Source organism: Lytechinus variegatus, chromosome 4 (assembly GCF_018143015.1).
Source record: "Lytechinus variegatus isolate NC3 chromosome 4, Lvar_3.0, whole genome shotgun sequence".
NCBI classification, from domain to species: Eukaryota; Metazoa; Echinodermata; class Echinoidea; order Temnopleuroida; family Toxopneustidae; genus Lytechinus; species Lytechinus variegatus.
In genome coordinates this window covers 26,118,460-26,190,548 of record NC_054743.1, presented here as the reverse complement: position 1 = coordinate 26,190,548, position 72,089 = coordinate 26,118,460, and the positions used below count along the sequence as shown (strand labels likewise).

General features: G+C 36.8%; 2 protein-coding genes across 2 annotated transcripts; both read right to left on the bottom strand.

Annotated features, from left to right (window-relative positions):
* Window positions 1-28,268: 28,268 nt before the first annotated feature.
* LOC121413702 lies at window positions 28,269-30,986 on the bottom strand. The gene has a single exon (XM_041606626.1). It carries the CDS (start codon window positions 30,587-30,589, stop codon window positions 28,538-28,540), a length of 2,052 nt encoding a protein of 683 aa, XP_041462560.1. The 5' UTR covers window positions 30,590-30,986; the 3' UTR covers window positions 28,269-28,537.
* An 18,325-nt stretch (window positions 30,987-49,311) lies between these two features.
* Window positions 49,312-65,781, bottom strand: LOC121413700 (4-galactosyl-N-acetylglucosaminide 3-alpha-L-fucosyltransferase 9-like). Its single transcript, XM_041606625.1, has 3 exons — window positions 65,612-65,781; window positions 65,403-65,451; window positions 49,312-51,625 (listed from the first exon to the last, which is right to left on the bottom strand). The coding sequence occupies exon 3, from the start codon at window positions 51,601-51,603 to the stop codon at window positions 50,284-50,286; it is 1,320 nt and encodes a 439-aa protein (XP_041462559.1). The 5' UTR covers window positions 51,604-51,625; window positions 65,403-65,451; window positions 65,612-65,781; the 3' UTR covers window positions 49,312-50,283.
* Window positions 65,782-72,089: the final 6,308 nt, after the last annotated feature.

Sequence of the window (72,089 nt, the reverse complement as noted above, 5' to 3'; positions counted from 1 at the left end):
TGGAAAGGCGTTAATCCACACTTTGCCACTCTCGACCCAGGTGCTAAATGGGTACCCGGTAGGATGCGAAAGATATTGTATGTTTGATTTTGCCAGAGCCATAATGTGGCTGCGATGAATGCAAGGCATGCTCCCCATGGAGCGGAAATTGTGCACTTTTCGTGCTTGATTGAAATGAATCCAATGACCGGGGTAATCATGGTAATCATGGTAATGATATGCTGTAACGCGCTTTGGGCCATTCTGGGAAAAGCGCTTTATAAAAATTGGCTAATATTATTGTAACGTTTGTGTAAGCCATATTATGATCAATGTTTAATGGCTATTGAAAAATCAAAATTTTATGTGAAATATTAAACTTTGAATTATCTCATTCAAAATGTTGAAAAATATGAAATGACTTTGCTTTAAGAAATCATAATGAAATATGATGAAAGAGTTCTAATGTGAAGGTATGGGTGAGTGTGTGGGAATGGCTTAAGGTGTGTGTTCGTGTGTGGGTCCTTGTTTTTCAATGTAACTCTTCAAATACTAATTGTATATTGATATGATTTCTTGATTTGTACAATTATTAAAATCATGATAATGTTGGTTACACGTTTGTAAATTTGAATCATGTAATAATGTAAAAGCTTCCACCATGAATGAAACTTGCTTTTCTCTGTTATATTTTAATGTGACACCATCATGCAACGATGTATATTCGAGAGTGTATAATTAAAGTGCATTTGATATCGGTGTATGATGTGAAGTTAGGATTTTATAATGAACGAGACTTTGATCAAGTTGATTTTACCTTTATTGTGACGTAACTCAGCGTGGATTATCAAATTTGATAATTTTGATTTTAACTTTCTAACTGGGTGAAAACAAAATACGCTGGTTTCATACTATAGTGCGTCCCAAAAAAAAACTATACACTTTTGAAATGGCTGCCAAATAAGAAATGAAGCACTTTTGGGGAAAAGACTTATAGATATGGAAAGCCAATAAAGTCAACTTTCAAATGACACAAAAAAGTTGGGAAATTATTCATGCTTGAGCGAGCACTGCCCACTGAAACAAAGGGTATGCAAATTAGGGTGGGCTGGAATTAGCCTTCCAATTTCTTTTAGATTTTTTGTTTGGTACTTGCAAAGTTGAAGGTTATTTGGTGAATTAAAGATCAGATGTGATCAGTTTGTTCTTTGTGAAAATTTCATACGTTATTAACTTGAAATTTAATGCATGAGTGATCATGAATTGCAATTTTTAGTGCAGCTTTATCATATGGATCATGTGGATCTCAACAATGTGTTCATGAGGGGAGGTAGGTGAAGTAAGTTGATGGGATAAAGGTCAACAGAACATTTGCAACCCCTCCCTCCATCTCTACCCCCTCCCCCACTTCTCTACTCCTGAGAGACTAACCTTGGCTAGCCTGGGCAGGAATTAGCCATACATTTTTTTGAGAGGTTAGTCCTTTGGAACTTACAAAGCTAAGGGTGTTACGCTATTCATGAGTAAGATAAGTTTGATTTTAATAGGCATATTTCATGAATTACTAAATTGAAATGTAATGCATGAGTGAACAGGAATTGTAATTTTAGTGTAGCATATTCATCTTGTGGACATCAGAAGTGTGTTCGTGAGAGTCAGAGTAATGTGATGGTACATGTACCTGTTACAAGCAAGAGGGCGAGATATGCTAAGACTTGGATAAAAGGGCATTCCTCTTCTTTTTGTCCTTTTACAAATTAATAGTCATATGTACCTTCCCCTCTTCACCGCCACATCCAAACCCCCACCCCCTCCCCTCTCTCTCTGTCTCACCTCCTGGATTTTAGCCTTTCAAAACTTAACTGCAAAGTGACCGGTGGCTGATGGTCAGTTTGAATGATTACCAAAAAATTTAATGATTATGATGATTAATGAAATAATGTATTGGAAAAAAATGAATGTTTGTTTGATCACATTGCACATTGAATGAGTTGATTTACTAATAAATTGTTGATTAAATGATTGATAGGAAAAAAGTTGATGCCTAATTCATAATTAATCATTAAACCAACATTCTGCTCTGGACTTTGCGTACATGACAATAGCCATCAGTCTCTCAACCGGAGGGGAGGGCGGGAAAGAAGGAGGGGGCTGAATGTTCTGTTGACCCTTATTTCATCAACCTACTTCTCCCACTTAAGCCCTATCTCACCCCCTATTCTCCCGACTGGCCGACTCCCATGAACACATTGCTGAGATCCCCATGATAAAGTTGAAATGCTGCTCCAAAAGAGATCCAAATGATAAAGTTGAAATGCTGCCCCAAAAGTGTAATTTGTGTTCATTCATGCATTAAAGTTCAATTCGATAACTTATGAAATTTGCTTAAGCATCCAAAACTGGTCACGGTTGATCATTAATTTATCACAACACCCTTAACTTTGCAAGTTCGAAAGGATTTGCCTCTCAACATTGAACAACTGACAAAAATTGAAGGCTAATTCCAGCCCACCCTAATTTTCATACCCTTTGTTTCAGTGGGCAGTGCTCGCTCAAGCATGAATAGTTTTCCAACTTTTTGGTGTCATTTGAAAGTTGACTTCATTGGCTTTCCATATATGTGAGTCTTTTTACCCAAAGTGCTAGATTTGTTATTTGGCGGCCATTTCAAAAGTGTATAGTTTTTTTTGGGACGCGCTGTATAAGAAAAAGGAAGATTGAAATGTTCAATCAACATTTGAAAGGTTGGAGGAGTGACAACGTTTTCCAAATGTTACATCCAACCTTGTATAAAGCTGAATCCAACATTTTAAGTGTTGGGTAGAACCATTTAAAGTGGTAAATGCAACATTTAGAAAATGTTGTCACTCCTCCAACCTTTCAAAGATTTAGTTAACATTTCTTTTTTAGAGTGTACACAATCAGTGTAACTCGAATTTTGTAGACTGATATAAGCTAATTTACATGAAATTGTATGCATCTGTAAATGTGCAGGGCTTTAATTTCTGATATTCATGAACTGTATAAGATGGACAGTAATCATGGTAATATACACGTGGTACATGTACCTGTATAAAATATAAGCCACCGAGGTGACCCAGCAAATTTTATAATCTAACTGGCCCATTTACACTCTGATGTATGTAAATACTGTCTGCATTCGCTCCTAATAGTTCTTATCAATATTGTATAATTCAAGCAATAAAATACCCCCCAAAAGAAAATAAATAAAAATATTTAAAATAGAATAGCTTTTGTATGGTGTCATTGGCTCTGTCGTTTGCACACCACAGTGCTTTGCTTATAACAGTTTTGTGAAAAATAATTTATCACTTTCCTTCCGATTTGAATGCAATTTGTTTGATTTTTCTCTTATTCAAATAATCATCGGTTGGGGTGTACGTCCGTTTCATGAGGCGTAACATATCCATATTCAAACATGTTAATCATGCAAACACTGAACTCCTAATAGTGCAATTCACATTTGTTATACGAGACATATAGGAATCAATACCACTTATTGAATTCATGTAGAAAAAGAGGAGCGTTTCATCAACATCTTCATCCGACAAGTTTGATTTTGATCGGCTGAGAAGCACTGTCACTGTGATAACTGTCGGATAAAACAGGACTTTCATTAAACACTCCCCAGACCTTGCTTGTATAGGCATCATGAACCCAGAGTTTGGAATTAACCCCCTCCGTGCACGACCTCTTTGTACCAGATTCAAGCGCCACCTGAAACTATTTGATTACACGTTCACTCGTTTTGAGCTGCTTAGATCATATTATATTTTACTACTTGCAACCGTCCTTTCTTTTCTGTTCCCCTTCTGCTTTTCTTCCTCTCTGCTCCTTCCATGTTTCTTCTGACGCAGTGGCGTACCTAGGATTTTCCAGAGGGCGGGGGGGGGCAAATTCGTCCGCCAAAAAAACTGACAAGTAAAAAAAAAAGTTTTTTTGGACGTATTATTTGAAAATATTGCATGTATCACTGGCGGATCCAGAGGGGGGGGGGGGGGGGGGCACAGCCGGCCCGTGCCACCCCCCCTTGAGAGGCACAATTAAAATTGGTAATGAAAGAAAGGAAACAGCAAACTTGACCATGAGGTAACTGCGAACTGATATATTCCTTGACCGGATAGTATTTTTGAAGTCCTAATGGGGGAAATATATGGGTTCTAGAAACATTTTTGGGGAAAAGTTTGGAACCGGTGTATTTCACACATTTATTTCAATGCGCTGAAGAGCGGTTCCCAAACTGATTTCTCATGTTTTGACCACCTAATGTGCATAAACAAAATGGCTGCCAAATTGACCATTTACTATCTGATTTCTATACATTCCATTCCATTCCTTGTTTTTATTTGGCAATAAGTCATGATTGACTATTTTTGCCACCCACTGTATGAAAAGATGGGTAATAATTTTATTTATTATTATAACATTCTTTCATAATATTTGTTTTCACAGACATTGATAATATTTTTTGCTTCAATGTGTAAAATTCGGTTATTCCTATTTGTGATTAATTAATTATGCAAATAAATGCATATTTTTTGCAATATTATGATGAATTCAACTCAAAAGATTAACATTTATTGGAACATGTAGCATTCGCGTTGCTATGACTCAGTGATTTCATGGCCATATATATGTAAAGTCACAGTCGATCCTTATGTATTTTCTTTCTTTTTTAAATTTCTTATGTATTTCTTTGTATTTTCTACCATTTTGTATCGTACATGTTTTGTTACGAGATCTGTAAAAATACTGATTATTAAACACGCACACACAATAATTAGCGATTTAGCGTCAATGATTAAATTACTTCAATGATGTTATTTTGCCATAATTTTTAACTCTTAAACATTCAGGAACGCACACATACACACGCACCCTCACCCACACACACACACACACCCACACATCCAGGCACTCACCCACATGCTCGCTTTCCCGTATTGTGAAACCCAATTCGCGACGGAGGATCAATGGATATTTTCTTTCACGCTATTAATCATACCAAGACACTAATGCTGCGAATGATCCCTATATAATTATCTCCACAGCGTAACACGATCTCTTCACTTTTACGAGATAAATCGATCCTTTTGCTAAATTAATCCCTCGTTATATAAATTTCTCTCTGTTATGATAATTAATATTATGATAGGGATCACGAGAACAATGAGAAACCTTTTTACTCCGTGTACCTCACTACCGGAGCATATCCATTACACTATAGCAGAACCCATTTTTGTTGTTGCTGCTACTTTTCTTTTTTTAGAGCGGTCAAATCTGTCTTTCCAAAACTGTCTTAAAATTATTCTAAACACTGCAAAAAATATGCCCATGGAACCAACCGCATACATCCGTAATTGCGAAGGTTCGTTATTCCGAACGTTCGTTATTTCCGAAGGTTCGTTAGTCCGAAAACGAAATGAGGTTCGTAATTCCGAAGGTTCGTTAGTCCGAAAAAGAAGGGGTTAGTCCGAAAAAGAAGTGATTAACGAACCTTATTTCGTTTTCGGACTAACGAACCTTCGGAACAACGAACCTTATTTCGTGTTCGGATTAACGAACCTTTGGAACAACGAACCTTATTTTGTTTTCGGATTAACGAACCTTCGGAACATCGAACCTTCGGAATAACACCACAAATGTTCAGATTAACGAACCCTTTTACGTTTCCGGATTAACGAACACCGAGGTAGAGGCAATGTACGTGTTTCGGAATTACGAACCTTCGGAAGTACGAAGTGTAACCGGAACCAACAACCACAAAATCAGTAATAAGTCGCCCAACATGAATTTTGAGATATTAATTGAATTTGAAAAGGCAAATTCTAATCTTTGAAACGACATATAAGCAGTAAAAATCGACTGTAACCCGATTGAATACTTGATCGAAATCAAATGCAGGAGAAACTCAGCAAAAGCTTCAAGAAATAAGGAGAAACAGCTTTGATGTTCAGACCCACTCAAGCATGAGATGTGCAACATGTGCAATATCATGCAATGAAACTCCACAAAGTTTTTTTTTTCAAAGAAACACTCGTAACTTAAATTGTGATTTTACTTCAAAACCTGAACTTAAGACAGTATGAAGGAGTATAATTTTTCTTTCAGATAAGGTAATTTGCTTATTTTTGCATCTTGAATATACAAAATTAGTATTTTGGCTTTTTACAGAGGCAAATGTTGATGTTGGGGTGGCTAGTCAAATATTGAAATGAATACTTCAAAAGGAAGGACGAATCAAATCCTATTCGGGAAGTTTGAAGCACCCATCGTGCAGCTTTGAAGAGAAAGGGACTTCCCTTTTAGAGATCGATAGCATAATTACACTCATCAGATATGTTCTAATTTTTTATTTAGAGTGAATATATTCTGATATTTAAGTTCGAATACTGCAGATATAGTAAATGTATTATCGTTGGACTCCTTCAAAAATGAATCAAATATTAATTAGAGGTCAAGTCCACCTCAGAAAACTGTTGATTTGAATCAACAGAGAAAAATTAGACAAGCACATTATCAAAATCGGATGTAAAATAAGAAAGTTATGACATTTCAAAGTTTCGCTTATTTTTAACAAAATAGTAATGAACGAGCCAGTTCCATCAAAATGAGAGAGTCGATGATGTCACTCACTCACTATTTCTTCTGTTTTTTATTGTTTGAATTATACAATATTTCAATTTTTACGAATTTGACGAATGGACCTCCTTGCCTGACCCACAAAAGTTTAAAATATTGGAAATCCACATGTTCAGGGAGTAATGAAACTTCATTTCACATGACAATGACGAGAAAATCAAAATATTTCATATAATAAAATACAAAAGAAATAGTGAGTGAGTGATGTCATCAGTTCCCTCATTTGCATACCGACCGGGATGTGCATATACGGTGTAATGAAGCGAAACTTTAAAATGTCATAACTTTCTTATTTTACATCCGATTTTGATGAAATAATTTTCAATGTTATGCTTGTTGAATTTTTCTCTCTTTATTCAAATCAAGTTTTTTTGTTGGGGTGGACTTGTCCTTTAATACTTCGAGCCACTGCACACGTAGCGTGCTCTTTCATTTACCATGTTTACCGTGATGTGTCAATCCTGGTATGTTGCTGACCCAACGATACAGATACAGAACCCGGACCCGGATACAGAAAACGTAGTGAAAAGTTCTTATACGCGGTAGATAACAGACATAATGGAAAGGCTTAATTTCATTTAATTTCATTTCATTTAGTCAAGTGTCAATTTATACATAACATGAATAACGAGTGACTAGAATATCACATCAATGAACGGTTTATGAAGGTACTTATCATGTATTGCACTTATACCTTGAAAGCGTTATCATATATGTTGCTATTACAATATAGGCCTATATTGGCCAACAGTCAAAAATACCAATCGCTAGTGCTTGGGCGCATTTTTTGCTTTCTAGGGATGTAAATAATATACAATCAGAGTTCAAAAGAATATGAACAATGAAGACACCAAAGATGGTGGTAATCTCGATGGAAATTAAACCACCATGCCTTTTGAGCTCAAATAACCTTCTTCCGATCATGCGCAAAATGGAACTACGAACTGGCTTATTCACGGATCCGACAGCGTCTGTTTACCTATTTCTTGGAGTCCCCATATTACCCCAAGGCTGTCACTGAGTTTTCCTCCATTTAGAAACAAGAAAGAAAATCCAAGTTCATGAGAAATCACCCACTTCCTGCATCCACAGCCAGAATCCACCTTCGGAACAAACCAAAGCAACAGCTGTGAAATAGAAAGGAAGTCGTGTATTTTCACGAATAACAGTTAGTATACAACATTATAGGAATGTGGACAAAGAAGGGGGGGGGGGGGCTTTAATTTTAACCTTAAAAATTTCCTTAAATCTTAATATTCATAGGGCATGGCCACTTTGTTACATGACACATTTCTTTAATACATTATAAATGAGGAAAAATAAACGAAATTCCATAAGCAAATGAGATAGACAGTCAAAACCCGTCAACAGAACAGGGTATCCACTGAATTGGTCCTTTTGTAACTTTGGATGATTTGATCATTTATATTATATTCAAAGATAAGTATGATGAAATAATCGCATGTATGTTTACAACTAATCATTGAATATCAACCCGTGTGATTACTGTTTGGCCTTTTGGTTGTTTTTATGTTAGCCCCCCGGGGCCCCGCCAACCCCCCCCCCCCTAAAAAAACACACACGACATCTTAATGATATATTCTCGAATGCACGCAGTCAGAATCTACTCCTCTGTAAGTGCTAGATTAAGAATATAGGCCTACAATGCTGCTATAAAAATCAAAATAAACTAACAAAAGTATTTGATATTTCAATGTCACAAGTTGACAGTGTTGCTATAACACAGGAGAGACTTTATACTAATGGTGTTCTGCCTTTCATACAATCTGTACGGGTTATATTATGTGTGGGTGTGTGTGTAATTGAGTTTTGTCAGACGTGTATCAATCAGATATCAACACCCCGATCTCTTTCTGCAACGGGCCCCATGGGCCCGTTGCAGAAAGAGTTGCAATCAAACGCAACTCTAAAAATCACGCGCAACTTGATTTTCAACCAATCAACTGCGCGCATTTTTGACTTGCGATTGATTTTTTGACTTGCGTTTAAACGCAACTCTTTCTGCAACGGGCCCATGATCATTCATGTCTGGGACCTTCCGAATGCCGTGATCAGGGTTCGAACCTCTGAATCAGTCACTTCCCCCACATACAGGCGTACACACACAACAACGCCACATTTCACTTCAGCCTATGTACAAGGGTTCAATTAAATGACTAATGACCCTGTTAATATTCATCTACGGTTTTTAATAAGTATAGTTTTAAGTATATGGTTTCAATGATATGCTTATAATTATGGTTTTATATTTGCTATCCTGTTAGCATTCACCTCAGATTTTAATTTATGACTAACGGTCTTGTTAATATTCATCTAAAGGCAGTAATGCGAGTTGGTGTGTAGACCATTATACACACGATACTTGTGTGGATAGGACCTGCATGGTATAATCATGTAAATAAAGATAACTGGAAGTATTAAATACCCGCATCATTGAGAACATGCCTATAAACTACCCACATGAAATAGGTCTGCCGTCCTTTAAAACAAATCGAAAGTGAGTGCTCAAAGAGAGGGAAACGAATATTTGCGCAAATTAAATGATTATATTCATTAGAACAATGATTTGGATCTCATCAAGGAAGTGTGAGGTTAACAACCCACTTAGTTGTCTTTCCTGAACTGATCATATATCAAACTAACGACAAGTCATAATAGTGTACACATGAATTATTAAATTGGTCGTAGTATTAATCAAAAACAAAAATCAAGAGTGATACAGAGCGTCGACGTCTCTCTAGACTAGAGCCATTCTGGAAAAAGAGGCCTGTATTAAATTTAAGAAGCATTTTGGGGTAAAAGTTGGAAACCGGACTATTTCACACAATTCAAATATGCTGAATCTGATAGGATCGGTTCCCAAGCTAATTTCTCATGTTTTGACCACCTAATTTGCATAAACAAAATGGCTGCAAAATTGATAATTCAGAATATAATTTTGACAATGTTCTTTACTTATATTCGCTTTCACAGACATGAATACTGCAAAATCCTGCATACATACGTATACCTTTCGGGAAAAATTGTTATTTTTGTTTCCGGCTAATTAATTATGCAGATCTATCCATATTTTGGATCATTATGCTTTAATTTGATAATCTAAGCTCAAATGTTTATATTTTTGGTACAAATAGTATTTGCATCATTATGAATAATTATACGGCCCTTAGAATATAATACCACAGTGAATATTAATGTTTTTAATTGTTTTTGAATTTCTTATGTATTTGTTTGTATTTTGTACCTTTTGTTTCGTGCATGTTTTGACATGGGATATGTCAAAGTATTGATTATCAATGGCAGAAAATAATAAGTTTCAATGATTTTTACATGTTTGTATTCGTATATATCCATGGGCATTAACAAATACACCGACTCCCACACTCACATCTGCATACAAATGTAAATTCCTGCAGGGCATTCATTTTAAAAGCACACTGGTGGTGATCCAACGAATTTCATGAACCTATCTGTATTCAAACGAATGTCACTATTAGTTGCTTAAATTTTTAATATAAAATGTTTTTTGAATTATGATATCAATCAATTCATTCGTATTTACAGTTTTAGATGATGGATTATTAAATTTGAATTATGACAGTACTGTAAACTCCTGATAGTCAATCAGTCGCATTTAATATCCTTTGGAGTAGTTATGTTCCCCGACCAACAGAATCTCATTACACATACATGTATATATATATATATATATATATATATTCAGTGTGCTTTTCTTTAGCAAAATGAAGTGAAAACAGTCTGCTGAAAATGAAATGTCTTGTGTGTTCTCCATTATGCTTGTCAAATTGTTCCAATTTTGAAAAAAAAAATTCTCAGAACTGAACCCACATATTTATAAACTATCTAATGTCTCTTTTTGCCTATCAATTAGACAGTTTTAAATGATTTAAAAGCCAGACTATATGGTGTTCTAAAGTTCCACAACGAATAAGTCACTGCATGTCCTTTTGATAACAAATTTTGATAATTGGACTTCATTAACTGATTACATGTGCATCTCCATATTAAAATCTTTTCCAATGCAGTACTGCACCTGTCCTATCAAGGATTGCCGCTTCATTCAACTTAGAGGCATCCGGTTTCCCCCAGCTTGATACACCTTCGGGGTGTTGAATGATCAATATCAGTTATCATCGAGCTGGTGTTCCATTGGATGGCTTGATTGATAGGGCAGCCTCATATTATAAAATTGTTATAATCAAATCAATTTAGCACAAGTATTCTGCGGAGGCCGTTGGTATCGAAGTCATCGTGTTTGTGTTCTTGAGATATGTCTGATTCTTATGTCACAGATCCATAGAGAAAACCTAAACTTTTGTCTTGAGAGAGAATCTGCTGTCTGACCAGATCTTGTTTCAGGTATTAAAATGCTCGGAGTGCACCTTTCAATACCTCAGTGAATTGTGTTATGTCCCCTTGGCCATTTATCGAACTTCTAATATTCTCACATATTCGAAAGATAGATTATTTCTAATTTATAACGAAGATGTCTTTCAGAGGATGGTTGGTTCCTGACATGTTTGGTGTTCATGTAGGTTATTAATTATTAATCCACTTCTTTTGATCGGTATCGAACCCAACAGCATCCAATAGCTGACCGAGCTCTGATAGGCTGCATGCGAGTGTGAGATATCACCATCAAAGTCTAGGTCAAGAATTTCTTTGTAGAGCCAGGAGATCTCTTTCTATGAAGAAAGCAGTTGCCTAAGTTATGTTTGACTTGTCAACCGGTCTTGGTACCACTGAACATGTCATTCTTCTTGGGAGACTGACAGTCTGTTTTGGAATTGATGATTCTGCACTCCAATGGCTTTCCCTTTACCTTGCGAACAGGAGGACAAGCTGTATTCATCATTGACATGCAGTCTCCTGTTACTATCCTTTGCTATGGAGTTCCTTGGGAGTCTGTCCTTGGTCCCTTGTTCTTCAAACTGTACATCACTCCTCTTGGCTCTATAATGTGGCAACTTGTCCATGGTGTACACTTCTATGCTGTTGACTGCTGTTGTTGGTGCTGCCACTGAAGTAACTTGTTCTGTCATCTCCATATGCGTAATTATTATGACTACAACTCCGGTCTTAATAGGTGAGGAAGTTGTATATCTACAGTATGCAAGGCTAGATATCTTGGCGTTGTCTTTGATATAACTTTGAGCATGAAGAAACTCACATCACATGTCTGCCAATTGCTGAGATCAGACACTGTCTTACATGAGGTGGTGCGGAAAATATCATCCATGACCAGATAACCTCTAGACTGCACTTCTGAAAACTGTCTCCATGCTGGTTTACCTTCATCAGGCATCCCTAGCACCTTTCAACCACAGAACGCAGTGTGAAAATTTGTTCTGCATTGGGCAGTGACTGGGCAGCTGGAAACCTTCTTGTTTTGCCCATGTTTTTACCATGGAGCTAATCTGTGTTTAGCCCCCTATTTTTTATCATTTCCTCTTCTGTATTCAGTATCGTTTGGCAAAGAATCTTCAATGGCAAGGGTTGGATAGAAGCTGTGGTTTTCAGGTATTACTTTGATGGTTGACTCAGAGGAAATAAATATATCGGTAATGATAAAAAAAAAACGAGTAAGTGATCCGGTAATACAGACCCTTTGCCTTTATTACAAATTCTTCTTTTGTTAACTGTAATGATTGCCGTTCTGATGGAGACGAATCAAATATATAATTTTGCTACAAGGATGTTAACAATGTACTGATACTTAAATCTGGTTGATAAACTACACTGAAAAAAATCATTAGAAATCATTGATTATTGGGTCTGTTATCGAATTATAAAGGATATATAAGACATTTTAATATAAATATTTCAAGAAATCTAATTCCAGCATGATTACATGTTTTCTAACTTCTAAACCCTTCTTTTCTGACGGGTTCATTGAATTTGGTAATTGTCATGATTATAGGATCAGCATCAATGTGTTTTATATTGGGCATGTATAATATACCTTGCAAGTATATTACTTTCTATATACAGGTGTGGGTGTGGGAGCATGTGTGTGTATTTGTTCCTGAGTACAATTAACAGTTGTGGCAAAAGAAGTTTATCAAATGATTCAATGATTGAAGCTTGATATTTGTCTGCCATTGATACTAGTTTTTTTTTTCAAGATCTCATATCAAACATATACAAAGAAAATGGCAAAAAATACAAGAACATAAAAAATCAAAGAATAAAAAAATACATATAAAAATTGACTTAAATATTATATTCAGGGGCCAAACAGTTATCACAATGATACAAATTATATTTGTACCCAGAATAATAATTTTTTGAGGTGTAATTATCAAATTATAGCACATTTTTGCAAAATATGCATAGATTTGGATAATTAATTAGCAGCAAACAGAAAATAACGATTTTTTCTGAATGGTACATTGCTATGTATGCAGGATTTTGCAGTATCTATATCGGTGAAAGCAAATATTATAAAAGAATATTGTAGAAATAAGATTATAAATAGTCAATTTGGCAGCCATTTTGTTTATGCAAATTAGGTGGTAAAAACATGAAAATTTGGCTTGGGAACCGGTCTTATCAGATTCAGCACATTCAAATTAGGTGAAATTGAACAGTTCCCAACTTTTACCCCAAAACGCTTCTTGAAGTCAAATTCTCCCCATATTGGTCTTGTCTACTAGACGTATTATCATATAGACCTATTCGTAACCCGTTATTTTTTTTCGAGATGAGGGTTGTTTTGTTTATCGAATATCTTTTTTTTAATTCAAACATTGCATTTCCTCATTGTAGCCATCAATCGTTTAAGAAAAAAATGCATATAATTCTGCCTTCTTACTTTGCTTTCACCATTTCTCCTTTTTCACTTTTATCCAGCTTTTGTTTTCTTTCTTTCCTTCTTGTTTTCTCCTTTTCTACCTTTCTTCTTTCTTTCTTTCTTTCTTTCTTTCCTTCCTTCCTTCCCTTCCTTCCTTCCTTCCTTCCTCCCTCCCTCCCTCCCTTCCTTCATTCATTCTTTCTTTTTTTCCTTCTAAACCTGCATTAGCCAATTATGTCTTTAAATGTCATTTTTATTTGTTATTTGTTGAACTGTATTTTAATGTGAGTGTTATTTTTAGCACCAGCTAATGAGGAGAGTCTTTTAACAGAAACTTGATTTCTTTTGATAATCCCCAGGCATTAGTTGGTGTTCTTTCCTCTTTTTTAGTGTTGTTTTTTTTATTTAATATTGTATAATGGATGTTGTATGATGATTATTTTCAATGTAATGAATTTGACTATGAGTATGTGTACCTGGAAATGAAATAAAATAAAATAAATAAATCTCAACCGCATATGGTTGATTTCCGTGTTTAAGAATAATACACATCATTTCATCCTCGCATTATACAATTATTTATAAAAGATGGGTCTTCGAAATAGTCTAAACACCATCGGCTAGAACGTATGGTGCAATAAATATCTTTATTTTCCCTATACTTGATGCGGGTATATCTTACTTACACCCTCAATGATACTATAATAAAAAACTTGTGCATTTATGTGGAAGAACTTTATCTGAGAATACGACGTTCAGACCCCAGCTGGCTCTTGATACAACCAAAATTAACATTCTTTAAAGGTGCAGCATCAATTTCCATATAGTTTAACATTCCAATATAAATATACACATTGGCATCATGTGTAGTAAAAGGGTTCTTCAAGAACACGATTTGTTTCCCCCAAATGCTAGAGTTCAACTTGGATACTTTTTCAAAATACCATAATCACCGTATTGAAGAGAGGGTTCCATGAAATTTGCTCCGGCCACAATTGCTCCGATGGAAAATCTGCACATTAAGCGAAACATAAAACATAAAATCCGAAACTATATAAACCCTAATCATAATATTTACATCATAACAATAATTAACATATTAGAATATTGCGGTTATAATATAAAAAACACAATACGAGTGTTCTAAGAAAGACCTTTTCTTGATAAATTACATATGTAATTTATGTGATTTTAATATTTTGCATAGAGACCTAAACTTTTTATTTTTATTTTATACAGTTCAGTCATGTGAATCAACATTGGAGTATCACCTGGCATTCCAGTCTTCTGACGTAAAGTGACCAATAAATCTTTCATTTCTTGACTCCTGTGAGAATTTGAATTCTTCATTTGAGGACATTTAGCGTCTACATTCTGCACACCTATCTTACAAAATGCAACGCGTATAACCAAAATCTTTCAGCCCATTTGATCTTGAAAAATATTAAGGAAAATGAAAATCCATATTTTATTGTTCGAAATACAAATCTTTACTAGAAATACTCTAAAAATTCCTTTTGCCCTATTGTTCGTGGGCCTGGTAACCCATGTGCAGCACCAGATTGACGAGGCTCTATCCCTTTATCGTAAACGCCAAACACGGGAGCAGCAATTCCCATCTCTTTACGTTATTTATACGCTTTTTATTGTTTTATACCATGAAGACAAAATTGTCTATTTTTGAAAAATGAATTGGATCCCCACCAAAATAAGCTTTAAATGTAGAATAGTGAATGCTGCCACTAAAACTTTTATTTTACATCATCAATAATTCACACAACAACTGCTTTGCCATGTTTAGGAAAAAATATTCATGTAATGTAGAAATATATGCTAAAACAGTGATAAACAATTTTTAGGGGGTATCGAAATTAAGGAGAGGATTAAGCAAATATTGCATATTTCTGAAATTCGTTTGTGCTTACTGAGGCATGAATGAACATGAACTAAGTGCAAATAAACTTGGATAAATATGACATTTAGCCAAGTATTCATAGATGATATCCTTATCGCACGCATGACCGAAATCTGCGGTTTGATACGGGCAACCATATACGTTATAACCTTTTCTATAGGCCTATTGTTTATTTCTTTTTTTGACATCTGGACGGCTATCACAGTTTTGTGGTCAAGAGAGTTATCAAGGTAACCATATACTGGAAGGGTCTCGAGTGCCAGAAATGTTAAAATGACGAACATCTGCTAAATAGAGATTTGTGGCGTAAACGGGATCGAAAAATGGTTAAGATGAATATCAATTCTATCTCTCTTGTCATTGTGATATCATCACGATCGTTATCATCATCATCATCATCATCATCGTCATCATCATCATTATCACCATCGACGACATCGTTATTATCAACGACATTATCATCATCATCATTACAGTCATCGTAATCATGATTATTATCACCACACCATCATTGTTACGGTTGATTATCATAACTCTCATCATCATCATCATCATCATCATCATAGGATTGATGGTTACACTTCGTAATTCCGAAGGTTCGTAATTCCGAAACACGTAAATTGCTTATACCTCGATGTTCGTTAATCCGAAAACGTAAAAGGGTTCGTTAATCCGAACATTTGTGGCGTTATTCCGAAGGTTCGATAATCCGAAAACGAAATAAGGTTCGATGTTCCGAAGGTTCGTTAATCCGAAAACCAAATAAGGTTCGTTGTTCTGAAGGTTCTTTAATCCGAAAACGAAATAAAGTTCGTTAATCATTTAGTTTTCGGACTAAAGAACCTTCGGAATTACGAACCTTCGGAAATACGAACCTTCTGAATAATGGACTTTCGGAATATCCGAACCTTCGGAATAACTTAGCTTCGGAATTACGAATGTATGCGGGATTGATTACCATCGTCATAATCGTCGTTATTACCATCGACATCATGATATTCAGGTTCCCCGCGCTTAAAACGACGTCTCTTATTCCTTTAATTCAGATGTATTATTGACCGGGGGGGGGGGGAGGGGTGGGGCTTCATGAAAATTGTCAGGACTGACTAAATTGTCATTAATGAAAAGTTTAGTGAAATCCTCCGTTTTCATTGGCTAAGATGCACTGGCCTCTGACTGTTACCATAGTAACTGTCACAAATCGACAACATGTCAGTTGGATGACAAGTTTCATGAAACGGTCCCCCGGTCTTCGGATTTTGTCCGATTCCCGTGCTGATTGTACACATTGTTTCCCATTTCCATTACGAAACATTCTATAAGTGTTTTCAAACTCAACCGATTGACATGTTTTGGAGAGTGCAAACTGCTTTAAGTCACCCTCTGGTTACACAGTGAACCGCTGCCGAACAATTACAAAGAAAAGGAAAAATGTTTAATTAAGAATCAATGTCGTTTTGGTCATGAGGAATTTGACAAGGAAAATAAATGTTTAATTAAAAATGAAGGTTGTTCTGGTCACGAGGACGAGGAAGTTCACATGGAATGAAAAAATGTTTTAATTAAAAATTAAGATCATTTTGGTCATAAAAAAAGAGTGGGTCAAAACAAATGTTCGTCATTCTGGTTACATTTCTGCTATTTGGCACAACTACCGGATTTCCATGCGGTGCTACTTAAGGAGAATAACATATGCAGCACCCCCTTGTTAAGTGTAAGAGCACACCGGTGGTGGCAGACAAATATTAAGCTTCGATGATAACATTATTTGATAATCGTCTTCACCACAACTTTTAATTAGCATTCAAGGAAAATCCACATTAATCCACATAGACACCCACATGCGTTTGCAATGTGACTTCATGTCACAAAGATGTGGCTAACCGAAATTGCAGCTAGACAGTTATGAGACATTCACTCGGTTCAAGAGTAAGCAGAATTAAGAGATAACATTTCACTGAATTCATGTACATTAAAACACAAAACTTGAAGAAGTAGGTTTTGTACCCTTCGTCTTCAAAGGACCATAACTCTGTGACACCCACATGTGTTTACAATGTGACTTCATGTCACAAAGATGTGGCTAACCAAAATTGCAGCTAGACAGTTATGGGACATTCACTCGGTTAAAGAGTAAGCAGAAGAGAACATTTCACTGAAATTTGCAAAGTAAAACTCTGGCTAAACCAAAACCTTACAAACGAAGTGAGTTTCGTTCATGTACATTAAAACACAAAACGTGGAAGAAGTAGGTTTTGTACACTTCGTCTTCAAAGGACCATAACTCTGTGACCAGGGACAATTGTGACGCAAGCAAGGTGTCAAATTAAAGTTGATGAGTTACTCATATATGTAGAGTAGACGTTAAAGTAATACATCATGTATTCTTAATAAAGCCGACCTTTGAACTTCGGTTGCCCTTTTTTAGAAACGGCCTGTGACTCATTGCACAACGAGGAGTACATAATTCTGGCCGTCAAGGGGACCAAAATTCATCAACCTTCTTTGTATTCATACAAAATTAATTAACTTATAACTATAAACCACATCACATACATTGGTGAATACCCAGTGACAATTAACAAACAGTTGATAATATACACTCTAAAAACATTGAGTAAAATTTTACCCAATATTGGTTAGAAAGGGAACCTGCATGTTTGCTGGATTTTCTTTTTTACCCCATATTGAGCTATTTCAACGCAACATTGAGTAAAATTTTACCCAATATTAGGTAGAAAGGGAACCTGCATGTTTGCTGGATTTTTTTTACCCCATATTGAGCTATTTCAACGCAACATTGCGTAAAATTTACACCTGGGGGGTGTTTCACAAAGATTAAGTATGACTTAGAGTCGCACTTAAATGTCTAGTTGCGCGCAGTATAAAAGGCATGACAGCATTGGTCACAACATGCCAAGAGGACGCGCACTACTGCGTATTGATCAATAAGATTGCGCGTTGCATATCATGTACGCGTCGACATTTAAGTGCGACCTAAGTCATACTTAAATCTTTGTGAAACACCCCCTGGTATCTTTTATCCAACCAACATGCATGTTCCCATGTTACCCAATATTGGGTAAACATTTCTTTATAGAGTGTAATCCGATCATGCGTTGGTTAATTGGAAGTGGATTGAATATCAACTTATCCGATTATTGTTTGGTTGTTTTCTGATTTTATCATTTGGGGCCCTTAATTAAATTATGACCACTTTGGGTTTTAGTTTTGATCGATTCGATTTATTAGTATAATAATTAATAAATAAATTAATATGGAAACAGATCGCTAGATGGCAATAGCATACTCAACCAGTTATCCAACCTCTCTCAAAAATAAATGAAGAAAAGGATTGAATAGTAAAAAAAAAGAATCAAATATGAATTTAAAAAAAATGATTGAAACATTTAAGATGCGATGTATATGTTGATTAAAAATATGTTAATAGTGAAGATTTTGATATTAGATAAATAATGTAAACATGAAAAGACGACAGGAGATGAAAATGACTAAGATAAAAAAAAACAACTTGAAATCAGCTATTGGAGATCGCAGATTTTTGACTTATTCCTGGTCCGGCATAAAATTGCGCCTCTCGTGAATAACCTCGAATGCATACGATCACACGATGTCGATTTTGTTCGGAACCGGTGATCCGGAGCCATGTGATGACGCCAGCATTCCGGCTTTCAAAAGACCTTTCCATCACCCATTCAGAAATAACAATGGTGTTTCTGATAAATAGTGTAACTCATATTTTTTTCTTATAAATGGCAAATCATTCCGAGCTCAACTATGTCACTGTTTGTACATTGAGAGCTAGCTTATGAGTTATGTTATTCGTGCGTGCATGTATGCATTTTGTATTTCGTTGTCAGTGACTGTATGTGTAGTCGAATCAGACATTGCCGTCCAGTCAATATGCATTGAGAGCGATAGGAATATAACTTCATACAAGAACCTATCTATATCTTCCTGTCAAGTATGAACGTTAGAAAAGTTAGAAATCGAAGAAAAATTATCAAATAGTAGGTTTCATCTCGATCATTTTAGAAAGGAATTTGGTGTCCACCTCTTCATAATTCGCTTCAAATCTGTAATTTCGGTTCCAGTTCATTATTGTTTTGTTTTCTGATTTTATCGGATTACGCGGTTGGAAAAAATCTGAAATGAAACAAACGCCATCAGCCTTTTATTTATTCTAACGTATTTAGCACATCGGGCTTTATGAATAAAGTTGTTATTCCAGCGTATTATGTAGGGCCATATTCTCAACATTCTCCCTAGGTATGGATTCTCCATAGAATTGGTCAAAAATGAAAATATTTATGTCCCCATGAAAAAGATGAATTATGACCATTTAAAGTAGACATTTCATTTTACATTCTAAATGTCAAAGATCAAAAACCCTCAACGAGAAAATAACATTCAATTCGGATGTTTTCCGATTTATTTGATAATTTGTGAGTTCTCTGTTGGAATCTTTCAAATATATAAATATCACTTTTCTACCCTTTTATCGATTTCTAATTTGAAAATGACATAATAGAATAAAGACATTTGTATAATGAACATGATGTGCATATAACTGTTATGCGAATTTAAGCGAAAGTTAGAGTCATAACTTTCTTACTTTACATCCGACTTTTCTACTTGCATTCAAATAATTCTTTTGCTGGGATGGACTTGGTTTAATGATATTACAAAAAGATCCACACACAGGTTGAAATTGAAAAACAGAACAAACTTACCTTAAACTCTGTTCTATTCTAAATTCTATGGAATTTATGTTTAGTATCTAGTGCCTGTTGGCAAATACGACATGCTAAGAGTTGAATATAAAATGCGACACAATCCTTAATTGAGGGGTGAACAATGATAAAGGTTAAAACAATACTTTCCCCATCCAAACTTGTGTTTCGTACTTCTCTTTTAGAAAATAAAACGTGTTTCGTGTTCTTTTGTTCATTTTGTGGGGTTGTTTTCAGAGAACACATTTGAGCCAGTTTAATATGGAAAAAAGTTATGCATTGAAATTTAGTGTCATGACAAAGGACGTCTTCAAGTAAATGGCTCTAGTCATTTCTTTGCCATTTTAGTTGAGCTCAATGAATGGTCCACTTTGCTGAAGTGTTCCATTTACTTTCATAAAACTGATCATAAAGTTAATGCATGTTTTCGAGTAATTAGAATATGAATTCATTCTGTATAATTCATAAAACAAGAGTTTTATGCAATTTAACAGAACAGGTCTGTTTAAAAAGGGGGAAAAACAGTGTTTTATTTAAGGAAATTTGTAAGGTTGCATACACCAAAAACCGATTCTCTGTAATTTTACATGATATAATGTAAAATTACGCAGTCTGGTATGATTACAGGTGTTCTCGAGACTCTGCTGCAGGACCTTCTTTTATTTTAAGGATAAATTTTCTAACAGTGTATGAGCTGATGAGTTTTCCCAATATGAGCACAGTGTGACACAGTTTAAACATAGTGTGGCAGTGTTAACACATATGTTTAAACTTTGAACATACGTTTAAACTTCGATGACTTTGCATGGATGGGATCATTTTTAATAACCGAGTCACTACTAGGTATGAGATCACACACTGCATGCGGAAGACCGTGTGTGTACACACTGTGTTCTGTACAGCAGGAGTTTTTTCTTAGTTAATCTTTTTGAAAATTATAACGGCATTCCATTTGTTATTATCAAATTGTGGCAAACAGAATATATACTTGAAATGATCGAGAAACTGCAATTTTCATCGAGTTTTTAATGCCACTAGTTAACCCATTCACCTCTGAATTCTGAAATTCTCATAGGCTTTGACCAGGAACCAGGATAGGGAACGGATCAATGGGATTGGATAATATTGAAGAAAACTCCAATATGACATGCCATTATGGTCTAAATATATTTCTTGATGTCTAGTGACTAAAGTCACACGTACCAGGGCTTCATGATATCGCCCCGCGTTTGACAAAGATTATAATTGATTTTTCCTGTCAACTGATTCCTCTTCACGGTAAAATGAATTACGCAGATCGCGCCTTCAGCGAGTTAATAGGGACATCTCGCTACACAACACACGGCAGATTCAAGAACAAAGAACATGTATTGTCGAATTCCCTTCGTGATTTTTAACAACCGAGACGTCTTTGTCGAAAATTTGTGAATCAAAACAGCAGTTTCGTGCTGGGGCCCGTTGCAGAAAGAGTTGCGTTTAAACACAAGTCAAAAAATCAATCGCAAGTCAAAAATGCGCGCTGTTGATTGGTTGAAAATCAAGTTGCGCGTGATTTTTAGAGTTGCGTTGATTTCAACTCTTTCTGCAACGGGCCCCTGGACTCTGCATAAACGACATAATTGCAACTTTTCGTCAGCTCCGAGACTTAGGACGAAACTGCTGTTCCGGTTCACCAATTGTCGACAAAGATCTCCTAGCTGGTCATTGTAATTTTACAGGCATTTTCAATACATTTTCTATGTTCTTGAAAGCGTTCTGTTTCGCGGTGCTGAAATACCCTTATGTCTAACGCATCGGACAGTAGTAAAAATTGCAATCAAGCGTTGAACTGTAACGGCCATTGGTTATGTTGAACGATGATTACCATTTCGAATGATTGAACTCTCAAAAGTACACATCGTTACTCAAACACGATGACAAGTGCTTTTGTTTGTCACATTGCATGAGTGAAATTGCCACCGAAACTCCCAAACCATACAAACCTCAACTTCCCGACTACATGCATAGTTCAGCAAACACAAACAAATCACATACATATATACTATGTATTAAAATTTTTCATTTTATTAATTAGATAGATTAATATATTGTTACCATAACCCCGTCCTCTAATGACTGGGGAAGTACGAGAGAGTTAATTAAATGAAAAAATGTTGATATGAAAATATGAATAACACACATTTGAACATTAACGAAGCGTTCAACTTATGAACACTTAATAAATAACATATATTAACCACAGTGACGAAAACTCATTGTCCAAACCCTGGTATATGAAGCAGCAGGAGGTTATATCATATATATCTCCTCATATCTGTATTATTACACAGCAAAAACTGTGGTGTTAACCGGTGTACATAGAGGACACCAGTTATTTTACACCGGTGTTAAATTGGTGGTGTTAGTTTTACACCTATAGGTGTTATTACAACACCTTTGATTGTTACATTTACACTCTTTGGTATTATGTTCAATCTTTAGGGTGCAATTTTAACACCTCAGGGTGTGGTCCTCTATTAACACCAATTGGTGTCAGTTTTAACACCACAGTTTTTACAGTGTACCTTTAGCTTTACAATATAAATGACGAAATCCCAATCAAATAATTGTCAGAGGTATGGCTACTAAACAGAAAAACCATTTGAAACTACACTCTACATGCACTGCGCAGTCAAAAAAGGGTATGAATTTATTCATTCCATTTCTGATGGTGACATTTTGATCTATGACGTTTTGATCTCTAACGATTTTACCTCTGATATTTTCCGATGGCATTATTTTTACCGCTGAAATTGTTTCTTCTGATTTGCAGCATTTTTTTTTAGTTGGAGCAATTTCATCACCGGCTTCGTTAAGTTCATAAATTATTTATGCCTTTAATAGTTCTCCACTTATATTGTATTCCTCTAACACTTTTCCTGTGATTTTTTTTCATCGAAATTTGTTGTTCCAGACATATTTTTGGTTTTATCTCCGACACTCGTACCTCTATAGCTTCATTTATCTTTTAGGTTTCTACCTCTGATTTTCTATGGCATTTTATTTTCCTTTAAGTCTTCATCTTCTTCTAAACATGCTGGAAGTTGTTTTTTCCTTCCACACTTTTACGTCTGATGCTTTAAGACCTGTCAGTGTCATCAATAGCAAATACCACTGACACCTTTTTTATATAAGACCATTTCACGCCAGATTTCTATTCATTTGACATTTTCACTGACAGTTTTTTGAAACCTGACATCCTTTTCCTCTAAGATATATACTCCAGATATTTTCGAGTGATACGTCTACCAAACAATTTCACCTCTGAATGATGACACCAGGAAATTTTGAAACCATGAATGAAAATAAATCAACTATCATATTGAAACAAAGAGATCCTAAACGAGGGAAATATATTTAATGTCTCTCCATGCGTGCAAGGGTTTCTAGAAAAAAGGGTTTGGTAATTTGCTAAGCTATTGATTAAATACAGTGGAGTACAGATGGGGGCGGCTAGCGCCAAACAAAATCATGACCAAGAAAACAATGAAAAGGGGAAAACAGGAAAAAGAGAAGGCTGAAATTTGATATTATTTTCTAAATGTTAGGTCAAAATCTATCACCAAATTTGATTTTTCAAATAAAAATGTCAAAATTTTGCTTGCTCGCTCACAACTTTTTTTGGTATAACGCTTGCCCGATACGCCATATCTATCGCCTCAAATTGTTTTCTCTCATTATTCCAATAATTAAGTCAAGTATGTAAATGGGCTTAAAATGAATCCATCTTACTCGTACATGGCCATCAAAGAAATCACAGTTATGACGCTTCTGACTCAACACAGGCACGGTTTGATACCAGAAAGGCACTTTAATTTATTCGTATCGTCAATATACTAAACCTGTCACACATACAAGCATTGCCAATTAAGTTAACTGAACACTCTTAAAAAGGACGAATGGCACCCTTTTATCCGGTATCAGGAACCCTCGGGGAAAGGGGTTCCCCAAAAATTCTGTTGGTGCTCAAGCACCTTCAATGGTTTTATGATAACCTAAAAATGGTTCCGAAGTGGTTTTTAAAGATTATTTACACCCTTTTATGATTCTAAATACGATACAAATATATATAGAACCTTTTAAAAGTCTAAGAACCATTTTTGAAGGGTGAACATGTGAAATGTTTATACTGTTGACACATATTGAATATGACAATACATGCACACTTTCCACTGTTTTTCAATTAGTCATACAACTATTCCATTTTACCAAGAAATTAATTAAACAAAATGTTTGGTACAACATTTGTTTTCGAATATAGTGAGAGTTAATAATTATCAACAAATCTCCTCATTGCACATATCGAAATATACATTTTGTGCATTGTCCAGCTAATAGGCTTGTAAATGAATACCAGCAATCCAAGATAAAATCATATCACATAAGAAATATATTTTACATTAAGTTTGCTGGAAAAATGGTTTTGGTCCTGGTTCATAAGGAATTGATAAAGTAAATAAATGCACAATTTTAACAAGTTTACTATCATCAGCCAATCACATCAAATTATTTCAGTAGCTTTTAACTGTTACTGCGAATTTGTTATTATAACGTGTTTTTTGAAACAGGCCCCTGGATTGAATGTGAATATAATAAGAAAACATGCTTCTCTTAACTTGTTTTTTCTTCGTAAGTACGACCCATCAGAGTGATCATGAATAGCTAATGCTTATCGAAACATACAGTATATGAAACATTAGTGTAAGGAAGTGTTAATTCGTTATTTTATTTGACGACCTAACGAGCTATTTCATTTTAATAAGTCGACCGAATATCAAAGCATGCCGACATGATGAATAGCAATATCATCAAGTTAAAATATCATCATTTATCAGTTGACATAATGGAACTATTTGTCTTCCAAAGTTGACATCTCAAATATGTCATGTCGTCGTAGTTATGTCGCCAAACGGTACAATGGTATCTTATCGCTTTATTAAAAAAAAACAGCTAGAAAAGCATCCTGCATGCTTATTAAACATCTAAAAACGTACTCTTTAAAGTGACATCTAAAGACATAATATGTTTGCGGTACCTGATCAGAATACTATTCTCAAAACCAAACCATAGACTAATTCACTGTTCCCGACACCAGCGTATAAAGGGTAACAAAAAAAAAATAGTTGTGGATCGCATTTGTAGTTTTTATATTATAGATATTTTATCATTGTTAATTTGGCGAAAATCTAGTAAAACATTTGTGTAGAATGTCGTCATTAACATGCAATGCGAGGTTTGTTAAGGATCGGATGAAGATATCTCGGCACTGTTTCTTTTGCATTTTTTTTACAAATATGTAGTTAAGTCTATCATTTTTTTTTCCTCTGCGAATAAACAAAAATAGGATTGACTTTTTATTCAGCGTGAAGGTTGATTGATTCCGCACCATCAGGGATAGTAAGGAGTTTTCGCATCGCAGAACGCTCTGTTATATAACATAAAACATGTAGAAAATATATTTCTTTTAGATGCCCTTCATGGCAAAGGGCAACCAAGAAGTTGCTGTCAAAAATTGGCGAATCAAAACAGCAGTTTCGTCCTGGATTCTGGACAAACGATGTAATTATTTGCAATTTTTCGTCAGCTTTGAAACTTAGGATGAAATGCTGCTCGGTTGACTAATTTCGACAAAGACATCCAAGCTGTTCACGATCATTCGGCAGGCATTGTCATTACATGTTCTATGTTCTTGAAAGCCTTCTGCGTGGCGGTGCAAACATCTAGTGATATTATACACACACATGTAGGTAAATTGATTTGTTTGACATCATTTACAATGTCATTCACATAGATTGGTGAAACCGTTCCCTTTTCAGCAGTGGAATGAGATGGGCTAGACAATGGATGAAACAGGAAATAAGGTTTCACGAAATAAAAAGAACTTTGCATCATAAGACCACTGATTGCATGTTCATGACAACATACCAACACCAGTATTGCTTGACTAAACTAATTGAACAAAATCAATAACAATTCTTTTTAAATCCGATTTTGATAGATGTTTTGTTAAAAAAAAGATTCTGCTTATTTATTTTTCTTAACTTATACCAAATTTATCCTATACAGTGCGTATCAAAAAAAAAACGGGACAGTTTTGAATAGTCTATAAAAAATGTGTTTCAAATTATTATATCTATATTTTGTTAATAGACGCTCTAAGATCTTATCTTTGATATCCCATTTAAGAAAATAAATTTTGTTCATGCTTGAGCGAACACGGGACTTTTTCGTCGGGGGTTCAAAAAGAGGCTTGCGCTAGAATGGCAGAAATGAGAAATTTGATGATTAGACTTTTGGCTAATCAGCAGATTTGCTCTAAATCTTTTCATTATCTTTGCCATAATTTTCGAATTATGCTGTCAAATTTCATTTACAAATTTATTTATTTACCTGAATTATATTGTTTTCATTTAAACTTCTTTTACCCTTGAACTTTCCTTCGTAAGTAAGAAAAGAAGAGACTTTGTCAACCCCCCCAAAAAATTTCCATTAATTGGGAAAATTTGTAATTATTCAAATTCTTTTATTATGTGAACCAAAATATATTATGGTACCTTTAATAATTATTTGGTGAAACAAATTATGCTATGGTACCTTAAAAGACATGAATCCTATTTTCAAGGGGTTACGGTATTGAATCCTTCACCAAGTTTAATTATGTACTTGACAGGACAAACAGGAAAAGATTCATGTCTTTAAATGGCAATGGTGCATTGAGTCAATTTTGAAGGAGCAAGATATGGCAGATCGGGTAAAATGTATTAAAAAGTTGCGAAGCGAGCAAGCAAAAATTTCCACTTTTTATTAAAATTACCAATCTTGTGATTTTGACATAATATTCATAAAAAGATATCATACTTCACTTTCTAGGTTTTCTGTTATTTGCCTTTCCCCTTTTTTTCCTTGGTAATATTTTTTTATTTGGGGGAGAGCGCCCCGAGCCCCCACCCTCAGTATGCCACTGTTCAAAGGCACCATAACCTTTGTAGCACATAATGAAAGGATTTGAAAAAAAAAAACACGCTCTCCCATACTTTGTTTTTTTTTTTAAATGTTCTTGCCTAAAGAAGGAATATTCAAAGCTAAACGAGAACAGATTAAAAAGGAACAACAGAACTATTTCAAGCAAATTAGTAGATTTGGAAATGAATTTTGACCGCATAATTCGAAAATAATGGCAGAGATAATGAAAAGGTTAAGAGGAAGTCTGCTGATTAGCAAGAAGTCCGACCACCATATTCATCATTTCATGTCATTTTGGCGCAAGCCTCCTTTTTTACCCCAGACGAAAACATTCCGTGTTCGCTCAAGCATGAACGAAACTAAATTATTTTTATGGCATTTGAAGAATAAGACTCCAGAGCACGTATTGACACCAAAATATAGAGATCATAATATGAAACAAAAATTTTATAGACTTTTCAAATCTGTCCCGTTTTTTTGATACGCACTGTAGTGCTTTCTTTAATCTGGAGAAGTGGACACGGAGGATTGGAGGGGAAGGAGGAAAGGAACGGAGGAATAAAGGCCCAAACATATCTAGACTCGATATATTAGATTTATCTTTCTTATTTACACGTAAAATTCCTCTTTTCAACGAATTACACTAAGAAACACGTCTTTCCACCCTGAAACAAACGCTTGTGGCAAGAGTATTTCAAAATAAATAATGAATAATGACTATACATACATACAGCACGATCTTACAGAAGCGCCAACGAAATTAGTAAAACCACATCATCCACACAACGCAGACAATAATCATATAGAATCACCGTTAATATTGCAGTCATCTCAATTCAAAATTTCGATTACCCCTTCATGCCAATGTGATCGATTATGATCGATATCCTTACCCACATACAACATTCGATACCTATAAAAATATCGTTTGTTTAGAATACAAATACTAAAAGTACTGCTCGATTCAATATCTACCAATGATAATTCAAAATCCGGGCTCTTTTTTTTACCATAACATGGAATTTTGCAAGAGCTATTTCAAATGAGCTTTTTTTAAATTCACATTTCATTCAAACTTATGCAGTGTATCTAAATAAGCAAGAATACACATTTTTGTCCTATTTCCACCCCAATGAACTACATAATGTTGGTTAATAATAATGATAATGATCAGAACAATGATAATAATCATTATTATTATTTAAGATTTATAGTTCCGTCATTTTAATGACTGCAGGATGGTATTCAAGTTCACCTCAATATCTTTCGAGTAGAAAATTATTAGCCTGTTTCCTTAATCGGAAACTCGTATATTCACACATTATAATTAGAAGATGTCCATTGGGGCAATAGGCTTACGCAACTAATTTTAGGTACTTCCGTAGACATTTAGATACCAAAGTCGGTGCAGTTAGCTTCAGCATTATAGGTATTCCAGACATTGTAAAGGTTCTTAGCATCTTTTCCGATACCATGGATGGTCATGGTGTTTTTGTCCCTCAGCGAACACGTGTCCGTCTTTCCTCCCCAGTTCTTAAATCCACTGTTTCCTATGGGGCCATAACCCAGCCTTTTGGTGAGAATTCCCTGGAAGGCATCGTCAACATTGATCAATGATGTCCTCAGTGATTCCTGGTAAAGATCGGGTACTGTTTCAGCTGACAGGACATACCCGCCTCCACTGCAATAGGGAGGATAGAAGTGTCCAAAATACATTTTATCTGGAACATGATATCTCTTGTAGCCTTTATGTTCAGGTATATTGGGAGAAAACCTGATACTACTGTACATGCGGGACCCAACGAAAAACTTTGTCAGAGTTTCACCGCGATTTTGACTTTCTAACCCTTTTATGTAAGAGATGATATTGTTGAAGTTAACAAACATGTCTTCGTCCCCCTTGTAAAAGTATTTTGTGTGTCTGCAGTTTTCCGATATCCACTTTAAACCAAGCACTACTTTTAAGGTGAGGTTCTGAAATGATTCTTGAAAACTAGCCCGAACTAGATCTCCGTACTTGATGTCCTCCTGGCGCAATTGATATCTCATTTCGTCCGTTTCAGAAGACATCTCGCCCAAGATGAAGACACATCGGATTGTCTCTCCCAACACTTCCTGCTGCCCACACCAAGTTTCCCTGATAGCTTTTCTCACTTCGCCGTGATTTGGTGGCGTGCTGATCAACACGATCATAAATATATCCAATGGCTTGCCTTCTCTGTCGTAACACACGTGTGGATTTGTGAACTTGTAGGAGAGGATTCGGTCAAGGTAAGGACGATTGTCTACATTGGCGGGTAATACAAGGTCGAGATCGGGATCCATGCATTCCTTCAGCATTGTCTTGTTTCCAAGTTTCTTCCAGGCTGCAATTAATTCCGTAGGTTCTTTTGGAATATGCATCGTCACTGCGGATTGCGATGCGCATATGTTGTCAATTCGCAGATGATTCCTCGTAAACATATCGTCCTCCACCAAAGTCCAGTTTCTCTCTTTTGAAATAATCGAGATAAAAACATCGGCGATTGGGACAACCGAAGAACGTTTCACCGCGCTCTCCAGGAATTGCTTCGCAACTGTCTTCGTGATGACGTGCCCATTCTCATCTGTGCAGAATGGAGGGAAGAACTCATCGGCAAACTGCTCATGTGAGACATAGAACAACCCATTCTCTAATCTCTGAACCTTGGAGTGTGATACTATCTTGCCCATCCACGTCCGGGAATCCGAGACGCCATGTTTTTCGCAGTAATCAAGGCGTTCGAAAAGTTTCTTTGGCATAACGGCAGTTTGTTCGTTGACCACGACGACATACTGGAAATCTTTGCAATTATCTAAGATCCAGGATAATCCATACATCACTGGTAAGGTCGTCTTAGCTTGAATGTCGTAGGTAAAATCACCCTGCAGCAGATCTCCTTTAGTTCTCATTTCTTCCATTAGCTGTCCATTTCTATGCTCTTCTCCGGCTTTGTAAATGGGGTTTCCGGTGACGAATACAACTTGCATGGCAAAATCTCTGTTCTCATTAACCTTACCCCATGTCTCCCGAATCGCTTGCCGAAGCTCTGTACTATGAGGCAACGTGGACACCAAGGCGATTACCCTTGAGTTCTCCTGGCAATAGATGTCACCAACATAGGTGAGGTTTGCACTGGAAACCACCGGTTTGATCTCTTTTGATTTTCTGACGGTCGGTTTGACCGTTCCCCCTTGTTGCTCTTGGATGCTCTGATACGATCCATTCAAGAGAGCTCGTGCCCCCACCAGATGGTTGATATCACCAGCATGATCATGCAAAATATCACTCGCATCTCCAACGGCTTTGCGCTTTCCATGAGTTTCCCTATCAGAAGTTAACCACTCAGTTATATAGTTACAAAATCCAAGAACGATAAAAAACAAGACGACATACTTGATCTTCTGCCTCCTGGTAAACATCTTGTCTAATCCATGTGAACAGAAACTGTTCAACTTTTACACCGAAATCGTTTGTGGATGGAGTGAGAAAACAAAATAACATCAAACGGTGACAGTATAAAATCACTTGAAGATTTGCCCTACTGCGGAAGATCAGTGGTATGAAGCTAATCCGATGAAGGATATTGCCATAATAAAGACTGAGTTGGGTAGCAGTAGCTAATAATAAAATTGATCATGCAGTATTGTGTGTGACTCGACGGTTGAGGAGGGCATGCTTTAATGACTCAGAGTCTATTGTCGGGTAGTAAGCACCCTGTATAAGTCTCGGTTATAACAGCTAGCAACACGTCTTTCTCTCCCACTCCCACAGTCTCGTTAACTCACAATTATTATCATTTTGCTCATCGAACCATTCGAAATGGATGAGTCCGTTTTTGCTATCGAACTGACCCCGTTTTCCATGGTTCAACCTCCAATAGTTTTCTAACTTATGCGCATGCGTCATGGTAAGAAAATCGCTGAATTACTAGTTTTAGCTTTATGGAAACACTATTTTTTCGAGTTTTGACATATAAATTCAGAAACTAGCGTAGGCCTAATGTGGGAAGGGTGTGGTAACATATTGCTAACTGTTCAATTGTTATAGTACCTTTAAATCCCATTGGAAATAGGCCTACACATGATTTGTGACCCACTTTTGAATAACAGTAACGCAGTCATGGCAGTAGGGAGTCAAAAGGAAATAACGCTTTCATGATTTCAAGCTGAATCCAATATTATATACACAGCATGGCACCCAAACGCTAAACAAAAGTGGAAAATCGGATTTCTGACAACAAAAGAAGCTGTTTTTATTCAACATGAATAGAAATTGGTGAACTGGAAAGTTTTGATTTCCCCCGCCTCCCAGGATGTCTGTCAATTCACAGAATCCTGACAGAGATGGCGCTGTAACCAATATGCACATAATTCATCGTTTGGTGCTAACTCTGAACATGGTCCCATTTCCTGATTACAAAACCTGCTCTGAACGAGATTCGAGCCTGGTTGAGGATGGCGGCATCCCAATGAAAAGGTTTAAGAAATAGGGAAAAATCAAACGATACTAATTCTGAAAGAAGTAAAATAAGAAAGTTATAACATTTGAACTTGCACATTCGAGTCTGTATAAGTATCCACTCCAAAAATAAAGGATTGCGATTGACCGTCTTTAATTTACAAAAAATTCCCAGGCCTATTCTATTACTTATTTTTAACCCCTGACCATGCAATTACTTTCGTTTATTATTATCAGGAAACTGGGCAACTTGCGTTTTGTTTTGAAATCGGATCAAAGAGAGGTCGTAAGTTGGGCTCTAACCTAATAATTTACAAATTTGCCAATTTGCGTCAAAAGGAGGAAAATGTTTTACATACCGGTCTCGACCGATTCGATTTGGATATTTTTTTAATGGTAATCTCTAACTATGGGAGGGGTATGTCTATATCATTATATTGAGTGGAAGAAATGGAATTGAGTCTCCATGAAAACGAAGCGCAGTTTACTGCGCGGGTCGAAATAAATTGTCACGTTCAAGTCAGGCACAATTTGGCAGCTTTAAAAAAGTATACACATTTACCTAGTATTAAAGTTGCTGGTTTCTATAAGAATTTTCGTTATTTTTTTTTAACTTCACATTTCCTTTCTTCCTATGGGGTTTTACAACCGATTTATATTTGAAAAATAATCATGTTGGGTTAACACGCTCACAATCATGATAACGCACGCATTGGTATCAAAACTTGATTGGCATTTTCCTCATCATTGAGTAAACAACGTGTTGATTTCCTGCAAATGATGCTTTACTTGTGAGACTGTGTATACATGTACGTAGCTTTCGATTTCGCGTTGATTGTCTGATCCTTATACTTGTCTATTCGTGGTTAAACAAAATTCCAATAGAAAGTTGTTGTGATTGCAGTGAATGTGTTATTTTTTTGCTAGGAGTCAGTCATGTCGAACCGAGAAACCATTAAAACTGATTTCGCCTTCAATCCGAATCGCCCCGGTGATTCCTTTAAATCGAAAATCCTCAGAATGGCGTTTCGACATAATAGGTTTCAAGAGTCTCACGCAAGTTAAGGGGGTGACCCTTGGCTGAAAACAAGTGTATCTAAATAAAAGAGAAAAAAATCACTGAACAAAACGCTGAAAAAATCCATTATGATATAGCGTAACAGTTTACAAAAATATTTCATTTTAGAGTCATTTTGTATTTTTACGCCGTGATAAATATACCCAGTAATAGGTGGGCTGATGACATTGATTTGATTTTGATTTGATTTATTGTTTTCTTCTGCATCCACGGAACATTCGTATTATACATTTTTCATAACATAATATGTTAGCATTTTTGGCATGAATCATGAATAAAGAGTACTAAAAATATAATTCCAGACAAAAATTATTAACCATATGATACTCACAATTTACAGGAGAAGGATTGTCATCATAAGCAGATTGCTTGAAAAAATGCCAATCCCAAAATTACACTAATTGAATTAATTAATACATTTATAAAGCAGAACGGGCATATATTTTCAAATCCGAAACATCCATGCAATATTATAGTATGAAGATGAAAAAGCTGAGGGTGACGGTGATATGATGATGATGACATTATATCCCCACTTCCCTTCCCCCTTATGTTTTACACGAAATAATAACTACTTCATACATGTTCTTGTGAAATGTCTCCCTTGTAAATTGCAGCAATTTACATTAAATCAGTGTGGTAAATCCTTTGTTGGTTCAACATTGGAGAAATATTTTAAAAGAAATATAATTTCATCCAATAAAACACAAAAAGTGAAGATATGACTTTATTAACTTGTCCATTGCATGAATAAATGAAAAGACTGTTTTACGAAAATAATGAAAAACTTTGAAATGTCACAAAATTTGTATTTCTTGAATGACAGGAAAATTATATAAGACTTGATAATGTGTATACAGTGGCGAAACTACGGGGGGCATGGGGGGCACTTGCCCCCTAATTGGCTGGCAAAAAAACCCGGGGAAAATGAGAAAAAGAGGGAGCAAGAAAGAGAAACGTAATTGGAAAGAAGAAATTATTGTTCAATATATTTTTATATTATATTATAACTATGATATGTTATATTATAAATAACTTCGGATGGTTTCCATGGCGAAAAAGAATAGTATATAGGTTTCACGGTACACCATGAATCTTTCTTGGGCAAGTGTTGGTCCTGAAAAGGACCACCCAATCTCGACGTTTCGACAAGTGTGTTCTTGTCGTCCTCAGGAGAATTCTCCTAAATGACGTAATTATTAAAGAAATATTCATATAAAATGAACGGTCCAAATCTGAACATTTTTTTTTCATGGCGGCATAGAGAGGGATTTCTACTGGATCTGTTCAGTCCCATGGGAGAGCAGTAATTTGTCAATGCTGGATTTTATCTACATGTATGTCTTCAAATACAGTCAGCGTGCTCCCTCCACAGTGGATATCCTCTGCAGTGATTGGTCAACAAAGGACCCAATACGACCTTTGACCTCAGCCAACAAAACCAATTTCATTTTCATTTATTGGTTTCTGCAACACTTTTTCATAAACACATTAACAAAGAAAATACAATAATAATATAGTATAACTGACAGGCAAAATATTGAGCAACATTGCATTTTCTATTAATACATATCGATTTTTAGTAGGTTGCAGGGGTTGCCACTATAAGCTAATCTTGACTGCGTGACAACCCCTTATATCAGAACTGACAAAAAAATACCCCATCAGTTAATCCAGTTTTACAAGAAAATGATGAGGACATCGCCTTGGAAAAGAGTGGGTTGCCATGGCAATGTGAAGCCCTGCAATCCGCCATCACTGAAGTGTATATGAGAGAGTGGTGTCAGGCGATGACTGAATTGGAAGCAGTTCCACAGAAGGTACTTAAATTTTTGTTAGTTTTGGCAGATTTATAAACGTGCTTTGACAATGTTTTTTTAAATTTCAAGTCCACTTCAGAAAAATGATGATTTAAATCAATAGAAAAAAATCAGACAAGCATAATGCTGAAAATTTCATCAAAATCGGATGTGAAATAAGAAAGTTATGACATTTTGAAGTTTCGCTTATTTTTCACAACATAGTTATATGCACAATTTAGTCACTTGCAAATGAGAGAATCAATGATGTCCCTCACTCACTATTTCTTTTATTTTTTTTTTGTTTGAATTACACAATATTTCAATTTTTACGGATTTGAAAATAAGGACCAACTTTACTGAACCATAAAATGTTTAACAATGGTAGTTCCACAAGTTCAGGGGGAAATAAAGCTTTGTTCTTAAGGACAATGAGGAGAAAATCGGAATATTTCATACAATAAAACACAAAAGAAATAGTGAGTGTGTGATGTCATTAGTTCCCTCATTTGCATACCAACTGTGATGTGCATATAACGGTTTTGTGGAATTGAGTGAAACTTTCTTATTTTACGTCCGATTTTGATGAAATTTTCAATGTTGTGTTTGTTGGATTTTTCTTTTTTTATTCAAATGATTTTTTTGGTGGGGTGGACTTGTCCTTTAATAACTGTTAAGGCAATTTCCTCTAGATTTGTTCATCATGCTCATCTTAATCATTCAGTTTTCAAGGGGAAAAGTCTGGAATAATTCCAATGTCTTTGTCATCATAATATAATACTCTGCTGTAGAGTTTATGGCTACCTGGTATTGACATTAGGGATGTTTTCATTAAACCATAGAGCTATTACTGTAATAGCTCCATGGCTCCATGATTAAACCACTGGTGTGTCATGCCCGGTTCATATACATGTATATGCCACCATTGAGATATTATGATAATACATTACCAATATAGCTGAGTGAGCATTTCTGACAAACCATTCTTTTACCACTGAAAATATTTTTTGCACCACTGCAGTATTCTTCTGACTAGGGCTTACATGTATATGTACAGGGATAGTCAAGATGCTGCAATTTTCTTTTGAATAAACAAACAAATGACTGCATCTCTTTAGAAAGCACAAATAAAATCTTTACACTTGCTATTTTCGTTATTTTTGAAAAATTACCAAATACTTTAATTTTTCATGCCTGCTGATATAAAAAACATATTCTCAGTATTGCTGCAACATTTGTTGTTTTTGTAGATTATGTGGCATATATTATGAGCAGGAAAATTTGGCTACTTCTACTTTATTTATCAATCAGTTGATGTCACGCACTTTTGGATGTGTTGTCACTTTTTCTCAGAAAATGCTTATCAATTTGTCAGAAGTTTGTTAACCCTAACCAGACGGTGCTTTTTAGGTATTACATTTAGGGGGAGGGGACGCCAGATGCGCACGCACCGTGAAAATTGACTTGATAATAATGTGGGATAATCTACAATGCTGTGTAGTTATTTTTTTTATATTATTGACTAAGTATGCTAATTTATGCATAAATCATACTTTTTGCTCTAATTCACTACAAAAAGGGCCCTACAATGTTTATTTTTTGGTGTACATTCCTCATACAATTGCTAAAAATTACAAATGAAAAAAAAATCCTTGTTTTAAAATAAATTTCTTATTTTAAAACAAAATTTCTTATTTTAAATTTTATTTTTTGTGAATTTCTTATTTAATTTTTTGTTTTTCGACCTTTTTTTCCGCCAAACTTATAGCAGAAGCTTTTTGAAACATTTTTAGGCTGAGATCAATTATTCCAACTAATGAAAGTGAAATAAGATGAGAAACTTGAATTGCATTGTTCACGAAATCACGTTTTGGAGCAATTTGGAGTCTGCATACACGTACATTATGTTGCATAATTATTCAATTGCGTCCCAGGGCATCGTACATCTGGTAAAAAAATACACATGACTTCGAAGTAAAAAGTCGGCGAGCGGCACGGTAAAAAAAAAAACAACCCCAAAAAAGAAAACCGCGCAGTAAAATGGTCTCTGAAAATGTTTGATTCACCCCCCCCCCCGTCTTTAGGGTTAAGCCAACGTTGTATGTTATTTTGTATGTGACAGCCATTTTCAATGTACCGGTATAAAGCGACTTCGTGTGGGACTACATTGTAGTCCGGTAAGTCCATGAGACCATACGAAAATTATGAAAACTGGTTGTAAACCCTTCGGTGTTATACCTTTACGAAACCGTTACTGTTTGTTGAAATCTAGCCTTCCAAGTGGCCTTTCTAACCAGGTTCATCCTGTTTATCCCTCCTTCAGTTGGCAGCTGGTATAGCAGTCAGCAGTGTTTCCACAGCTCAAAAATGAATTTCCCGAAACTAAATCCCAAATTTCCTGAAATTCATAGATATTTCCTGGAATTTTCAAGATTGATTTTAAACGAAAATCGGGCAATAATACAGCGTGCCAAAATTCGGCCAAGGTGGCCCAAATCGAGGATTTTTGCAGTTTTTTGTTCACGCCCTCTTTAAAAAAGTAACAAAATTACAAATGTGAGCGCGGAGCGCGAGCGGAAAATTTTGAGCTACGTATGGCTGTAAAATATTATTAAAATGTGACCTGAATATAATGAATATTGATAGTTTCTACGTTTAATTGTTGTTTAATTGTAATTTTAGGATTTCCTGAAATTTCCTGGAATATTTTCATTTCCCGAACCTTTCCTGAAAAAAGTCAAAATTTCCTGAAATTTCCCGAATTTCGGAAAGAGTGGAAACACTGAGTCATTGCATCACCACCAAACTACTGCTACCTACATCCACAGACCTTGGGGCAGGCAACAGAGTCTGACGGCATCTAGGAGCACGTGACACAACCCGAGTGGCAGCTGCAGCAGCTGTTTGGCCACATACTTGACAGATGGGTACGGCTTTATGTAGGCTGTAGGATGACAGAGGCAATGGCAGTGTTGTACTGGTGATGAATACTGTCGTGATGTGTTAGAGGTGTATCAGAGGCGGATCCAGCCTTCGCCGATAGGGGGGGGGGGTTCAGCCATATATTCCCCGATCGGCCTCTCGAAGATGACTTTTGGTTTCTTTGAAGGGGTAGTCCTAGTAGTCACTTCTTAGCTTTATTCTCATAAATTAACATTAATATATAATATCCTTTTTTATATAATGCGAGCGCGAAGCGCGAGCTATTTTTTGTGGAAATCCTGTGTACTTTTTCTTAGAATTTAAAATTCCGGGCAACGTTTGTTATCTTGAAAAAGATGTGTATGCAAATAAACAACTACTACAAACGTAAAGCGCGAGCAGAAATGAACTGATGGAATAAAAAAGTTCATGTAAAAGACTGCTCATGTAGTTAGCCCTGAAGACGTTACATATTTCAACAATCAAATAATGCGTGCGCGAAGCGCGAGCTGAAAATGTTGACATTTCTAAATGAAGAAAGGAAATTCTAAGCACTTTTTGTATTCTTGAAAAGGACAAGTATGTAACTAAACAATCGATGCGAGCGCGAAGCGCGAGCGGAAAAATTCGAGATTTACACCTAAAAATGGGACACTCTATTCATGTTTTGTAAATCATGAAAAGGATGAGTAATTGGAAATCTTCCTACGCAAAGCGTGAGCCACAAATTTCAATATACGTTTTGATCTATTAAAAATGATCTGTTAACGGCTGCTTGCAGTTAGCCCTGAAGACGTTACATATTTCAACAATCAAATAATGCGAGCGCGAAGCGCGAGCTGAAAATGTTGACATTTCTACCTGAAGAATGGAAATTCTAAGCACTTTTTGTAATTTTGAAAAGGTAAAGTATGTAACTAAACAATCGATGCGAGCGCGAAGCGCGAGCGTAAAAAATCGAGATATACACCTAAAAATGGGACACTCTATTCATGTTTTGTAAATCATGAAAAGGATGAGTAATTGGAAATCTACCTACATTGATATTTCGAGCGCAAAGCGCGAGCAGAAAAGTTTTGATATTGTGAAATGAAACTGGATAAAGATTTAAACAGAGAACAAGGTTACCGAAGACACCATCCCCTTTTTCCGTATTATGAAAATTTATGGAAAAAGCTGCAAATTCGGAGCCCCCACTGAAGCTAAAGGGTGTTTCTGCTAAAAAGCAATCAATTTTCATTGTCTTAAAACCACATGGAGACGAAGGAGTTGCCTTTCCTCTATCAGTAACATAATAAAGAAGTGCTGGTACAGCAAAGCCTACCCCTGTCAGGGGCTCCTGAAATTGCCCACCCCTTTTCTCTTAGATTATCTTTTTATTAGAAAATATGCGAATTTGGAGCCCACACTGAGGCAAGAAGATGTTTCTCTTATATATAGCGATCACTTTCATTGTCTTAACACCACTTGGATAAAAAGTAGTATTTTTCATATAACGAAATGCTGGCACATCGAAGCCTACCCCCTCAGGGGTCGGCTGAAGCCACCCAACCCCTATTTTGCATTTTTGCAATTTATCTGAAAATCTGTCAATTTGGAGCCCCCATTGAGGCAAAAAGGCGTTCCTGATATATATCAATCAATTCCATTCCCTTAATCTACTTGGAGACAAATGAGTAGCATTTATTCTATCAGTTACATAATAAAGAAGTGCTGGTACAGCAAAGCCTCCAAATTACCCCCAAATTACCCAACCCTTTTCCGTATTTTACCTTTTTATTAGAAAATCTGCGAATTTGGAGCCCACATTGAGGCACAAAGATGTTTCTCCTAAATAGCAAACCACTTTCATTGTTTAAAACCCCTAGGATGCAAATAGTAGTTATTTTCTATATCTGCTACATTATAACGAAGTGCTGGCACATCGAAGCCTTACCCCCTCATGACACGGCTAATGTCACGCAACCCCTATTTCGTATATTACCCATTTCTATAGGAAAATTCGCCATTTGGAGCCTCATTGAGACAAACGGCGTTTCTGCTTTGCAGAAAGTCACTTTTATTGTTTTGTAACTCACGGGAGACAAAAAGGTAGGATTTTCTCCATCAACTTCATTTGAAGACGTGCTCGCACACAGAAGCCTACCCCTGGCAGAGGCTGCCGAACCCCCCCCCCCTCACCCTTTTGCCTATTTTCCCATTTTATCGGATTATTGAATAATTCACAGTTTTTGACCCCCTCGTTCAGGCAAAATAGCATTCCTGCTATACAGTGCGTATCAAAAAAAAGTTTACACTTTGAAAAAATCCTGTAAAATTATACATTTGTAATATCCTGAAGATTGTTCCACATTTTAACATTGGTACAGGTCCATTAAAGCAAATGACGATGTAACTGTCGAAAAATATTTCCGCCTGAGTGAGCACCACTTACTTTTGAAAAGTTAGTGAAAAATGATTTGCGCAGAAATTTGAAATAGTTATGCGAATGAAAGTAGACCTTAATCATGAAAAACACATGGAATTTAGCTAGTGAAATTGATTTGAAGATATCTTCTACATTGTTTGACTTGTTTCCTTGCCCAAAACACTTCGAAGAGTGCATTTTGCCCCACCCCCACTCCCCCACACACCGAGGCCATCGTGACGATATTTGCTTTACACTGAGCTGTGATTTACATGGAATGGCTTAAGCTTGATTTTCATTTTGTTAATCATTGCTAAGCTTGGGAAAAGTGTGGAGAAACAAGTATTAAATGAAAAATGAAATGTAAACCAACTTTTAATGATAAAAACTTAGTGAAAAAAATGCTGGAGATGTCTGATATAAACTTTTGTTCAGATTCAGTTATGTCCTCAGATCCAGCTGGCATAAATAGGGTAAAGGTTGTGCTTATTGAGTGTTGAAATTTCAGTTTGGGTGGCAAAATTGTCACAAAATGCTTGAATGTATCCGTTTTACTCCAAATGACTAAAAGTGCAAGGGAAATGTATGATAAATCTTTCATACTGTCAGTTTGATTTCGTCCTTTCGACTTGACACAGCATGAAAACCAGCATTTCTGCGCAATCAGATTTCTGCGAGCTTTACAGAAATGGACAGTGCTCACTCAAGTGTAACATTCTGACAAAATTTTTACTTTCGTTGGATAGATGAGACCCAAACCCAAGTTTATATGTGAAAAAATTACCCACGTGTTGTGTATTTTTTAATTCCCAGGACTTTTCCAAAGTGTAAACTTTTTTTTGATACGCACTGTATAATGAAGCCAATCTAATGGAAGCCAATGAAGCAAGTTTTTGGCAGCAACTTTAAGATGAAAGAATAGGTTTTCTTTTATCAGCTACATGCACAAAACGTGCTGGCACATCGACGCCTACCCTCTTCAGTGGCTTCAAATTGGCAGATTTTTCCATAAATTGGCAAAATTTGAAATAGGGTTTGGGTGACTTTAGCCATGCCCTAAAGGGTTAAGGCTTCTATGTGCCAGCACTTATCTGTAGCAGACATAGAAAATACACTCTAATGAAAAATGAAGTGCTAATTCAGCTCTTAAAGAGCGTGTATATTGACTGCACTTCGGAGTGCTGATTTGTCTACACTGTAGTTCAAATTTGAACGAGAAAAATCAGCACTCCGAAGTGCAGTCACTATACATGCCCTTTAAGAGCTGAATTAGCACTTCATTTTTTAGAGTGTACTATTTACTTGCATCCAATCGGTTTTAAGACAAAGAAAGTGGTTTGCTTTTTAGCAGAAACATCTTTGTGCCTCATATCAATGTGGTCTCCAAAATCGCATATTTTCTAATAAAAAGGTAAAATACGGAAAAAAGGGTTGGGTAATTTTTGGAGCCCTCGACGGGTGTTGGCTCTGCTGTGTCAGCACTTCTTTATTATTATGTTACTGATAAAGGAAAGGCAACTCCTTCGTCTCCATGTGGTTTTAAGACAATGAAAATTGATTGCTTTTTACCAGAAACACCCTTTAGCCTAAGTGGGGCCTCCCAATTTGCAGATTTTTCCATAAATTTGATAGATAGAAGAATGTCTACTCCTTTGTCTCCGAGTGGTTTAAAACGATGAAAGTGGCTTCACTACATAGTGGAATCACTTTTTTCATCAATGTGGCTCCAAAATGTCGAATTTTCCAAGAAATGGGCAAAATACGAAAAAGGGGCTGGGTGACTTGGGGCAGCCCCATGAGAGGGTAGGCTCTGCTGTGCCCTTACTTATTTAAAAGTAGTTGATAGAGAAAAGCCTACTCTTTCGTCTTTAAGTGATTTCAAGAAAATTATAGTTTTTTTTACCTATCCGAAGCATCATTTTGCCACACTGAGGGCTCCAAAGGCAAGATATTTTAATAGTCAAGCTTCGGATAAGGGTGGGGTACCTTCGACAGGCTCTTGCGGGACTATGTTTCAAGGTGCGCGAATGTAATTGCTTGTGACATGCAGAGCAATGCCTCCTCTAACTTTTCCAAGAGGTTTCATTAACATAAAAGTTGCTTTAATATGCAAAAAACGCCTTTTGCCCTCATACCCATATAATAATTATGTAATATACACTTTTCTAAGGCGACGCTAAATACATGCATTTATGCGTGCTAGTCACACCAATACAGGCGAGCCAAGATCGTTTGGGTCTATTGTACTCTTGGAAGGCATGCCAGCGAGCGCATTGTAGTCGGTATCACTAGTATGACTAGTGACGGAGGTTGCTTTACTGGGCAGGTGTCATTTTATTGCAATATCGGGGAATACATTTAAAGGTATTTTCCCTATATCTTAGCAAGTTAGGGCATTAATACTATCATGAAGCACATCAATCTTCTCGTTTATATATCCTCTTTCGTGTAGAATGCTGATATTTTGCATTAATTGTTGATATCAATGGCAAAAAAGAAAGATATCAATGCACATGCAAATTTTTGCCTAAAAACATGGAAATTTTGGCATTAATTCTTAGATTTATCAAAAATATTAATCGGACTGTCCAGAAAACGATTCATTGTGAAATGCGTATTCATTTAATATTTTTCAAATAATTGATTTTCATGGGAAATCCAAGATGGCCGACAAAAATGGGGTCCTCTGGGCCTTCCGGAGAGGATATGACCCAGCAGCAGCCCATGTATTTTCGTAACCACTAATATCATGCCATCATGTTGGCCGGGGACCATCAAACCTTATGTACCCGATCAGCTGAATAAACTCGCCCAGCCCCCGGACTATATTGAGAACAACTTGAGAACTTGAGAACAACTTAAAACAACTTAAAACAAAATGGTGACAAGGACCGAATTATGTATGTATATTTTATGTCTTGGGTGTCCCCCTCATCAAGCTTCTGCTTTTAGGGGCACCCTAATCATTTAAACTACACTACATTTAATATATGATTCTGTATATATTTTAGTTTGTATATTGACTTTTTTAAATGATTGAATAAATGAATTGAATTGAATATCTGGCAACCCATGGACACACCAACACAGGTTTATTAATAATTTTAAAACTAAAATGTCTTTCCATTTTTCCCCAAATGTTGATAGTTATTCTTAAAACTTGTATTCATGGCTGGAACTTCTTCCTGTCCATGGACGGAAATCCGGGGGGGGGGGGGGGACAATATCAAACGCCCCTACTACTTTTGGTCTTTTATGATGGAAAGAAATACATTATATGAAATTTAAATAAAACATGTATTTTTGACGAGATGACCTTACTTTTTGAATGATAACCTCCCCTTTTTTGCTTGTCAAATTAATTTTTGTCGAAACGACCCTAATTTTTTTTGCCTGCCAAATTTATTTTGGTCGAAATGACCTTGCATTTGGGGGCGATAACCTTGTTTTCCAGCCCGTGACCCCCCCCCCCATACCTTTGGGGAGAGAGATTTCCGCCCATGGAACTTTTTGTAATCCTGAACAGGATGCACTTGTTAATGAACATTTTTAACTATTAAAGTGATTGGTTAACATTGGTTTGACTTTTAAAAAATCTGAGCTAGAAGGTCACACTTGTCACCTGTGTCAGTGATGTGTTACAAAAATGAAGCCCAGAAAAAATTGCTTTCGAAAATAATTATTTAGTGCTTCAAAAATTGAAATATAAAGTGACCGGAAACACATTCCTAATTTCATCCCATACACTTACGTGTACTGTTTAGGCGTCTATAAGACACCTATTTACAAAATCAGGGTTTGCCTTGTAGTTTTAGCTTTTCATTCTCAATAATGGTTGTTTTCATGGTTTATTAGTTCTAATACATGCACTTGTACACATTTTTCACCTTGGTTTGACATTTTTTTTAATCGGCTGCTCACAAAGTTAAACAATACCTTTAATGCGCACGGGAAACGTGAGTCGAAATTTGTTATAGACTAATATAAAAAGGGAATTTTAAGCAGTTTTTAGAATGAATATAATAGTATACATAAATGTGAGCACACAGAGCTATGAGTTTTGACAATTAGACCTGAAAAGGAATTGTTCCATTGGTTGACAGAACCTAGCTGCTACACCAAATAAATTGGCCGCGTCGTTTAAGTAAAAATGTTCAACCCACTGCAAGAGAGAATTTCATATAAGTATACTCAGACAATGCGGATTATACTCACTTTCGCATTTTTTACAGACGGTTCCAAAATAGTTGAGTCACAAATAGCCGGTTTCCGGTGTATCATTACACTCTAACCATTAGAAAATATAGAACCTAAAGTGGAGCGTTGTGGCCCAGTGGATAAGTATCCGGACTTTGAAACAGAGGGTCGTGGGTTCGAATCCCAGCAATAATTTCCTTCGACAAGAAATGTATCCACATAGTGCTGCACTCGACCCAGGTGAGGTGAATATGGGTATCCGGTAGGATTATTCCGTCGATGCTTTAGCGCCTATTAATATTGCGGCTTAGCTACAGCCGGGGTAACAATATGATACCAAATATAATGTGACACCAGTTGATTATATGCACATAGTAAATACGCTATATAAATGGACATATTATTATCATTATTATTGTAAGCTTAAACACCAATGATGATATAATATTCCGCTTTGGACTCTTGGATTTTTTGGTGCATTGTAGTTTTCACCGTGATCTCAGGGCCCGCACAACGTTTTCAAAGTGGGGGGGGGGGGGGGGAGGGGGCTGACCATGCAAAAAATCACAATCATAAAATATGGTCATTTCTATTTACGTTTTTGTATATGGCTTTGGAAAATGTAGGGGGCTGAAGCCACCCTCCCCCGGCTTTATTATGTGAAATGAGGTTTATTCAAATTTTTTTCTACCAAGAACTAAAACAATTGGATTGACAACTGATTAAGTGCATTAGTTAATTAGAATGTTACCCGCACTTCCCACTTTTTTCTTATTTTAACATGAAATAATAACTATTTCATACATGTTCTTGTAAAATGTCTACCTTGTAAATTGCAGCAATTTACATTAAATCAGCATGGTATATCCGTTTTTGTTTCATTATTGGAGAAATATTTTAAAAGAAATATAATTTCATCCAATAAAACACAAAAAGTGAAGATATGACTTTATTAACTTTTCCATTGCATGAATAAATAAAAAGAGTTTTTTTACCAAAATAATGAAAAACTTTGAAATTTCACTAGATTGTTATTTTTTGAATGACAGGAAAAAAATATATAAGACTTGATAATGTTTCTATCATGTTATCTTTTAAAATTACAGTTTGAGATAAATAATGTCATGAACATCAAAAGCGTACAAGTGAATACTGGCTGTCAATGGTTGTAGAACAAAAAACATTGTTCTAAGTTTAGTTGATGTGAATAAAAAGAGAAGAAAAATCATCCAACATAAAAACTGAAATTTTCATTATCTTCGGAAGTAAAAGGAAAAAAAATAGTTATAACATTTCAAGACTTTGCTTAAATTTGCAAATAAGTCATTTGCACATCTTGGTTGGTATGCAAATGAGGGAACAGCTGACATCACCAATCACTGTTTGAATATTTGATATTTTTTTAGGTGCAGTATGAACATTTTTAACTTTCCCCTCAGTGAAATTAATGTGAAACAAAATTCTGCTCCTTCGTGATTATGAATAATGGCAATTTAGTGTTTAAATAAAGTTGGTCCTTATTTTTTAGATTCTGTAAAAAATGAAATATTATATAATTCATACAATAAAACAAACAAACAAAACGAACGGTGAGTGAGCGATATCATCAACTCTCTAAGTTACATGTCACTGAGTTGCACATGTAACTGTGGTGCGAAAAATAAGCGAAATTCTAAAATATCATAGCATCATTTTTTTTACGTCCGATAGTGATGAGTTTTCAACATTATAATTATGCTTATTTGTTTTTCTTTATTGATTAAACTCGATTTTTTTTATAAGACTGACCTTAAAAATAATACTTAGCGAGTTACATGAGATGCATCGACCAAGAGAGGGCGGTAAAGACCAACCCATGGCTTTACTTTGTCCTCTGCCTGAATTAGACAGACATCCGGTATATAGAGGGGCGGCGCCAGGGAATCGAGTAGGAAGGTAGGGGGCAAGACAATTACCTGAAGTTGACTTCTCCCCCCCCATTAAAAATTTTGAACAAAAAGAGAGTAAAGCATCTCATTTTCATACTCTTATTTTTTCTTCCCCATTTTCATTTCAGCTTCTTTCATTTTCAATTGTTCCTTTTTTGTATTAATATAAAGATGGCTCACAGCATTTCAGCGCGGGCGAAACAAAAGTGCGCCAAAAGTCATTTTGGGCAATTTTCGATTTTTGTCATGCCCAGCTGAAAGACAACACTTTGAAGAATTTTTCAGCAAAGTATTTCATTCCGGAATTCGCATTAAGGTTGCTAATTACCTACCTCAAATCGTAAAATGTGACATTTTGCCAAATGTCGCGTATATGACAACCTCGTTGAAAAACAGACCATTTTACTTGAGGTTTTTCATCAGTTAGGTATCTGAAATGGCTTCCATATAATCCTGATATATTCTTATTTTTTCGTGTGAGAGGGTTCAAAATAAATAAAACACACCTTTGAGGAGGTTTATATCATGATTATTCCTCGAAATAGGCTGAAAATCCATGTTTTTTGCATTTACCTTAGAAATGTGTAGATTTCCGTTAATCTCCGTCTAAATTCTATAAGCATCATTTTTCCCAATTTCTAAGCTTTAAGTTCATACCAAATTTCGCTGCCCGTTTTTGCCCGCTGTCATGTTAGAGCCGATTTTACTTGACACAACACCCCCCAAAACCTGTTAAAAACAGCCATTTTTATACCGGGCAGTCATCTTAGCGCAGCGTATTGGTGTACATTGCCGTTCGCTTTTGCACGGCGCATTCTTCTTCCATTCCATGAAAATGACATGAATTCCAGGCATAATGTCAACAAAATAAAGGTTGCTAACGCAAATAAGGGCTATACCCACAAATTTTCCAGAGATAAAACTTACTTGTAGAATAATTTCAGCCTCAAACCCTCCTCATAGTAATACATTCGTGATTATATACTACTCGTTTTACACAAGTCAACACAGCTTGATAAAACACGATTTTCTTTGATCTACAGACAATCTTGTGGAGGTGAAGTTGATCACCTCTAAGCCAGAAAGGAGGGGATGTAATGGAATCAACAGGGGATTTTTACAAGGGTACAACACAACTTAATAACGACGTCACTGATTTTTCCTTATCGAAAAAACGAGGGATTGAGAGGCCCTGTAAAGTTACAAATCGTAGACCTGTCAAGTCCACCCCAGAAAAATGTTGATTTGAATAAATAGAGAAAAATTAACCTAGCATGACGCTGAAAATTTCATCAAAAACATTTGTAAAATGAGAAAGTTATGAAATTTTCAGGTTTCGCTTATTTTTCACAAAACAGTGATATGCACAACTCAGTGACATGCAAATGAGACGGATTGTGATGTCCCTCACTCACTATTTCTTTTGTTTTTAATTGTTTGAATTATACAATATTTAATTTTTTTACAGATTTGACAATGAGGACCAACTTGAAGTATTAAACAATGCTAATTCCAGATGTTTAGGAAGAAATTAATCATTGTTTCACTTGACAATGAGGATAAAATTAGAATATTTCATATTACATATAATAAAATACAAAAGAAATAGTGAGTGCATGACGTCGTCAGTCTCCTCATTTGCATACCCGCCAGGATGTGAATAGGACTTTTATGTGAAATTGAGCGAAACTCTTTTTATTTAAACCTACTACTGGTTGGAGGTGGACTTGTCCTGTAATATTTTTTTTTCTCTCTTTTTTTTGAATATTTCTTAAAGGTCAAGTCAACCTCAGAAATAAGTTGATTTGAATCTAGAGAAAAATCAGACAAGTACAATGCTGAAAATTTCATCAAAATCGGATGTAAAATAAAAAAGTTGTCATTTCAAAGTTTCGCTTATTTTTAACAAGATAGTTATATGAACGAGCCAGTTACATCCAAATGAGAGAGTCGGTGATGTCACTCACTCACTATTTTTTTTTTGATTGTTTGAATTATACAATATTTCAATCTTTACGAATTTGATGATTAGGACATAATGCCTGAAGCATAAAATGTTAAAATAATGGAATTCCACGCGTCCAGGGAGGAATGAAACTTCATTTCACATGACAATGACGAGAAAATATTTCATATTTCAGATATTAAAATACAAAAGAAATAGTGAGTGATGTCATCAGTTCTTCATTTGTTTACCTAGCGAGATGTGTATATAAATGTTTTGTGAAATGAAGCGAAACTTTAAAATGCCATAACTTTCTTATTTTACTTCCGATTTTGATGAAATTTTCAGTGTTATGCTTGTTGAATTTTTCTCCTTTTATTCAAATCAAGTTTTTGTTGGGGTGGACTTGTCCTTTTTTTAAGTAACGATGCATACACGATGGCTTCCCTGCCCCCCCCCTGTAACGCCGCACTTTGACACTTGATAGCAGAATATGCGTTCATATTAATTTCACATTACATTTTAAAGAATAAAGGTTCCACAACTCCCAGATCAGGTCCATTAAATCAACAAATCCGTGGGGTAGTAACTTCCTACAAGAGCTGTTTCAAGTACGTCACTCACGACTTTGAGAAACATGAGTCCATCCGGGTTGGGGACTAAAATTTTGGTTAATCGGCTCTGGTTTGAGCTTCATTCATGACTAAAAATATAAAGCGGTTATCAGAGGAATCGTCACGTTTCGTCAGAAAATCCGACATTTAACACTGGGTACTTCATACACAATTTTGGTGCCTTAAAGCCCCCATCACACTTATTCCGAATCAAGCAGAATTGCCCGGAATGAAAGCACTATTGTTTGATCACCATTTGGTCATTCAAATCTACTTCGAACACCGTTCGAAATTACCCCTCGAATGTTTTGAACATGACCAAAACCTTCGGGACGGCCAAAGAAAATGACAAAAATGTTCCGAATGCACTCATCATGCTCATAATGCAGTCAGAATATTTAGAATGCGCCGAGAATGTCCAAGAATGTAGCACGAATTATCAATCTGACTCCATTGCGGTTCATTTTGACTAGTGTATGATGATTCACCTGGTCAATTTACTGAATTTCAACTCCAGTTTGGTGAATAAATAAGTTCCTCTAAAAAATGTCGAGATTTTTTGAATATTTGTTTCGTTCCAGCATCTGCTTGATTCCTGCTGATTCCGAATAAGTGCATGTGATGTGGGCTTTACGAACGACTTACATAAATACGAAGGGTGTGCAAAAGTGATTTTTACAAAACAATTTTAATCCTTCATAAAATAATGTCCAAAGTAAATTATCACACACTATAAGTGGTTAACCGAAACCCATGTCGACATGGCTTTTTCATATTTTGATTTTTCTTTCAATTTTCTTTCAATGGGGCATAATCGTTTTGCATGGTGGAAAAATATAAACCAACAAACACCCGGGTATACTGTCTTATCATAATTGGTTTTGATACACGATCAATTGCCACTTTGTAAACACATTTCGACACCAATGTATAATGTTTTCGCTACACGATCATTTCATCATCAAGAAAACATGTCGACATATCTGGTTGATGCATGATTATTTTCTCCTTCGAAATCACATGTCGACACACATATAAATATTCAAAATTATATCTGGTTGATAGACGATCATTTGATCCTTCGTGAAGTCATGTCGACATCAATGCATATTGTAAGATCTGGCTGTTCATAAACTGTTATCTCGCCACCAAAAAAAAACACGTCGACATATCTAGTTGATACACAATTATTTGCTCTCTCATAAACACATGTTGACACCAACGTTTAATGTCATATTTGGTTGATAGACGATCGTTTGATCCTTCGTAATCACATGTCGACATCTGTGTATATTGTCATACCTGGTTTCAATACACGATCATTTTACCATCAAGAACACATGTCGACACAATGTAGAGATGTATAGATATTCCTAAATCTGGCTGATGTACGATCATTACCCCTATCGCAAAAAAATGTCCACACCTATTCAAATAGCCATTACAAAAATATAAATATAATGATGGAAGTCAAATAGGAAGGTTTTGTGAAAATCAAGACCACGAAATTAAGAACACGAAGTTATTTCTTTTTCCAAAAAGAACATTCTGAGATTAAGACATAGATCCCATGGAACACTTTTAACTTCATCAATTTCAAGCGTTGACATAAATACATTTTTAAACAAATCACATATCAGAATATTCATATAGCTTGACAACGATATCTTCATGGGAAAGATATTCCAAGCACATAAATACCAGATTTCATATAAATTCATCGAGTGTATATATATATATCCACATGTCCTGAAAGACTACATTGCTATTGTCTCTGCATCTTAATTGGAAATTCTGGAATGCTTTGGCGACATGAATTTGTCCACCACTCTGTTAAGTCGGGAAGGGCAGGCGTCTGGATACCCTCCCTTTCTGCCTTCTCGTCAGCTAACAGTCTCCTGACGACTTGACACATATTCTTAGGCTCAAAGAGCCACTGTTCTCTACTGACGACTACAGACCCATATTTTTTCCATTCAAAGAATTTGTTGTACAGATGGTCATTCTTGTCCAAGAGATTTATATAGTCGGCCAGGTCCTGGATCGTTTCAAAGTCCTCCACATGGATGAATGAATTCGGTGGAGCTACCGCCTTGTAGTCTGCGCGGCTTGGTCCAAACACAATGGGGACCAAATCTAGATTGTAAGCATGGTTCCAGAATTTTTCGCTCATGTAGTCCCGACAGGCGCAGTTCTCAAGGGCGAGGTAGAACTTGAACTGCCGAAGGAAATCGTTACAAGAGGACAAATAGTCATTTCCGTTTACCTGTTGATACCTTGAGGGACAGGCACCTGCTTCACCACACTTTCCGTACATTCCGACATCCACAAGTTTGGAGAGTTCTCTGACGAACCCTGTCCTGTTCCAGTGGAGAAATGGGCTGTTCCCACAGTTGGAAGCCAACCAGGCCACCTTCCTTTTCCGACCATCTGCCCAATTTCGCGTATCGTTCAAAGCAATCGAGGGATTGACAGTATCGTAGTATCCATAGCTACCATAGAGATGTGACTCCCTGAAGCGGAAGGACATTAAATAGTCATATGATATGTTAATGTACTTTTGAGGCGGGATGATGTCCTTTCGTGTATTAATTGGACTTTCGTGAGAGAAAAAGATCCATTTTTGCCCTTTCGGTTTATGGCTTGTCAGTTCATCCCAATTCCACTGGGAAACGTGATAGAGCAAGACGGCGTGGCTGTCTTTCAAGGTTTGATAGCTCGTGTCAAAGACCAATTGAATACCACAGGGTATTCCCGGACACGGTTGTATCCCTTGTGGTCGGATATTATAAATATCTTGGCTCCATATTTGAACTTGTCTCCAACAACTGGAATTTTGAGGCTCCGTTTCGCCAAGATCGTGTCGAATTTCTTCATCCAAGGATGCACCGTTCTGTATGACACGAGAAAAGTATCTAAGAGGCATACGAGGGGTTGATGGTTCCACTGCTCTCTCTTTCATTTCTTTTCCCTCCTCATCCCTCATCCATGACTTCCTAGTCCAACCGTACGTCATCAGTAGAATGAACAACACACCAGTAACTACGATGATATATCTTCCCAGTTGTCGGCGACGACAGAACATCTTGAGGATTTCGATAACAACTCTAAGACATGGAAAGGATAAAAGAAAAAAAAATAAATGATATTTTTTGGGACTGGTCGAAAGTCAAACCCTGTCCGATTCAAAGGCAAGAGACCAAGCATGGATGCGAATACTGTACACACCCTTGATTATACAATATATGGAAAATAGTACGATAACCAGCGACATACCAATTTTCCTTCTTGCGAGACCGGTATTCCACCATATTTCTATTTGCTCCAATATGTGATCGGTGAGTATTGGATGAGGTCATTTGAATCTACCAAATTCGGGTTAGGTGAACGACGTCCAGTCTCTTTGTAGGCGAATTTGCCCTTCCCCAAATGAAAGGGTGCGTAAGTTTCCTCAATTTCCTCAATTTTCCTCCATTTCATCAATTAAAAAAAATGAATACAGTACCGGTCACCATTCTTTGAATCACTATTGCCTGTTTCGGCCGGAGAGCAATGGATTTGGTCCACTGATTCGGTTGTTCTCTGGCTGAAGCAGGTAGTGGTGAGTCTGGGAGTTGTGACTGGTAGTGTAAAGTTATCTTTGAACAATTTTGTATTAGTGATAATTCTGATTTTAAATGTTATTGAACTGACTCATTACTTGTATAGAACCCAAGTTACTATTTTATCTATTATAGTCAATCTTTTCCTTTATTGGACCAAGAATAAAAATATAATTATATATGATGAAATACAAAATATAAGTGGGAATATGACATCACCAGCTTACTCATTGCAAATTCATGACGGCATGCATTAAACTGTTTTATCGAAATAGTACACTGTTAAAAAACCCGTGATTTTACAGAAAATAAACAGAAGATTTTGTAGAAAGCAATAACAGAATCATTCTGTAAATTCATAAAACAAGAATTTTTCTGCAATTTAACAGAACAGGTCTGTTTAAAAAGGGGAAAAGGGTGTTTTATTCAAGGAAATTTGTAAGATTCCATACATCAAATACCAATTTCCTGTAAGATTACGCAATTCGGTAAGATTACAGGTGTTCTCGAGACTCTGCTGCAAGAACTTCTTTTATTTTTTCTAACAGTGTACAGAACTTAAAAACGTCCTAACCTTGTTATTACTTGCCTGATTTTGATGACAAAATTTGTTTACTCCTTTAAATATGTATTAAATCAAATGCGAGAGAGTGAAGCGAGCGAGGAAAGTTATATGCATTCTTTAAACTGTTTCACCGAAATAATGAAAAACTTAAAAATGTCATATCTTTGTTATTCCTAGTCCGATTTTGATGACAAAATCTGTTTGCTCCTTTATACAATGCGTATAAAAAAGGGACCGATTTGAAAAAGTCTATAAAAATAATTGTTTCAAAATATTTTGATGGTAATAGATGCTCTGAAATCTTATCTTTAAAATGCCATTTAAGCCGGCGTTCCACAGTTAAAGTGAAATCCATGTCATTTTCACCAATCTTTGCACATAGATACTTTAGAACCTGAATATTCGAAATATGCAAAAATTGCTTGATTTTTTGCTATAGAGCTTCAAAGTTCACCCAAATGGATGTTCTTAAGAATTGCGCATTCAAAAGAATTTGTTCATGTACTTGTTTTCAAACTATCGGCATTGTTTATTGGAGCAAATGTGCTTTTTAATCACAAAAAAATGTGCCTAATGCGTTGTATCTATGTGAAAAAAAAATAAAAAAACACTCTACGATTTATTCAAACTCGTTGTCATATTCGTGATATTTTGGCTGCACTGCAGAGTGAAGTATTTTGATACTGTAGAGATATTTTCAAAAATGGTCCATGGAATAATTCCATTTTTTGGGGTTCATAAAATAACGCATCAGATCTGCAATTAGAGTGCAGATGATGAGAAACATCAGCTCATACCCACAGCTAATTAATCTCCTGTTCATCCTTTGTGACGTCATCGCGCAGAGTGTAAAATATGCGCAGATCATAATGCACACAAACATAACTGTAGAACGTCCTTTAAAAAATAAATTTTGTTCATGCTTGAGCGAAACGAGACTTTTGGCGGGGTTCAAAAGGAGGCTTGCGCCAAAATGACAGAAATTAGAAATTTGATGACCAGACTATTTGCAAATCAGCAGACTTCCTTTTAACGCTTTCATGTGTATTTTCTGTGTATTGATAGAAGTTTCATTTTGTGATATACAGTATATCTATATGGTTCTTTAAATTTTGTCGCCTGTTTTGCTCAACAGCACTCCTTCTGTTACTATCTGAATGAATAGGCCTACGAGAGAGAAAGCACATCAAGCGATGATAATAAGCACCATTCGTATTGTTTCATTGTAAAAAAAATACACCATGAATAAGGTTTGCCACTTTTGCTTTTCCAACTACCGTATAACTTATTGAATAAGCGAGCACGGCGACCGAGGAAAAAAAACTAATCCACTTTTATTCAGCAACTTCAACATAGCGAAGCATACGCGCCCCGTAATCTTATTTGATATAATAGTGGCGCCACATATTGAAAATGAAAGACAACATATCGGGAGAGAGGCCATTTAATGAAATTAAAAAAAAGTTCATAAAGCTTTGTCTAAATCTTATTTTAACCAAGGGCTACATCACCGGCTGATCCATGGGAATGAGCAGGGGAGGGAAAAGAAGGTTATCTGAAAGAAACGTCTTGTTCTATTTTTCAACTGAGAGAAAAAAAATGACGTCATTATACCGTCATCCCCCTCTCTCCGAATCATTATCATGGATGCAGCCATCCCTTCCCAAACCCATAGAATCCCACCAAGCTATTGTTTAGAAGCTTACCTATATCCAGGTCAGATAGAAATTACACAAACCGTTCAAGGTTGAAATGATACTACGGCAATTAATAACATGTTGGGGAGAAAATGAATAGCGATATTTCTTTCTGATAGAACCATGGTAACAAGTAACCAACCATGCATATATAAATGTTACCGGTTAATTGACTCCGTTCAGCGCTCCCTCAGCAATTGCTTCATATATAAGCAAGGGGCTGGTCGATTGAGCAATGATGGGGGAGGCAATGTACAGACGCCGGTGTAGCGGCAGATTGGTCCCACCGATATGGTATCCGCAAGCACATATCGTTCTTACTCGGAACCATATCTGCCGGATTTGTATTGACGCCCCTGAGATTTTGTCGAGGCCCTGGCGGCTGCTTCCCGAGCGAAGCGAATTCGGCCTGGCGCTAGCCAGGGCCTCTTGACATCTGAGCTGAATCATATATTCATGAGGAACGTCTTCCTAATGAATATACATGAGTCGTGATATCAGCGGTCACCTATAGTAAACGAATGAAATGTCAATGCTGCTTCGTCCGGGGTTCGGAATATAGTAGTCCACTATTTTGCGGGGATTCATTTAATTGCGGGACACTACAGGGGATATAACCAACAAAATGCTACAAGTAGTGGTACTACTACTATTAATAGTACTGGCCGAAAAAGACCCATCACCGCCCCGAAAGTTCCCGTGAGATACTGGTCAGCCGCTGGTCAGACTCGAGTCAAGGGGAAGCAACTCTACTCCAGCATTCCCTCACTGCACCGCGGAGATAACATTTTTTCCATATCCTGTGGGAAGATTTACAAAAACATCTCATCCTTTCAGTACAGATTTAATTTCATCGATTTGCAAATCCTTAAATCGGTCAATATTCGGCATTTTAGAGGCATATTCAATGCTCTTTGACATTTCGTCGTCACTCTTCGCCAAGAATCCACGGGTCGCCATTCAAGATGAGCTCATAAATATTCAATATGACGTCATAGCAGCCCGCGCTCTCATTGGATGATTTTCCCCGACCAGTTTTTGGTCGGGATATTGGTAAAAACAATAAAATAACAAAAGAAAGTCGGTGAAATTCGGCACAGATGTCGAGAGGCCTGTCTCGCGGCGCTGTACCTCGCTATATTAGTCCGGGGGCTGGGAGAGTTTATTCAGCTGATCGGGTACAAAAGGTTTGATGGTCCCATCATGTTGGCATGAAGGTAGTCATCAAGGGAAAGTGTTGCTGCCGGGCCATATCCTGTACGGAAGGCCCCGATGGCCCCAAATAGGGGCCCCAAAAATTGGTTTATTCAGCTGAAAAGGTACATGGCTAATTCTTTTTGCAATGGACCGAGAATATATTGTGATTTCCCAAAATACCCATGCAAGCAACTTTATCGTGTACGGGGGCCCAGACAGTAGGCCCATAGGGCCCCCGACTAATGGGTTTATTCAGCTGAAAAGGTACATGGCTAATTGTTTTTGCAATGGACTGAGTATACATTGGGATTTCCCAAAACACCCATGCTAGCAACTTTATCCTGTACGGGGGCCCAGACAGTAGCCCCAAAGTGCCCATACATCCTGTATAGGCCTATGTCCCACGACTAATTTATCAAGCTCAAAATGTACATGGATAATACCTTGTGCTATGGATGCAGTATACATTGGGATTTTCAAAAATACCCATGCAGCAATTTTATTCTGTACGGGGGCCCAGACAGTAGGCCCAAAGGCCCCCCCCCCCGAAAATGGGTTTATTCAGCTGAAAAGGTACATACCTATTTTTTTTTTGCAATGGACCGAGTATACATTGGGATTTCCCAAAACACCCATGCCAGCAACTGTATCCTGTACGCAGGCCCAGACAGGAGGCCCGAAGGGCCCGCCGAAAATGGATTTACTCAGTTGAAAAGGTACATGGCTATTTTTGGCAATGGACCGAGTATATATTGGGATTTCGCAAAATACCCATGCAGGCAACTCTATCCTGTACGGGGCCCAGACAGTAGCCCCAAAGTGCCCATATCTCCTGTATAATATGTCCTACAACTAATTTATTAAAGGGGAATCCAGCCTTGGCCATAAAATGGTGTGTTGGGAAGAGGAAAAATAAATTAAACAAAATGGTGAAAGTTTGAAAGAAATTGGACAAGCAACAAGAAAGTTATTGCTGTTTTAAAATTGAGATCACTAATACTATGTAGATTTCAAATTGGCAACTAGGTAAGTAAATTATGACAAGGGGCAAGGACAACTTTCCCATAGGCCATGTACTTTATTATCAGAGATTTGTGGTTTTCTCCCAAGTACCCATTACCCTGGGGCTGTAATCTAAATATAACCCAGGTAGTATATTGTTTTATGTCCTCATGACAGAAAAATATAATTTGAAATAAAACTTTTGGGAAAAATGTTAATTTAGCCATAATATGCATTGGAGTACATGGAAGAGTAGTCCTTGCCTTACATCACTATGACATCCCATATGTGGCCAATTTGAAGTCTCCATGGGTATAGTGATTACCAATATTTACAACTTTTAAAAATTCTGAACTTTCTTGTTGTTTGTCCAATATTGTTCAAACTTTCAGCTATCAACTTGTCTGATTTTTCTTTTCCTCATAAAAACAAGTTTTTATTTGGGTTGGATTCCCCTTTAAGCTAAAAATGTTAATGGGTAATTCCTTTTGCAATGGAGGCAGTATACATTGGGATTTTAAAAAATACCCATGCCAGCAATTTTATCCTGTATAGGGGGCCAGACAGTAGGTCCGAAGGGCCCCCGAAAATGTGGTTATTCAGCTGAAAATGTACATGGCTATTTTTTTTTAAAATGGAATCTGCATACTTTAAGGCTCACAAAACTACCCATGCCAGCAATTTTACCCTGTACGGGGGCCCAGACAGTAGCCTCTAATTGCCCATATGCCCCACAACTAATTTATTCAGCTGAAAATGTACATGGATAATTCCTTTTGAAATGGAAGCAGTATACATTGGGATTTTCAAAATACCCATGCCAGCAACTTCATCCTGTATACAATGGTATAGGGGCCCGGACGGTAGGTCCAAAGGGCCCCCGAAAATAGGGTTCAGCTGAAAAAGTACATGGCTAATTCTTTTTAAAATGGAATCTGCATACTTTAAGGCTTACAAAAATACACATGCCAGCAACTTTACCCTGCCATGGGCAGCATTCTACCTGTGTGGGGTCCAAAACAGAATTCATGCAGGGCCCATTAGAATGGTGCCTTATCAATGTATATATATAAAAATATATATATATATATATATTTTTTTTTTTTTTGGGGGGGGTACAAAAACATGAAGGCCTCCATTGATAACAATGTAAGGGATGGGAGTGTTCAGGGATATCCATCCGAATTAGACAAAATAATTTGATAGGCCGATTACTGTACAAAAACAATATGGCCCCTGAAATTGTGGCTAATCTAGTTCCATGCCCTGAACCTCTTTTTATTGGGATTGCCTGACATTGTATAATGGCACAGCCGCATATTCTGATTTGCCTTCAACCACTTGTCAGTGCTTCCAGACTACATCATGGCTTCCACAACTCAGGTGAGAAATGTTAATTGTACTCATAATTTTATTCAAACCGATTTGACTAATTAAACTATCTGTTGAACATAATAATGATCAAGCATCATACATTAGTTATCAACAATAAGTTTTATTATAAAAAAATATTTTATGATCACAACTGCCCTCACTTGCCAGATACAATGTTCCGCCATGCGTGGACCAAGTGGGCCTGAAATGCCCCCCCCTCCTCCCCTCAAAAGAGGGGGGATAGAAAAGAGAGAAGGGAATGGGAAGGGGACTGAGGGAGAAGAAAAAAGGAGATCGGAAAGGATGAGAGGTGGAAAAGAGAGAAAATGGTGAAGGGTTGAGAATGAAAAGGAGGAAATAGAAAACGACAAGGGAACGGGGGAGGGGAGAGAAAAGGAGAGGAAGAGAGAAAATGAGAAGGGGCATATAGATGGGAGAGAGTGTGAAGGGGACAAAGAGAAAGAATGAGAAGGGAAGAGGGGAGAGAAAAGGAATGGGGAAGAGACAAAAAGGGAGAGAAAAGGAAAGGAGAGAGAGAGAAGGAAACTGGGAGAGACTAAAGAAAAGGGAGAGTGAACAAAATAGAGGAGAGAGGGAAGGGGAATGGAAGAGAAAGAGGAAATATAAAAACTAAGAGATACAGGAAGAACATAATAAAAGATAGAGAAAATGAGAAAAAGGATAATTGGATTAAGGACATTGATGGAGAAAACATGCAGGATATAGAAACGATCATAATGATAATATGGAAGAGAAATGAATAACAGTAAATGGAAGAAATGATTTTTTTAACAAAAGCCCTTGCCGTCTCTTAAAAAATTTAAAAAAATGAAAAGGGAAATATATGGGAAGATGTAGTTGGATCTTGGAAGCTGAAGCAGCCTCGTACCTTTGATGGCGACACAAAGGATTGTGAGGGACAAAAGAGGAAAATAACAAGAAAGGAGGAAGAAGTTTTTAAAAAATACATAGAAGTGGAAATGGAAAGAAAAGTAACCAAAAATATCACACCTTTCAGGTTAATAAATTTAAATACTATTCTACTATATTCGGGCCTTGAACTGTAATCAACAAAGTGATGGTAGTATTAGGCACACGGCAAACTACTCCCATATCAATTGCCCTTGTGATATTACAAACCACTTGAAAGTGGTATTTGGGGATACGCCATTCTGCGCGTTCGCTTCGCTCGCTATACTGCTACTGTCATTATTTCAGTTAAATTAAATGTGGGATTTCCGCCAGTTCCAATCATATATATTCGATATCCCCAAATGAAACTACATGTATAGGCCTATTTATTGCACACTGGGCCCCTTTCAGGCATATATTACTGGAAATAAGGACCAAGGTATACTGATTACACGACAAAATTAATTACCATGTACTAGTATATCCTGTTATCCCAGGGGAATTTGGGGTTGACTGCATGTCTGGGCCTTATACAGAATAAACTTGATGGCATTGGCATGATTGGTATCTTTTAAAAACCTTAGCTGAGTGCATACAAATTCCATCCAAAAAGATTATATCCATGTATCACTTCTGCCGAAAAAAAAATGGTTGTTAGACATCTGCTGCTATCTGGGCTCCATACAGGATAAATTTGCTGGAATTGACAATTATCCATGTATGTCTTGAGCCTAAAATAAACTTTTTGGGGAGGGGCACTATGGGGCTACTGTCTGGACCCCCGTACAGGGTAAAGTTGCTGGCATGGGTAGTTTTGTGAGCCTTAGAGTATGCAGATTCCATTTTAAAAAGAATTAGCCATGTACCTTTTCAGCTGAACAACCCCATTTTCGGGGGCCCTTCGGGCCTACTCTCTGGGCCCTGTAAAGGATAAAGTTGCTGGCATGAGTTTTTCTTTTCAAATCGCATTGTATACTGCTTCCATTTCAAAAGGAATTATCCGTGTTGATTTTCAGCTGAATAAATTAGTTGCTGGATATATGGGCACTTTGGGGCTACTGTCTGGGCCCCCGTACAGGATAAAGTTGCTGGCATGGGTATTTTGGGAAATCCCAATACACGGTCCATTGCAAAAAGAATTAGCCATGTACCTTTTCAGCTGAATAAACCCATTTTCGGGGGGCCCTTTGGGCCTACTGTCTGGGCCATCGTACAGGATAAAATTGCTGGCATGGGTATTTTTAAAAATCCCAATGTATACTGCCTCCATTGCAAAAGGAATTATCCATGTACATTTCTAGCTAAATAAATTAGTTACTGGATATATGGGCACTTTGGGGCTACTGTCTGGGCCCCCGTACAGGATAAGGTTGCTGACATGGGTATTTTGGGAAATCCCAATACACGGTCCATTGCAAAAATAATTAGCCATGTACCTTTTCAGCGGAATAAACCCATTTTCGGGGGGTCCTTTGGGCATACTGTCTGGGCCATCGTACAGGATAAAATTGCTGGCATGGTATATTTTAAAAATCCCAATGTATACTGCCTCCATTTCAAAAGGAATTATCCATATATATATACATTTTTAGCTTAATAAATTAGTTGTGGGACAAATACTGGATATATGGGCACTTTGGGGCTACTGTCTGGACCCCCGTACAGGGTAAAGTTGCTTGCATGGGTAGTTTTGTGAGCCTTAGAGTATGCAGATTCCATTTTAAAATGAATTAGCCATGTACCTTTTCAGCTGAACAACCCCATTTTCGGGGCCCTTCGGGCCTACTCTCTGGGCACTGTAAAGGATAAAGTTGCTGGCATGAGTTTTTCTTTTCAAATCGCATTGTATACTGCTTCCATGTCAAAAGGAATTATCCGTGTTGATTTTCAGCTGAATAAATTAGTTACTGGATATATGGGCACTTTGGGGCTACTGTCTGGGCCCCCGTACAGGGTAAAGCTGCTGGCATGGGTATTTTGGGAAATCCCAATACACGGTCCATTGCAAAAAGAATTAGCCATGTACATGTACCTTTTCAGCTGAATAAACCCATTTTCGGGGGGCCCTTTGGGCCTACTGTCTTGGCCATCGTACAGGATAAAATTGCTGGCATGGGTATTTTTAAAAATCCCAATGTATACTGCCTCCATTTCAAAAGGAATTATCCATATACATTTTTAGCTTTATAAATTAGTTGTGGGACATATACAGGATTTTTGGGGACTTTGGTGCTACTGTCTGGGCCCCCGTACAGGATATAGTTGCTGGCATGGGTATTTTGGGAAATCCCGATGTATACTCGGTCCATTGCAAAATAATTAGCCATGTACCTTTTCAGCTGAATAAACCCATTTTCGGGGGGGGGCCTTTGGGCCTACTGTCTGGGCCCCCGTATTTTAAAATCTCAGTGTATACTCGGTCCATTGCAAAAAAGAATTAACCATGTACCTTTTCAGCTGAATAAGCCAATTTTTTTTTTTGGGGGGGCCCTTTGGGCCTTCTGTCTGGGCCCTCGTACAGGATAAAGTTGCTGGCATTGGTATTTTTAAAAATCCCAATGTATACTCGGTCCATTGCAAAAAAGAATTAACCATGCACCTTTTCAGCTGAATAAGCCAATTTTTTTGGCCCCTATTTGGGGCCATCAGGGACTTCCGTACAGGATATGGCCCGGCAGCAACACTTATCCTTAATCACTGCCTTCATGCCAACATGATGGGACCTTTTGTACCCGATCAGCTGAATAAACTCTCCCAGCCCCCGGACTAGTCCCTTGCTTCGCCATGTTCGCTCGGAAAGCAGCCGACAGGGCCTCGACTAGAGGCACGGTTTGACGCGGTTTGTTGTTCGCAGATTTGGTAATCCTCGGCGTATTTGGTTGAGATTAGGTATAGACTACGTGCATTGTATAATTATTTGGTAAGACATGCTGCTCTGGCAATATCGGGGTTTTGGATTTATGCAGCCGCATTTTTGTCATTTTTATCCAGGGGCGGATCCGTGCAGTTTCTGAGAAGGGGAGCGATGGGAATTGATGAGTAAAGGTGAAACGTGTTGATGTTTCATGTATTTATATAGACCTGGCAATATGTGCATGTTGGCCTATACCTGTGAGCAATTTGTAAGATTCGTCCAAAAAGGAGCCGCAAAATAGAAATCTGCGATATAAGTCAACCCGAAGTTTCCTATCAGAAATGAGTGAATATAATTATGAATACATATATTCATAAATATAAAATGCCCCCCTGCCATACATCTGTCAAATATCGGCAACAAATACTAACGATGAAGAAATATCATAAAATATGAGATTAGATTGAAATATATATCATTTGCAATCCATAGAATACATAATTTAGCACTGGCACTTTGATGAGTACAAGAGGTTAGTAATGCCCTATTATCTTATGGAGAAGGTTATAAAAGAAATGTTCCTTTAAACAAGATACCAGTGGCGGATCTACGGGGCTGCGAAGTAAAAAAAAAGTAATAACCTATTGTAACATTTTTGGTGCCAACCTCTTTTTGTGTTTCAATTTATAGTGAAACCTTTTTTTTTTTTGCTTTTCAAATTTCTTGGGCAAATACCCTACTTTGAAATAGCTAGGTCGTCCCAGGGCCTGCATACGCACAATATCTTTTATTCAGTTAATTTCATATTTCTTTATTTGGCGTTCCTCCCTAAGTTACAGCTTGATTTATCCGGCCTTAAATCTAACATCAGTGCGAGCCCCTTTAATTAGTTTCAAGTCAGTATGGTTTCCCCAAGTTAAAGATCGAGTTCACAGATGATCACACGCCGAGCTAGTGTGCATATAGCCCGCAGAGGTCGATTTTTATTTTAAGTGCACACCATGTTACCAATATTGCATAATAATTATAGCATTTCCATTTATTTGAATGCAGGATAAAACAGCATTGACGATTGCTCACGGGTACATGAGCCGAAGCCGGGCATCGAACCCCGGATTTTCCATGTATAGCCAGGCGCCTTAGACTACTCGGCCAAGGCACCCCCCCCCCCCCCGTCGATAACAATAGCAATAACGATATCTGCCGAAGAGAAATTGGTACTGAATCCGCCGGAGTTGGAACATGATCCGCCGGCAGAAAGTGTTCCCAGAACCGTATCTGCCGATGGACATATCCACCGCTACACCGGCCCAGTTTGCTCGCTTGAATACCCGTCTTTGAAAGGAATGTTCTACCGGTTTCAGTTCTGATGCGCTTTCTGAATAAAAGAGGGATTTTCTCAATCTGAAATCAAGTTACATAACTTAACAAAAACACAGCACGGAAGCAACAAAAATACGAACAAAGGAAAGTCTATATCATGTACCTTGTACAAACAAATCTTGAACATACCTTGAATGCCACACTTCCATCTTCACCCGGGGGGGGGGGGCACTTACATCGACGAGTGGGTACCATGCGCGACCAAAAAACACGTAAAGAGGATGTCTTTTTCACGATGGGGCACGTTACGTACGTAACGTGATAAGGGTGTCAAAAACACAAAAATAATGAAAAAAAGGGTATCTATTTCGCTAGGAAAATTACGTGTTTAGGGTCGAAATTGCGGGGATGATAAAACAAAATTAAAATGTTTTATAAAGGATGTCCTTTTTGCCCCAACACTTCGTGTTTAGAGTCCGATTTGCGCTAGGTGTAGAAAGTGGGGTCGTACTAAACCGAATAAGGTAAAGCCGACGACCCCGTAACAATAAAACATTCCTGTACTTGTTTAGGGGTTCATTTCAGGCATTATAACCTCGTTCGTAGGATGAGTGATTTCAGGGAACATTTGCCAAGAGTATCGTTTTGTTACCAATACTTGTTAAGGGTAGGGTTTCACGCGTCAATACTTACTAAGGGGTGCATTTTCAGAATATGGAAATTACGTGTTTAGGGTGCTTTTCGAGACCCCATGGTCGCGCATGGTATCCACTCGTGAATGGAAGTGCCCCCCCCCGGGATCTTCACGGACTAGATTTGGGGGGCCTTGTAGCCCATTAATAACCCATGTGGACCTTGGGACGCCACATTCGAGTACGGTTTGGTCGGTACTGGGGAAGCAAATCTACTGCTGCAGCCTTACTGCTATTAACATAATTGAGTGATGATTAACTAAAATACTACTAAGTGATGATTTACTCCAGGCGCGGCTCCAGGATTTTTTCTGAAATGGGTGTATTTTGTGCCAAATATTTGACAAGCCAGAATACAGATAATGACGTTTTTATTGGTCATAAGAAAAATTGAATCAACTCCAAACATCTTTCAGTTATGGGCGGAAATCCCCGGGGGGACAGGAGGACGTGTCCCCCTACCCAAAATAGTAAGGGGACACAATATCAAATGTCACCCTATATTACTACTACTACTACTATACTACTACTACTATACTACTACTACTATTACTACTACTACTAATATTAGTACTGTCTTTGTGCCTATGCTCATGTAAGCAAGTAGGTCCATGATGTATGTCTCTATTAAAAGCTTTTTTTTTTAATAATTAATGCAAAATTCACCTACTCAGTTTTATTCTATGATTGCTTTTTGTTCGCAATCAATAATATGCCTTTGTAATTTACTTTTTATGTACATTTCAACCTGCCTTGAACCAGTATAGGTTCATGGACCTCGTTTCGCTTGTTACTCTTCATTGTTTCACTTTGTATACTTGTATTCTGCTTTTCTTTGAAATAAAGAAATGATTACAATCAATCTACTACACTGCTGCTACTACTGCGACTACTTCTACTACTTCAACTACACAGCAAAAACTGTGGACCACACATGTTATTTTACATCGGTGTTAAATTGACAATGTTAGTTCAACACCTATAGGTGTTATTACCACACCTTTAATTGGTTGTTACATTTACACTTTTTGGTTTTGTGTTCAATCTCTAGGGTGTAATTTTAACACTTTAGGGTGTGGCCTCTATTATCACCAGCTGGTGTCAGTTTTAACACCACAATTTTTTTACAGTGTACTACTATTTCTTCTACTACTACTACTACTACTACACAGCAAAAAGTGTGGTGTTAGGGGTGTACACAGAGGACAACACCAGTTATCTTACACCGGTGTTAAATTGGTGGTGTTAGTTTTACACCTATAGGTTTTATTACAACACCTTTACTACTAATACTACTACTACTACTACTACTACTACTACTACTACTACTGCTACTACTGCTACTACTACTACTACTGCTACTACTGCTACTACTACTACTACTACTACTACTGCTTCTACTACTACTACTACTGCTACTACTGTTAGTACTATTACCATTATTACGAGTAGAAATAGTATCAAATAGTTAGGAATGAAATATAAATAACCTCCAGAATGAGGAAGGTAAACGTCAATGATATAAAAATGTTATCTAAACATTATTTCGGAAAGCCTTCATAACAGTGATACATTTCAAAATGTTACGACAACGATGTGTGTGTTTTACAAATTATAAACAATAGAAATGAAATGGCTATTTAATACACAATAAACTGAAACTAACCTGAATTGGCCGAGAATGTAGCAAATACATACAGATGATTTGGGCGTCGCTGGTTGAAAAACAGAAAAAAAACGTTTTAAATTAAAAAAGGCATGAATTCTCAGGCTTCAGATCCAACCATGGTGTATATTCCAAACGGTGTATTTTATTGAAACCTTAAATGAATGAAGAATGGATCAAACATCTCTGAGTATACCCATCATTCTTACTTTCTCTCCACCACGGTTTGTCGAACCCGTTCGTGTTCAGGCCTTCAATTGTAAAGATGCGTTCATCCTTGTTGCCATTATGACTCTCTCCTTTGTCGATGTTCAATCTTTTTTCCTTTAGATTTATTCGTCCAGCGCTCAATGAAGCATAGTCGAGTCTGCCATTCGAATTGCATGGCGAACAGCGATGATACAGTACGTATCATAAAAAAGTTTACGCTTTGAAAAACGGGAATAAAAAAATATGCAACATGTGGGTATTTTTCACATAATGGGTTTGGGTCTCATCTATCCAATTAAAGTAGAAGTTTTGACAGAATGTTACACTTGAATGAGCACTGTCCATTTTTTGTAAAGCTCGCAGAAATCTGTTTGCGCGGAAATGCTCGTTTTCACGCTGTGTCAAAGGGAAAGGGCGAAATCAAACTTACCCTGCCAAACATTTCTCATACATTTCCCCTGCACTTTTAGTCAATTAAAATAACACGGATGCCACCCGAATTCAAATTTCAACACTTATTAAGCACAACCTTTACCCTTTTTGTGCCAGCTGGATCTGAGGACATATAGTCAGACAGCATATGTCATCTACTTCGACAATTTTAGCTAAGTCTGATTTGTCACTTATATGTGATTGGTGACATCACAAGGAACAACCTTCAACTTAGTGACATATTTCTATTGGTCATCATGACCATGTGAGGGGTCAAAATGGGGTCAATAGGGGTAATCTTTTTTCAAATTGCCACGATTGTGACGAGTTAGGCATCAAATTGTTTGTCTTGATATACTAAACAAGAAAATGTACACAATTACATATCTGTGACCTTCTGTTAAGAAGTTATGATCAGAAATGCCAAAAGGTTAACAAACTTTCGTTAAACGTTAAATGACAAATTGCACAGAAGATGTTAAGAAAGCAAATTTTTCGGGTTTTAAATCTATATTTTGCATGTGTGTCTTTTTTTTAATTTCGAGTTTGATAACTTCATCTTTATATAGGAGTCCTTATCGAGAAGATATAAATTTATAAGTTTATGCGTATGTTTATTGATCAAGAAAAATAAACAAGAGAACCAGTAAATCAATTCATTATCTTCACTGAAACGTTCTTTTCATTGTCATTTTGGCCACAACTTGGATAAAGCTACCCGCCTTCAACGTGTTCAATCTTCCACATGCTGCTCTGATGATGCGCTACTGCAAGTCATCCAGATCTGCAGGTGTGGTGCTGTACAGTTTTGACTTCAATCATATAGTTCTTCTTTTTTTGTCGACTGATTTAGCAATGCTCCATCGAGCTCAGAAGTGCATCAAGGGAAATGGACAACTTGTGGAAGATTGAAGGTGGGAAGTTTTGTTCAAGTTGTGGCCGAAATGACAATGAAAATGAAATTTTAAGTGAAGATGATAAATTGATTTACTGGTTCTCTTGTTTTTATTTTTCTTGATCAATAAACATACGCATGAACTTTACGCTCATTGTTGTGTGAATGCTTTGTCTCTGTTTCAGCAGGTACCACCTGACTTGGCGCAAATGGGTTTTGACACTCTTTTCAAACAATTGTTGCTGTGCACTGAACCATAACAACTACACTGAAACAAATTTTACCAAGTGACAGAGGAATATTTACTCTATCCTTACATGCTAGAATTTCTCTCTGAATCCCAAATTTTCTTGAAAAATACTTAATTTAAAAAGTGTAACATTTTTGTCTGACTCACACTGTATAGTGCTACAGTGCTCTCCACATAGCCTTTGTGTTAATCTTACTTGAGTGAGTCTATTGACAATTACAATGCCAATGTCCAGGCTGGCTCAACTTACCATAGCTGGACCTTACACCTAACAATGCCTGTGCATTCATACTCCAGGGAGGAACTCCTCTCTATTGGAACTAAATGTACTTCTACCAGAGTGCCTTTAAAGGAAACCAAAACCCAAGAAGAAAAGTAATCTTATTGGAAAGAGTAAAATGAGAGGAACAATTAAAAAAAATCATCAAAATCAGTTATGAAATAAGCAAGTTATGGGAGTTTGAAAACTCTTGTTGTACTTTCTATGGGCATCCTCAAATTGGCAAACGTGCTTCAAAATGGCTGATTTTGTGGACAACTCTCCATTTGTTTGTGCACAAATTTTTCAGATTTTCCTCATTATCTTTCAAATTGCATCTTGCCTCCTGAGCAAAACATGTCATGGGAAAATATAATCCACACTATATATGTCAAGGTCAGGAGTAGATAATATGAAATATGTAAAATAAAGGAGAAAATCTGAAAATATGTGTACAAAACAAATGGAAAGTTGTCCACAAAATCAGCCATTTTAAAGCACGTTTGCCAATTTGAGGATCCACATATTAAGTACAAGACTTTTTTAATCGTCCATAACTTGCTTATTTTATAATCGATTTTGATGAAACTTTTTTTTAAATTGTTCCTCTCATTTTACTCTTTCTTATAAGATTGCTTCTCTTCTTGGGTTTTGGTTTTCTTTAAATGTTTACCATACATTACGGGACTTTGGTATATGTAAAGTGCCACCAACTAAGAGAGGTCATCGTGCATTTGAGAAGCGACAACATCGGATTCCTGTCATTACCAACAAATTTCCGAAGAATTCTAGTAATAGTTCTTCGAACATTGACAGGTCAGTGTTGATTAATACTTCTATTATGCATCATAAAACTTATCGACCATCTGTTATGTTGTTCAATGTACGCTCTCTAAACAAGTTTAATGACTTTGAGGCCAGTATTATGACACGGTGCAAGAACATGCACATTATTGTTGTGACAGAGATTTTGTTCTCACCTGAGAATCCAGCTTCAGCATGTCAACTGACATCATACCAGCTATGTCATCGAGTTCGTCAAAACCGAGGAGGAGGTGTAGCACTTTACGTACACGAGGACCTCAATGCAAGGGAGGTTTTCAGTGATCTTGTTCCTGCTAACCTTGAAGTATTATGGGTTCATCTGAGGTGATCCAGCTTATAGTTCACCTCCCTCATGATATTTATGTATGTGTACTGTATTCCCCACCTCGATCTGAATATAAGGAGGATCTCACCGATCATCTCATGGCAATGGTTGACCACATCAAAGCCACGCCAGAAGAGGCATCCTTTTTCATCATGGGTGACTTGAACCACTTCTCTACAACTGAGGTTGAACAACATGCCTTGTTGTCCCAAGTTGTAAAGGGTGCTACCCGTGGGCCAGCTTTCAAGCAGAAAGCCGTTTCTTACAAGCCTCTACGAAACCAAGTTAAAAGAGCTATAAGATCATCTAAAGCAAATTTCTACAAAACCAAGGTTTCTAATTTGATGGACTCCGAGCCAGGGAAATGGCATCAGCAGATTCGCACCCTGAGTGGACTCCACAAACAAGAGGCACCCCTCTTTGCTGGTGATAGATTTCCACTAGATTTGGCCAATGACTTGAACTTATTATTATTATGTGCCCAATACCTAAGGGTCCTCGGGTCACCGACTTCGACCAACTTAGACCGATTTCAATAACACCTATCATTGCCCGACTGTTTGAGGTATTCCTAACAGGATGGATCATGGATGACATTTATCATACCGTCGATCACAAACAGTTTGGCAGTATGAAGGGAAGTTAATCACTACCTAATCAGCATGCTAGATACCATAGTCAAGGGCCTTGATCAGCAAGGACATATCGCCAATTTGTGTGCTATTGACTTTTGCAAGGCTTTTGACCATATCAACCATACAATTTTGATCTATCATTCCAAGAATCAACAGTAAATCTTCTCTCATAAATCCCATATTATTTTAATAACCTACAGGTTTCTTTACAGATTTTTCTTAGTGATACAACCATCAAAAAATGGTGGATAATTTTTATTTTAGGTTGTCCTTTTTTCTTCAATGAGACATATGTAATATGTATGTATAAAAATGTAAGAGAAAAGAATGTATATCAGATACTTTTACAACAAATTGAATTGATTTAGAAGTTACTTATGACATTGTTTACTGAACTTCATTTTTGTTCAGAATTGTCAAATGCAGGCGCGGATCCAGGAGGGGGCCGAGCCGGCCCCGGCCCCCATATTTTATTACAACCTGCAGAAAAAGTGTACTCTTTAACTTGATAGAAACTATGAAAAACAGAAAAAAAAATGAGAAAGAGGTATCATTCTCATTGTAAGATGGTTATTTTGTCATTTTGCTATTTTGTTTATTTCCTTTGACTTGTGTTTTCTTCAGGTGTTCTACATTTCTGTTCTGTCTAGACTTATGTTCATTTGCATTTCTTTTCAGCACTGCCCTTGCAGTCTGAACTTAGGTTATTTGAGTTTAATGATATTCAGTTGTCATTCATTCATTCTACTCTGAATGCCTTTCCCTGATTCTCTTTTGTCATCTTCATTCCTTCTCTATTTTCTCTTTATGTGTTCCACTCATTCCATCCCTCACCTGACTCCTTAGTTTCTACTTCCATTATTACACAATCACCAGACATCTTTGTCATCTCATCTCATTCCTTATTGGTTTATCTTATGAATTGGGTTCTTACATTTTAGTTCGATCCTTCCATTTTCTTTAGTTTGATTGGTTGTTATTTCTAATTTAAATATTTATGCTAATTATAGATTTGATTTAGCTGAGGCTAGGCAAAGCAGCCCAGATATTAAACAGTGCACTACGAGACTTCTTCGGTTACAGTTCTATTTATTTGCGTCTTAGTTTCACTATTTCCTCTTCAGTTTGATAATTGAGTTTGCATGCTGACTTAGAACTTTATTTTCTACCTCCTTACTTATAATTTCTCAAACTTACACCTTGATGTGTAATTTACAGCCTCGTCACGGCCGGCCTGACCCCGAAAGGAAACAAAAAAAGGTAAGAAGAATTGGAAAATAGACTTTCTATAAAAAAATTAGCTCGCACTTCGCGTTCGCATTGCCTGTGTAATGAATCCTATTCAAGAGGATTAAATGGCACTTATATACCCAGTTCTGAAATCAATTTGCACACAATATTTTAGCTCGCACATCAAGCTTTCATTATTTTGTTTAATTTACACAAATTGTATATATATCAAAATTTTAAGCTCGCGCTGCGCGCTCGCATTATTTGATTTGTGAGTCACTTATCCTCTGGAAATTCTTACCAAAATATGTCAGAAATGCTCCTTTACCTATGTCAGTATATCAAACAATTAAGCTCGTGCTTCGCGCTCGCATTTAATTGTTTGAGACACACAGCTTGTTCGTTATTTAAAGTATACACACGAAGAAAATTCACGAAAGTGATGATTATAGACAAATTATATATGGATGGAAAGGTATTGTCTTTTTATACACAAATATGTCACTAAAAAGTCTTATAGATGTCGTGGAAATGCAAGAAATGAAATTATTAGACACCCTTCTCAGCCCCCCAGACCGACAATCACGCAGCCGAAAACGGTCGAGAATAATGACGTCACACAATCGACGAGCTCATCATCTCTCTGTGCATCATGCACTGAATCACCTTACTGACCTGTTCAATATCTTTCGAATTTACTGTTTTCTTCATGTAATGTGATATTCAATTTCTGTTTTCGACAACTTCAGACCAAACGTGAATCAGAACTGTGTTCCTTTGCCCGTTTTTATTGAATTGTGGACTGTAAAGACCGATTTTGTCCACTGCAGTCGTCATTGTGTTGCTCCACTCCAGTCAGTGAGTGAGTCGCTGCCCACAAAATAATAAGAACTTGAAAATCAAAAGCAGCAATTAAGAAGTAAGATTTAATAAATACAGGACTGAATAGAATCTCACATGAAAATAAAAAGAGAAAAAAGAGCTGGTAGGAACGGGGAAGGAATATATATAATAAAAAAAAAAAAATCCCGAACCAAAAAAAAATAAATCAACGAGTTTCGAACCAGGACCCCCGCACTCATAAAAAAACCTACGTACGTACAGATTTGTCCATAGACCGTGTCCTTATCTCTAATGGGTTCATGATAATATATAAACAAAGTGCGTTCGCTGCTGTTGCCTCGCAATGCTTCGGCAATCCAACTGCAATTCCAATCATTTCGCGATGGATATTGCCGTGTTTTTTGTGGTTCCTGAACTTGCTACGTAATTAAATTTCATAATTTTTATTCAGTCGTGAAGACGAATGTCTATGCTTTATCTTGATAATAATATCAATGTGGTGCAAGCATGATTTCTAAGTGAAAATATGCTTTGTTTATTCACGTATATTTCTTGAAAACAAATTATTTTTTCTAAGCTAAATATCGGTTACCAAAATATGCTAAATGTGCATTTCAGTTTACTGTTCAGAAAATTCAAACTTTTATCTATGTAATAAGACCAATCTTGAGAGGAATAAACAATTCTAAGAGCAAAAAAGGCTGATTGGAAAGATCGTCTTCAATGGGCTGCTGTCAGCTCAGCTGGTCACTGCTCTTGGTGTGACGTCACTCAGCTGGAGCT

Bases quoted from the DNA above. Each gene is read 5' to 3' on its own strand.
- LOC121413702 (XM_041606626.1), bottom strand. From the start codon at position 30,589: ATGTTTACCAGGAGGCAGAAGATCAAGTATGTCGTCTTGTTTTTTATC.
- LOC121413700 (XM_041606625.1), bottom strand. From the start codon at position 51,603: ATGTTCTGTCGTCGCCGACAACTGGGAAGATATATCATCGTAGTTACT.